The 72089-nt window shown below is 36.2% G+C and overlaps 2 protein-coding genes across 2 annotated transcripts; both read right to left on the minus strand.

The window, feature by feature from the left end:
- Positions 1-7506: 7506 nt before the first annotated feature.
- On the minus strand, positions 7507-11673 carry LOC128982427 (uncharacterized). The gene has a single exon (XM_054401387.1). It carries the CDS (start codon positions 11671-11673, stop codon positions 7507-7509), a length of 4167 nt encoding a protein of 1388 aa, XP_054257362.1.
- A 13023-nt stretch (positions 11674-24696) lies between these two features.
- On the minus strand, positions 24697-29727 carry LOC128982428 (uncharacterized). Its single transcript, XM_054401388.1, has one exon. The coding sequence runs from the start codon at positions 29725-29727 to the stop codon at positions 24697-24699; it is 5031 nt and encodes a 1676-aa protein (XP_054257363.1).
- Between the last annotated feature and the right edge of the window lie 42362 nt (positions 29728-72089).

Below are 72089 nucleotides of genomic sequence, written 5' to 3' on the forward strand. Positions count from 1 at the left end.
GAGAAGTTTGACAATGAGGTTTTGGGAAATATTTGGTACAGTGGTTATTCACCGAATCCCAGCACGGGAAGTCTGTGCGATGATTTGGCCCACAAGGGCCATGTACCATGTGCCTTAACACCAAACCTCTAAGTCTTCCGTCAGCCTCATCTTCAGATGGGATATCGGCACGAATGAGAGCGTCGATGTCCGCCGCCTGTACCGGACCACTGCCATCAATTTTGAAGACTATATGGGCGTGCGGGAGGCCTCGCATCTGCATTTCAATTACGTAAACTATGTAAATGGCCCGTCCAAACATAGCTCCAGAGCGAAGGTCCCGAAGAAGTTCCAATAGCTTTATCTGAAATATACGACACGCAGTACTAGGATCACTTCTGCCACTGCCTCGGGGACAAGCCTTCTTATTCTCTTCCCAAGTAGCACTGTACGTGAAGGTGAGAAAGAAAGTTGGAAATCCCAATCGGGACACTAGTGCCATTGCATTTTCATACTGGACCTTCATGTACCTTGGGCCCCCTGTAAATGACTTCGGCAAGTAAACCTTACCAGGCAATACCCCACCTTCTCCTATGATGGTCTCGTCATTGTTTATTTCATTCAAAACCTGTCTACCGGGCTGTGCATCTAAAATTTCGTCTAAAGGACCTACCCGAGTAGCATTTGCAGTATTTTTCATTTGACAAAACTTCAGGAAACGTAGTTTTTCTTCCTCGTACCTGGCAAACACATCTACTTGCCATGCTTGAGAAAGGCGACCTAGATGCGAAAAACGAGCCTCAGATAGTAGAAGGCAGCGGGTATATTTTAGCTGTGTAAGCTTTTGACCTTCATTATCTAATGCACCAATGTGCCATCCAAGCGTACCTTGGGGATATAGCAAGGGATATTGCAGTGGCTCCATTAGGGGACTTAGTAGGTCAATGGAGGTCGGCCTTGGAGATCCCACTTTCCAAATCGTGAGTTTTCGCGGATCATTTGGGTTTTCGTCTGTACTTAAGACTGCGTGAACTTCGATCCCAGTCTGTTTATCACCTAGAACAGGGCCATGGGAAGATCTATTGGTCAATTCAAAGTCTAGATGAGCACTGACAGACGGCTCATTGCTTAATTGACGATAGTGTTCAACAAATGGATTTTCATGTGTCAGAAAATCGTTAATGTTTTGAATGACTTCGCAATCAAGAGATCTTCCCATGGCGATGTTTCTGCGTTCCTCACCGTCGTCTAGATAAAGGCGGGATCGGTTAACAAACTGAACAATGCCTGAACTTGTTGTAAACTTTTGGCCAGGAGCATTAATATTATAAACTTGGTGGTATAACCTACCTTCAATTTTGAAAAAAGATAGCCCACTAGGGTGACGATACCCTCCAGAGACTTCGAGGGCGCAAAAGGCGAACATATCGTAGTATGCACGTGCCCACTGTAAGAAACGTTGGTCGTCGTAAAATGGACATTGTAAGGGAGGTAAAGATATAATATTGTACGCTCCCTCCCCACAACACCATTTGCGCCTACTCTTTTCTTCCTCGAAAAGTCGAGCACCACAATGCGGACACAAGAAAACATTGTCGTTCCAAAGACTTGTATTTTTCAGCCTGTATGGTAAGATCTCATTTATTTGTTCTTCTTTCCAACCCCCCATAGGACCATTTTTGTGAATACTACGAGCTAAGGAAAGAGGCAAATGACGGAGTTCTAACAATGTTGGAATTTTAGCCGAAAGATTTGTATTCTCTCACGAGCAGCTTCAGGGTTCCTTAAGTCATAATCTCTAACAGCCACCCTATGTACTTCTGGATTGTTGCTGTCATATCGTTGAACGGCACCCCTATGCACTTCAGGGTGGTTTACGTTGTACCGTTTAACAGCATCACGGTGGACATCGGGGTGATCAATGCTGTATCGTCGTGCAGAGTCACTGCACCGGTCTGGGTGGTCATCACGGTATCGCTTCGCGTCCTCGCGATTTTTATCAAGATTTTTATCGCTATACCTTTTCTTGGCATCTTTAAGCTGTTCCTCCCTAGTTGTGTCAAGAACCTTTGGTCGCCCACGTTTGATCTTCTTTGGCCTGCCAGGCCCTTTCGAAATATTTTGAAGATCTGGAAGGGATTGGATTTTCCTTAAAGGAGAACCAACGACCATTGGTGTAGGTGACGGTAAGTTGTCATCATTATCAGCATTAGTAGGAGTTAGTAGGGGAGCAGAGCTTTCGACAAGTGATAATTGATCTGCGGGCCTTTTGAAAGTCAACTTTGTAATGGTGAACTGGCGCGTGTTACCATCAAATACAGAATTCGAAAGCAGCAATGATGATAAGGACAAGTAATTATTGCAGCCAAACAGTCTAGCTAAGTTGTTACTGGAATTTATGAAATCATATTTTCGTTCTGTAGTCACAGCGTGTGGATCAAATACATAAAATTGGTCTTGATCACGCCAAAACGCAACAGTGACGTTTAGCCCCGTGAACAAGAACCCACTATCGTCACCTATTTCAGCCATTAGACGCTGTAAATCTTCAGAAAGGACCCTAACACTGTTTTCTAGATCACATTGATTCGATGGATACAAAGAGTCAAGCACATAAGATAAATCGTCTACATGAACAATGTGCCCTCCAACTGAAAACTCCCTTGGTAGTTCATCAGGGAATAGAAAACGGTTTTCTGTACTACAGTTTCCCCTACGTATTGAACAATACAAATTGTCCCCACTGAACAGTATGACGTCTATTGAAACTGTTGAAAAGTTTTCACCAGAAAATTTCCAACCTAGTGCACATGCAGAATTTGCTACGCACTGAGCATTTCTGCTAAAAGTAGAAAACCTCGTGTCAGCCTGGCTAAAGGAACCACAGGCTATGCAAGTAAAAGTCATGGTAAATATTAGGTATAACGCGTATTTTTCTATTTTCGTAGAACACAAAAAGGGAAAAAACGAAAATAGCAAACTAAAAGTTAAAATGTAAAAAAAATCTATTGCCTAATATTCAATACCCAGTATACTATTTACTGGCTAATAACTAATAACTCACAACCAATATTTAAATTTTTCAGTACAGAAAAATCTGTAACTGAAAAGAGGGATAAAATAGTTATAATATTTACTACCTACTACAGGTAGCTACCTAGGAACTAATGTGTTCACTGACAACTATTGTTGGCATTAATCAGTAAACAGCTATTCGGATATTGAGGGATAAAAATAAGGTGATTTTGTATTTACTTGAAAGCTATTGGGTCCACTGACAGCTCATATATTAAAAACTGCCAGCACAGCAATCAGTAACTAGAAGACTAAAACTAAAGGGATGAAAATATCGCAGTTTATTGCACAAAAACCACGAAATGTACAATTAGATTGTACGAATGATAACTGACCACTTAAATTTAGTGGTAGGCAGAAAATATTTCGAAAAGAAGATTATATTTCAAGTAAGGATGAAGAGTAGATATAAGAACGGACCACAAGGGAACGTGTCTGAACAGCGAATGAGACCTTCTTTGGCGTCGGGTGGCGTCGCGGTAAAAGTGAAAGTACCTACCCCTTCTACTACCTACCCCACATGGTGGGGGTGATGACGTGTACACTGACCACCCTTCCTCGGCCTCCCTGCGGATAAGGGATGTACAGCCAGAATTGTAAGAATATAATAAATCTAATTGTATTAAAACATGTTTAATAATGAGGCGTGCTGTATAGTTAATAAAATTCAGACAAGGAACGTACTAAATAAAAAGGCCAAAATTACTAATTTATTTTGTAATTTTCCAATAACAAAAAAACAGTGCTCGTTTTCCCAGTGGCTATTATGGCGCAACTTAATATGTCTTAATTGATACAATGGAAAAAATAGCCTTTGTTTTTACTTAAAAATCGTAAAGATATAACACATGTAAAAATAAATGTATGTAAAAAGAGGTTTTTGTCAGCGTAGTTGCTTCCAGTGGAATGCAAAATCGCCTTTAAATCCAATCGCAGATTCGGTCGTTCTTTAATAAATCTTCAAACATATACAATTATTGCATTTATTACTTACTATTGCAATATACTGTACTAAGACTACCCGTGTAGTTGTTCATAAAATAGTTTATAAATATGCTCTATAAAACTAATGGTAAATTATGATTATTGTAACTGCTATCAAAGTGTTTATTATTTGTAAACACAATAAATGTGTTAACTAAATTACTCCGTTATTTATTGATAAATTTTAACGTTTGAGATGTCAAATGTATACTTATATATTGAAATTAATTGTTCAAATATGAAGATAATATGAAAACAATGTTACGTTACAATATAGGCCTTCTTTAACTAATAATCATTTACAATTTTTTGACACACTTTTGAAGTTGAGGTTTTTGTCAGCGTAGTTGCTTCCAGTGGAATGCAAAATCACCTTTAAATCCAATCGCAGATTCGGTCGTTCTTTAATAAATCTTCAAACATATACAATTATTGCATTTATTACTTATTATTGCAATATACTGTACTAAGACTACCCGTGTAGTTGTTCATAAAATAGTTTATAAATATGCTGTATAGAACTAATGGTAAATTATGATTATTGTAACTGCTATCAAAGTGTTTATTATTTGTAAACACAATAAATGTGTTAACTAAATTACTCCGTTATTTATTGATAAATTTTAACGTTTGAGATGTCAAATGTATACTTATATATTGAAATTAATTGTTCAAATATGAAGATAATATGAAAACAATGTTACGTTACAATATAGGCCTTCGTTAACTAATAATCATTTACAATTTTTTGACACACTTTTGAAGTTGTTATACAAGTATACGTTTCCTTTGGGTAGTGTTTTACCAGTCCAAGGCAAGGCAATGTTAAGTTACCAATTGGGAGTAAACACACTGGCCTTAGTGGAAAAAAGTGATTTTTTTGTGATTATTATTTAGCTTTCTGAATGTCCATAGAAAATGCTAATGAAAACTACGGTCAGTACCAACACATCTACAAACATTTTAAGTTGCTAGCTTGTCTAGAACCAGTTTCAAACTAATTCTAGGGTAGTTAAATGGGGGGATTCGCCGATTGAATATAGGAATATTATGTTTCGTTACTAGGACCATTGACTTAACACTAGGCTGTTCGCCAGCCGCTGGTGATCAGCAGCTGGCACCAGCATCGCCGGCTCACTAATCCAGGCTGAGTCAGCTCAGTGTCAGCTGCGAATTTTGTGGTCACATTAAGCTGACAGTCGCGGCTTCTTTCAATTCGCCGCTGATGCCAGCCTAGTGTGACCCGTGCTTTAGGACCGAGAGTGGCATTTTTATGAGTGAGGCAACGCTGTTTTTTTTACTAGTTAGCTATTTTATGTACGAGGCGAGCCGGTGACGGGAGTAATGGATCAAAGTGCCGGAAAATCACTTACGGCACAAGTTTTGAACGAATGAAACAAATTTGATAAATTGTTTTTACTGGACACCAACAAGCTGATTTCATTTGGAAATTAATGATTGTAAACAAAAACATGACCTCACTCAAAATTGTTAATCGTGAATATATCGTAATTTGAGTTAGCTTACAGTAGTATGGCGTAAAATATCGTACGTCACTCGTCCAAAACGTGTTTACCATGGTGATGCCACACTCTACTTATTCTCTCATCGGAACGACTATCAAAAAAAGCTTATTTTGACGCCAAAAGCTCATAATTCACCTACTTACATTTTTGTCTAGTTTGCCTGTCAATGCATGCAAATTTTCCATAAGAAATACGTAAAAAATCGTTAAAAAACAATCTTTTTTTATTGAAAATCCGCCATTTTGAATTTTTTTAGGAGGTTAAAATTATAGAAGGTCACTCTAAGGACTTTCCTTTCAACGTTGGGAGCATAAAAAGTAGAAATATATGTGCGAAAAGTCGTTTTTAAAATTAAAAACACTTAAAAAAAATCAAGAATTTTTACAATTTTTGGAAGTAGAGCGTTTTTGGAAGGTGAAGGAGTGCGAATTTCGATATGACGCCTTCACTGATAAAACTGTCTTGTAGAAAATTTAATTGCGAACTCACGATTTTTCCTCAAATCGATTCTAGCTCTTACCGTTTTCGAGCTACAGCTGTTTCAAAAAAACGTGTTTTTCCCAAAAAAGGGCGTTTTTAATGGAATTTTTTTGGGGGGGTTGCATTTTGAAAATGTAACTTTTTGGGATTTTCCTGGTGGTCTGGGACCCATACGGACCTCCACCGAAAATTTCAGCTCCCTAGCTACTCTAGAAGTGCCCAAAGATTTGTATACCTGATGAATCAGTCAGTCAGTTACACAAGCGGCTGTATAGTTATATGGACTCGCCTTGTGCTCGCTGGGGGCTCCGCCCCCAGGCCCCCTTTTTTGGTTGGGGGTAAGTACAAATGAGCCACGGAGGAGATGAGGTTGCTTGGGAACTTTATATTTCGTAAAAGACTCAGTGATAATTTTGCAGGGCAGGCCCCCGTTTTTAAGGGGGTTAGTGGGAACGTTCATCTGGGGGGGGTTGTAATAAAGCAGCAAGAACTATTCGTCAATCAATAGTTGTATGTTATAAGAGTGCATCGAGAAATTAGGATACTTTAGTGAGTTAATTATTCTATTGAGTAGTTGTTGCATTGAAGTAATAATATAAGAACAATCGCAAATGTAAGTGTGAAAATTGAAAGTGTTGTATTTTAAATTACGTAATAACTAAAATAATAAAAACATATTGGTTATAAATAGTTTTATGATGGTTGGTAATGAAAATCGTTTATGTAACTATTGTTTCCTTGTCTGTTAGTCACAAACTGTGTAGCATATCAAGCCCCATCACTGGGAGGCCAAGAAACATAGTAACTTTAAGTATAAATTACGCTTAAATAATAATTTTGATGACTTGGGATTTTTTGTAAAATGGAAGTAATTTTCAATAAAGCTATATAAACTAAATAGATTGTAATAAATATTTATGGTAATTTGTATATATATATAAATATAACTACTAAGTAATATTTCTTTCCCTGTCAGTTAGCCATAGCATGATAATATACTATGGCATATCCAGTTCCACCACGGGGAGGCCGGGAAATATCGGAACCACAAACAGTCACACATAACACACTAAACACACAAACACACAAAAAAGCAATGTAGTATATAAACTAAATAGATTGAAGTAAATATTTATGGTAATTTGCATTTATATACAACTACTAAGTAATATTTCTTTCCCTGTCAGTTCGCCATAGCTTGATAATATACTATGGCATATCCAGTTCCGCCACGGGGAGGCCGGGAAATATCGGAACCACAAACAGTCACAAATAACACACAAAACACACAAACACACAAAAACTAAAAAAACAATAACAAATCAAACAAACATATTAAATATAAATCCACGGGAACTTTTGTTCAGGCAGTTCCATGGTATTGCCGGGGTAGTCACATCACGACGGGGAGTTTTTATTTACTGCGGGCCCCCTAGCCTACCGCAAATTCTAGGACAACTTCTTAGAGAAGGAGTTCATTGTATGCAATATTCATTGCATATGCAGCTCCATCAATGACTCTTTGTGGTTGGACCAATAAGAGGATGTCGTCGGGGTTTCTCACCCTACTTAGAAGGACATAGAGTTGGCCGTGAGTGAAACAATCTGTCCTGAGGTCTACTCCAACACGGTCAATTGTTTGGCCTTGGCTCTTATGTCCGGTAATGGCATAAGCCAACATTAGAGGAAATTGGCGACGTCGAACTCTAAGTGGTGAGCCCTCTACAAATGGAAACAAAAATTGTATCCGAGGGATGCATATGGGTTCTCTTTTACCTGGTAGCCTAACTGTAATTAAACACCCAGTGATATGGGTGACGATGACTTTGGTGCCATTTACTAGGCCATCGGCAATATTTAAATTACGCATGACTAGGCACACAGAGCCTACTTTTAAACGAAGGATGTGATCTGGAACACCCTTCCCAGTAGATTTATTCAAGAGCTGTATGTCAACGTCCATTCCATCGTCATCTTCCATATCAACAGAATCGGCACTTCTAAGTTCGTACAGCCTACCATCCAAAGAGTCTAAAACTATTTCGTTGACTTCTTTGACGTTGGCATTAATCGTTGATAGAATGGAACGCCTCGCAACAAGGTCGGGATCAATTAGATCACTCTTCGGGAAGACAAAATCAATTAGCTGATCGAGGGACGTCACATGCCTTACATTTGGAAGTGGAATGAGAGAGCAGCCATCACAGTTCTTTTCTGTGAAAGAGTTAACTGTGCCATCACCCACCCTGAGAAGGAACTCTGAATATTCACTGCAGCCAATAGTTCTCTGCGGTGTAGTTAGGGAGAAAACTTTGAAACGTGGCCACAAGTAAGACGCTCGCAGGGAAACGGACGCAATATCTCGAGGGGTGCGTGCTCTAGCAACAACAGGAGCAATTTGCCGGAAATCTCCCGAACACAGAATTACTTTACCACCAAATTGTACATTGGAATTCATAAGGTCTCTGAGAGATCGATCTAGGATCTCGAAGATAAACCTATGGGCCATTGGAGCTTCGTCAAATACAATTAAACGTGAAGCTCTTATGAGTTCAGCTCGCTGGGTGCCATTGGTTATGTTCCAGAACCCAGATCCATCTCCCAGGTCTAGTGGCAATTTGAACATACTGTGAGCAGTTGTTCCTCCAGCCATGTTTTGAGCCGTGATTCCGGAGCTAGCCACTGCAAGTGCTACATGATTGCAGCTTCGAACGTGGGCGAGGATGACGCTTAACAGCAAGGTCTTTCCATAACCGCCTGGTCCATCAATGAAAATCATACTGCTTTCACTGGTAGCACGTTCGCACAGCACACTATTGACATAATCGTAGACGCGTTTCTGGTCCGCTGATAATCGTGGCTCCCAGAGGCCGACATACTCCCGTTGTTGGTGTACATCATAAATTAGCGATTCACGTCCCAACTCAGTTGTATGGTCCTGCACGTCGGGTAGTCCATGGTCAATCAAGCTAGACCCCTGTCTTCGTAAGCTTCTATCTATTTCGATGAGAGCAAGCTTTTCTGCCATCCCAGGATTCGAAGGAGTTCGCTCGAGGTAGTCCTCACACAGCGAGCTACGAAAGGCGTCCCACAATACAGCTGCAGGAGCACCCATATTGCACAGAAGCACGAAAAAAGATCTAAGTCTTGAAGCAACCATGAACGATGAGGCTTCTCGAAGTGCACAGCTGTATTCGTCCTCATCTTCGACCAATCCGAGCTTGCGAGCAACCTGCTGGTATGATGTGCACTCGGGCCCTCCACGGGACAAGATGTCACTATACCCACGGCAAGGCAACACCATCAAAATAAGCCGGAGATAGTATTGCTCTGTGCGGTTCGGCGAAACCCAAAACAAACGACACACCTTCTCACCACGCTGACGAGGAGTGATAAAGTGTGTACCGTTTGGATGATCATACACCGTTGCTTGGGTGTTCGTAGGCCGCCGCGTCTGTAGCACAAACTTTTCGTAAAATGATTGATAAGTAATATCGTCGAAGATGGGATCAAGTGGTCTGTCAAAGTACGTGATTAGCATTGAAGTTTGATTGACAGTCACGTTTGATAATTCCGTGGGTCGGAAGTATATATTCTGTTTGCCTTCAAGATGCACTGGCAAACAATCGACTGTCGGCTCCATTTTGGATATCGGGAACTCCAATAAGCGCCAGCAAGCGTCACTGGCTCCAACCATTCTTTTGGTGACATATGTTTCAATTTCGTCATCCTGTTTACTCAACGGGGTGACCGTGACATTTTGAAGGGAGCCCCCCTTCATTAAATATTTAAACAAATATTTAATGACCCGTCGAGTTGATGCTACTTCAAGGTTAATATGAGCTTCGTACTTCAAGAGCAAAGCGGGATTGTAGGGAACAACCCATCCGTCGTGAACAGTGATATCCCTGTTTCTTGAGCTGACTATTCCTTCATTGCTGTGGTCTCGTTTATAAACTACGAAACCCCTTTCGTCAACATGAGAAGTTTGACAATGAGGCTTTGGATAGTATTTGGTACAGTGGCTCTTCACAGAATCCCAACACGGGAAGTCTGTGCGATGATTTTGCCCGCAAGGGCCATGTACCATGTGCCTTAACACCAAACTTCTAAGTCTTCCGTCAGCCTCATCTTCAGATGGGATGTCGGCACGAATTAGAGCGTCAATGTCCGCCGCCTGTACCGGACCACTGCCATCAATTTTGAAGACGATATGGGCGTGCGGGAGGCCTCGCATCTGCATTTCAATTACGTATACTATATAAACTGCCCGGCCAAACATAGCTCCAGAGCGAAGGTCCCGTAGAAGTTCCAATAGCTTTATCTGGAATATGCGACACGCAGTGCTAGGATCACTTCTGCCACTTCCTCTGGGACAAGCCTTCTTATTCTCTTCCCAAGTAGCACTGTACGTGAAGGTGAGAAAGAAAGTTGGAAATCCCAATCGGGAAACTAGTGCCATTGCATTTTCATACTGGACCTTCATGTACCTTGGGCCTCCAGTAAATGACTTGGGCAAGTAAACCTTACCAGGCAATACACCACCTTCTCCTATGATGGTCTCGTCATTGTTTATTTCATTTAAAACCTGTCTACCGGGCTGTGCATCTAAAATTTCGTCTAAAGGACCTACCCGCGTAGCATTCGTAGTATTTTTCGTTTGACAAAACTTTAAAAAACGTAGTTTTTCTTCCTCATACCTGGCAAACACATCAACCTGCCAAGCTTGAGAAAGGCGACCTAGATGCGAAAAACGAGCCTCAGATAGTAGAAGGCAGCGGGAATATTTAAGCTGTGTAAGCTTTTGACCTCCATTATCTAATGCACCTATGTGCCATCCAAGTGTACCTTGGGGATATAGCAAGGGATATTGTAGTGGCTCCATTAGGGGACTTAGTAGGTCAATGGAAGTCGGCCTAGGAGATCCCACTTTCCAAATCGTGAGTTTTCGCGGATCATTGGGATTTTCGTCTGTACTTAAGACTGCGTGAACTTCGATCCCAGTCTGTTTATCACCTAGAACAGGGCCATGAGAAGATCTGTTGGTCACTTCAAAGTCTAGGTGAGCACTGACAGACGGCTCATTGCTTAATCGACGATAGTGTTCAACAAATGGATTTTCATTTGTCAGAAAATCGTTAATGTTTTGAATGACTTCGCAATCAAGAGACCTTCCCATGGCGATGTTTCTGCGTTCCTCACCGTCGTCCAGATAAAGGCGGGATCGGTTAACAAACTGAACAATACCTGAACTGGTTGTAAACTTTTGGCCAGGAGCATCAATATTGTAAACTTGGTGGTATAACCTACCTTCAATTTTGAAAAAAGATAACCCACTAGGGTGACGATACCCTCCAGAGACTTCAAGGGCGCAAAAGGCGAACATGTCGTTGTATGCACGTGCCCGCTGTAAGAAACGTTGGTCGTCGTAAAATGGACATTGCAAGGGAGGTAAGGATATAATATTGTACGCTCCCTCTCCACAACACCATTTGCGCCTACTCTTTTCTTCCTCGAAAAGTCGAGCACCACAATTAGGACACATGTAAGTATCATCATTCCAAAGACTCACATTCTTCAGTTTGTAAGGTAATATCTGACTTAAAAGATCAGCCTCCCAACTCCCCATAGGACCATTTTTAAATATATTTCGAGCCAGAGAGAGAGGCAAATGCCGTAGTTCTACTAATGCTGGATTTTTTAAACGAAATATTTGTACTCTCTCCCGGGAAGCTCCAGGGTTCTGCGAATCGTACACACGAACAGAATCTCTATTTACTTGTGGGTGCCCATCATTATACCGGCGAACGGCATCTCTGTGTACTTCTGGATGGGTATCGGTGTATCGTTTAACGGCAGCCCTGTTTACGTCAGGGTGATCAACACTCTACCGTCGTGCAGAATCTATTCGTCGATCAGGATGATTATCACGATACCGTTTGGCATCATCACGATTTTTATCAGGATGATTATCAGTGTACCTTTTTTTGGCAGCTTTTACTTGTTCTTCTCTGGTAGTACTGAGAATCTTTGGACGTCCCCGCACAATTTTCTTGGGCCTACCAGGGCCTTTCCTGATATTTTCGAGATCAGGTAATGATCTAATTTTTCTCAAAGGAGAAAGAACAACGTTCGGTTTCGGCGACGTTAGCTTATCATTGTCAAGTGGAAGAGAAGAGTCATTATCAGGGACATTTTTAGGAGTTAGGAATACTGAAGGGCTTAGGGTGGGAGATGGTGAAACAGTAGGACGTCTAAAAGTAAACATTGTAATAGTGAACTGGCGCGCATTACCATCAAATACTGCATTTGATAGTAACAAGGCGGATAAGGACATATGGCTACTGCAACTAAACAGTCTAGCTAGATTGTTACTGCTATTGATCAAGTCGTGTTTTCGCTCGTTGTTCACTGCATGTGGGTCGAACATGAACAGCTGACCTTGATCACTCCAAAAAGCAACCGTAACATTTAATCCAGTAAACAAATAACCAAATTCACTTTGGTTATCCACCATCAATGTTTCTAAGGCGTTAGAGAGAGTCCTAACACTCTTGTCAATATCACACTCATTCAAAGGGTACAAAAGGTCAAGTACATAAGAGATATCCTCTACTTGTACCAAAGTATTAACTACAGAAAACTCCCTTGGAATCTCATCAGGAAACAAGAAACGATTTTCTCCAATACAACTTTCCCCACGTATCGTACGGTACAAGAAATCGCCACTATCTAATATCGCGTCTATTGTAGCTGTTGAAAACTCTTGGCGTAAAAATTTCCAACCAAGCGCACAAGCCGAATTTGCTACACATTGTGCGTTTCTGCTGAAGCTAGGAAACCTTGCGTCAGACTGGTTAATAGAACCACAGGCTATGCAAGTAAACGCCATTGTGAAGACTCAGGAATGTAAAACAAATGCAGATACTAGATTACGCAAACTGTATGTTGGATACCACAAAAATTCCAAACAAATAACAATAACTTTTAACGTAAAACCAAATATTATTTAGTATCCATTTACCACCTACTATCTGATATTACCTACTAACTAATATACCTACTAACTACAATGCCTAGTAACTAACGGGATTACTGACAACCAATGTTGAAATTCGTCAGTATAAATCCGTAAATAAATGTATTAATTCTAAGATAAAAAGAAACAGTATAACTACTTACTATCTATTAATACAAGCAGCTATTAATATTCACTGCCTAACAACTAAGGAGTTCACTGACAACTAGTGTTGGAATATTAGCCAGTCAACATATCTAACTAAAATAATGTATAAATAGGTTGATTTCCTATTTACTACTTAATAGCTTCCTAATAGATTCACTGACAACTTTTTTGTTTTAAGCTGCCAATGCAAAATATAACTACTAAAATATGGAAAGTAGCCTAAGTAGTTTATGTACCACACAATATAACTATTGTATGGTAAGATCAATTAATTACTACTATTCTATTCAGCAGTAATCAGAAAATTGAAAACTGCCAATGCCAAAAAAAACTACTAAAGTGTGGAAAATAAGTAGTTTAAAAAACTATAACCACGTAATATGACTATTGAATGGTTAAAACAAGTAATTACTACTTTAATTCAGCAGTAATCAGAAAAGGTGGCGAAAACCAAATCGTATTTCAAGGAAGAGCAGAGCAATACGGACCACAAGGGAACGCGTCTGAGCAGTGAATGAGGCGTCGGGTGGCGTCGCGGTGAAAGCGAAACTACCCCTTCCACTACCTTCATGGTGGGGGTATTGTCGTGGACACTGACCACCCTTCTGCGGCCCCTCTGCCAACAAGGGATGCACAACTAAGAATGTGCGAATTTGCGAATATAATAAAATTAATTTATCGTGTGTACGGCACTAAAAATATGTTTTCTATTGAAGCGTGCTGTATAATTGGATCATGTTAATAAATAACTTTTAGGGGAAAAACCGCAACAACTAACTGATTTTGTAATTTTTTAATAATATTCAACGATGCTTGGTTTACACTGGTTATTAATTTACAACACTATATGTTTGTATTAACTCAGTGAAAAACTTTAGCTTCAGTTTTTCCAATAATAATTGTAAAATATACGTATTCCGTGTTTTCCAATGTTGGTTGAAATGGTTACAATGCAAAATCGCCATCAAATTCAATTTAAGATCTGATTTACTTCGGGAACCTTTGAAACCCCACAATTATTGCTTTACATCTTCTACACTATTATACAAAAATCTAATTTTCTCTGTCTACATGCGTATTACTATTTTACGTAAAAAATACTGAACCAACTGGGCTTAAACTTTACAAAAATATAGTTACCATACCAAGATTGGTCATAGGACTAATCAGACTTCGATACTGACTGTGGGCTTTGCCCCTTTGGCATTAAAAGGTCTGAGGTGAGGATTTTAAAAGTAAACATTGATTATCTCCACGGATGCAATAAGAAAAATCACTATGTTTACATTCGCTTTGTAATTTCAATGTAAACCAGAAGAAATGCTAAATTGCTTATTTCACGATTTCAGACAGCTGACCCAAGTAGATTAAATGTTATAATTTACACAACTATAGGCCTATGGTAGGTTTATTTAATCTAAAACGATATCAATGATAATAGAATTTAAAAAATCAGTAACTGTAACCCAGGCTCTGATTTAGGTTTAAGTGTCTACGTTACGTAAATAATGTTATTTATTTAGTGTTTGAAACAGTGTGAAAATTACATTGTATTGATGTTTTGTATGAATTTGGAGGATTTTTTTATAAGTACAAATTGCTTAAATTGTGTTTGATTAAGTAACCTAGCATAGCTTGCACTTCACATTGACTTTTTTTACATTTAAGTTAGCTTAGTAATTGTGTTTTGCTAAACGTATGCTTAAATTAAACTAAAGAATATCAAAAACACTAAATTGTGCGCTGTTGATTTTTGTGTTCTAAAGTCAAACGTGTATGTATGTATAAGTATATATAATTGTTAAATGGCGATACAAAAAAATACTCTTGTTTTAGAATAAACTTACTGATTTGTATTTCATGTTGTTCGTTTATATTTTGTATTAATCACCAAGTGTTTCATCAAATGTACTAAACAAATATGCACTATAATCGTAGGAAATTACAATTATTATCTGTAAACATTGTTTGTGAACACAACACCATCACTGTATAGGTGGATTTTTGATTTTGATGCTTGAGGTTTCAAACGTATACTTTTAAATCGTTGTTATTTTCTATCATAAACAAGAATTTAAAATACCTATTCTGCTATGGATTTGAAATAAAAGAGTTTTACCTAACGATATAACCCTACATGTATAGTACATTATTATCCATTATTATTTTGATATTACCCGAAAATATCATTTGTAGTTGAGAAGTTTCCTTGGGTACCTATTGTTTGACATTCAATGAGTAAACACTGGTCCTAATGGACGATAGTGATAGTTGGAGCTCGTTCGCTGCGCTCACTTGCCGTCAGGTTAGCTCGTTCGCTACGCTCACTCACTTTTAGGTTGGAGCTCGTTCGCTGCGCTCACTTGCCTTCAGGTTAGCTCGTTCGCTACGCTCACTCACCTTTAGGTTGGAGCTCGTTCGCTGCGCTCACTTGCCTTTAGGTTAGCTCGTTCGCTACGCTCACTCGCCTTTTGGTTGCAAATTAGCTATTGTCATAAATTTAAAAAAATAATAGTGCTGCACCCTGTTGCTAATGGTAAAATTTTATTAATAGGGATGAAAGATGGGGGGAGTGTTAGAATGGGATTGGTCTAAATATCCACAATTCACCTACTTAGCCTACATTTAGATCTCGTTTGCGTGTATAAGCATGTTAATTTTCTATAAGGAATACGTTGAAAAAAGCGTTAAAAACTACCTTTTTGAATGAAAACCCGCCATTTTAAATTTTTTTGTACGTTGAAATTATAGAAGGTCACTCAAGGAACTTTCTTTTCAACGTTAAGACCATAAAAAGGACAAATATATGTACGAAAAGTCGTTTTAAAAATTAAAAACACCAAAAACCAAGAATTTTCACAATTTTTGGAAGTAGGGCGTTTTTTGAAGGTGAAGGAGTCAGATTTTCGATATGACCCCTTCTTTGAGAAAAGTGTCTTGTAGAAAATTTAATTCTGAACCTACGATTTTCCCTCAAATCGTTTCTAGCTCTTACCATTTTCGAGCTACAGAAGTTTTAAAAAAACGTGTTTTTCCCAAAAAAACTAGGGTTTTAAGGGATTTCTTTTGGTGGGTTTCGGTTGGAAAAAATAAATATTGGGACTTTCTGGGTGGTTTGGTACCCAGACAAACCTTTACAAAAACTTTCAGCTACGTACCTACTCTAGAAGTTACAAAAGTGCTTGTTCTGTCGCCAAACGCCAATATTTCACCTATTGACGTTTACGTCTAGTTTGCTTGTCGTTGCATGTTAATTCTCCATAAGAAATACGTTAAAAAAAGATCTTTTTTATTGAAAATCCACCATTTTGAATTTTTTTTAGTAGGTTAAAATTATTGAAGGTCACTCTAGAGACATTCCTTTTAACGTTGGGAGCATTAAAAGTAGAAATATACGTGCGAAAAGTCGTTTTAAAAATTAAAAACACTTTAAAAAATCGAGAATTTTTACAATTTTTGGAAGTAGAGCGTTTTTTGAAGGTGAAGGAGTGCGAATTTCGATATGACGCCTTCTCTGACAAAACTGTCTTGTAGAAAATTTAATTGCGAACTCACGATTTTTCCTCAAATCGATTCTAGCTCTTACCGTTTTCGAGCTACAGCTGTTTTAAAAAAACATGTTTTTCCCAAAAAAGGGCGTTTTTAATGGAATTTTTTTGGGGGGGGGTTGCAATTTGAAAATGTAACTTTTTGGGATTTTCCTGGTGGTCTGGGACCCATACGGACCTCCACCGAAAATTTCAGCTCCCTAGCTATGCTAGAAGTGTCCAATCTTTAGTATACCTGATCAGTGAGTCAGTGAGTTACACATGTGGTTGTATATTAATATGGACTCGCCTTGTGCTCGCTGGGGGCTCCGCCCCCAGGCCCCCTTTTAATAGTAGCCGTGATGAGAAATGTTCACGGGGGACAGGATGTAGTCTGGAAACATTTTTTGTCCGGAAACATTTTTGCGTAAAAGACGTAGTGATAACTTGGCAGTTGCGAAGTATTCTATAGAGGGGTTGTTAAGTGCAAACCAAACCAGTCTTGACATGTTAGTGTCTCGATGTAGGGCCGGTGCTATGATAAATTAAATTTGCTAAGTCACAACCTCAAAAAACTTTCTTCACATCAATAAGCATCGATATAAAATCTTAGGAGTTAGAATGAGGTAAAATAATATTTTAAAATAATCTTAGGGGGGGTTGGTGAAAATTATCGGCATGAAGAATGGACCCCTTGCGCAGTAAAAATCACGAAAAATAGGGAAATTAAGGTAAAGTTTAAGGTTTAAACACGAATTTGGGGTGGAGATGGGAAAAAAATTAAACTAAACGCATGGCTCAATCAAATCGTGGTTGAAGTTCGTTCGCTACGCTCACTCACCTTGAGGTTGGAGCTCGTTCGCTACGCTCACTCACTTTTAGGTTGGAGCTCGTTCGCTGCGCTCACTTGCCTTTAGGTTAGCTCGTTCGCTACGCTCACTCACCTTTAGGTTGGAGCTCGTTCGCTGCGCTCACTTGCCTTCGGGTTAGTTCGTTCGCTACGCTCACTCACTTTTAGGTTGAAGCTCGTTCGCTGCGCTCACTTGCCTTCGGGTGAGCTCGTTCGCTACGCTCACTCACCTTTAGGTTGGAGCTCGTTCGCTGCGCTCACTTGCCTTCAGGTTAGCTCGTTCGCTACGCTCACTCACCTTTTGCTTGCAAATTAGCTATTGTCATAAATTTAAAAAAATAATAGTGCTGCATCTTGTTGCTAATGGTAAAATTTTATTAATGGGGATGAAAGAGGAGGGGAGGGGTTAGAATGGGATTGGTCTAAATATCCATGATTCACCTACTTACATTTAGATCTCGTTTGCGTGTATAAGCATGTTAATTTTCTATAAGGAATACGTTATAAAAGAGTTAAAAACTACATTTTGATAGAAAACCTGCCATTTAAAATTTTTTAGTACGTTGAAATTATAGAAGGTCACTCAAGGGACGTTCTTTTCAACGGTAAGACCATAAAAAGTACAAATATATGTACAAAAAAACGTTTTATAAATAAAAAACACCAAACAAATCTAGAATTTTTACAATTTTTGGAAGTAGAGCGTTTTTTGATAGTGAAGGAGTAAGATTTTCGATATGACCCCTTCTTTGAGAAAACGGTCTTGTAGAAAATTTAATTCTGAACCTACGATTTTCCCACAAATCGTTTCTAGCTCTTACCGTATTCGAGTTACAGCAGTTTTAAAAAAACGTGTTTTTCCCAAAAAACTAGGTTCGTTTTAAAAAAAAAAATCGTTTTAAGGGATTTCTTGTGGTGGGTTTCGGTTGGAAAAAACTAAATTTTGGGACTTTCTGGGTGGTTTGGTACCCAGACAAACCTTCAGAAAAAATTTCAGCTCCGTAGCTACTCTAGAAGTGACAAAAATGTTTTTTTCTGTCGCCAAACGCCCATATTTCACCTACTGACGTTTACTTCTAGTTTGCTTGTCGTTGCATGTTAATTCTCCATAAGAAATACGTTAAAAAACGATCTTTTTTATTAAAAATCCGCTATTTTGAATTTTTTTATGTAGGTTAAAACTATTGAAGGTCACTCTAAGGACATTCCTTTTAACGTTGGGAGCATAAAAAGTAGAAATATACGTGCGAAAAGTCGTTTTAAAAATTAAAAACACTTAAAAAAATCAAGAATTTTTACATTTTTTGGAAGTAGAGCGTTTTTTGAAGGTGAAGGAGTGCGAATTTCGATATGACGCCTTCTCAGATAAAACTGTCTTGTAGAAAATTTAATTGCGAACTCACGATGTTTCCTCAAATCGTTTCTAGCTCTTACCGTTTTCGAGCTACAGCTGTTTTAAAAAAACATGTTTTTCCCAAAAAAGGGCGTTTTTAATGGAATTTTTTTGGGGAGGTTGCAATTTGAAAATGTAACTTTTTGGGATTTTCCTGGTGTTCTGGGACCCATACGGACCTCCACCGAAAATTTCAGCTCCCTAGCTACTCTAGAAGTGCCCAATATTTAGTATACCTGATCAGTGAGTCAGTGAGTTACACATGCGGTTGTATATTAATATGGACTCGCCTTGTGCTCGCTGGGGGCTCCGCCCCCAGGCCCCCTTTTTTGGTTGGGGGTCAGTGGGAATGTTCCTCGGGGGACAGAATTTTTGTTTAGGAATATTTTCTGCGTTTTAATATAATGATTACTTTGCAGTTGCTAGGTAATTCTTAAAGAGTATGTTTAAGGGGGTGATTAAACAAGCCCAAAAATATTAAGTCTCGATGTGTGTTTGGTGCTCTAATACAAAAATTTTCTAAGGCATTTACTGTAAACCTATATTTAGCCACAATTATATAACGTCACAATACAAAGGGATTGAGGAGGTAACAATATTTACTCCGCACCAGGCCCCCTTTTAATAGTAGCCGTGATAATTTCAGGTTTAAACACGAATTCGGGGTGGAGATGAGAAAAAAATTAAACTAAACGCATGGCTCAATCAAATCCTAGTTGAAGTTCGTTCGCTACGCTCACTCACCTTTAGGTTGGAGCTCGTTTGCTACGCTCACTCACCTTTAGGTTGGAGCTCGTTCGCTACGCTCACTTGCCTTCAGGTCAGCTCGTTCGCTACGCTCACTCACTTTAAGGTTGGAGCTCGTTCGCTGCGCTCACTTGCCTTCAGGTTAGCTCGTTCGCTACGCTCACTCACCTTTAGGTTGGAGCTCGTTCGCTGTGCTCACTTGCCTTCGGGTTAGCTCGTTCGCTACGCTCACTCACTTTTAGGTTGGAGCTCGTTCGCTACGCTCACTTGCCTTCAGGTTAGCTCGTTCGCTACGCTCACTCACCTTTAGTTTGGAGCTCATTCGCTACGCTCACTCACTTTTAGGTTGGAGCTCGTTCGCTACGCTCACTTGCCTTCAGGTTAGCTCGTTCGCTACGCTCACTCACCTTTTGGTTGCAAATTAGCTATTGTCATAAATTTAAAAATTTTAATGGGGATGAAAGAGAGGGGGTTGGAATGGGATTGGAATACGTTAAAAAAAACGTTAAAAATACCTTTTTGAATGAAAACCTTCCATTTTAAATTTTTTAGTACGTTGAAATTATAGAAGGTCACTCAAGGAACTTTCTTTTTAACGTTAAGACCATAAAAAGTACAAATATATGTACGAAATATCGTTTTATTAATTAAAAACACCAAAAAATTCAAGGATTTTCACAATTTTTGGAAGTAGAGCGTTTTTTGAAGGTGTAGGAGTAAGATTTTCGATATGACACCTTCTTTGAGAAAACTGTCTTGTAGAAAATTTAATTCTGAACCTACGATTTTCCCTCAAATCGGTTCTAGCTCTTACCGTATTCGAGCTACAGCAGTTTTAAAAAAACGTGTTTTTCCCCAAAAAACTAGGGGTTTACGGAATTACTTTTGGCGGGTTTCAGTTGGAAAAACCAAATTTTGGGATCTTTTGGGTGGTTTGGTACCCAGATAAACCTTTACACAAAATCTCAGTTCCGTAGCTACTCTAGAAGTGACAAAAATGTTTTTTTGTGTCGCCAAACGCCCATATTTCACCTACTGACGTTTACTTCTAGTTTGCTTGTCGTTACATGTTAATTTTCCATAAGAAATACGTTAAAAAACGAACTTTTTAATAGAAAATCCGCCATTTTGAATTTTTTTTAGTAGGTTTAAGTTATAGAAGGTCACTCTAGGGACTTTCCTTTCAACGTTGGGAGCATAAAAAGTAGAAATATATGTGCGAAAAGTCGTTTTAAAAATTAAAAACGCTTAAAAAAATAAAGAATTTTTACAATTTTTGGAAGTAGAGCGTTTTTTGGAGGTAAAGGAGTGCGATTTTCGAAAAACGCCTAATAGTGTCTTGTAGAAAATTTAATTCCAAACTCACGATTTTTCCTCAAATCGAATCTAGCTCTTACCGTTTTCGGGCTACAGCTGTTTTAAAAAAACGTGTTTTTCCAAAAAATAGTCGTTTTTAATGGAATTTTTTTGGGGGGGTTGTAATTTGAAAATGTAACTTTTTGGGATTTTCCTGGCGGCCTGGGACCTAGACGGACCTCCACCGAAAATTTCAGCTCCCTAGCTATTCTAGAAGTGCCCAATCTTTAGTATACCTGATCAGTGAGTCAGTCAGTCAGTTACACATCGGGCTGTATATAATATAGACTCGCCTTGTGCTCGCTGGGGGCTCCGCCCCCAGGCCCCCTTTTAATAGTAGCCGTGATGAGAAATTGTCACGGGGGACAGGATGTTGTCCGGAAACATTTTTGCTTTTTGTGTAAAAGACGTAGTGATAACTTGGCAGTTGCGAAGTATTCCATAGAGGGGTTGTTTAGTGCAAACTAAACCAGTCTTGACATGTTAGAGCCTCGATGTAGGGCCGGTGCTATGATAAATTAAATTTGCTAAGTCACAACCTCTAAAATTTTTTTCACATCAATAAGCATCGATAGGAGTTAGAGTCGAGTCTTAGGAGTTAGAGTGAGGTAAAATGGCTCAATCAAATCCTGGTTGAAGTTCGTTCGCTACGCTCACTCACCTTTACGTTGGAGCTCGTTCGCTGCGCTCACTTGCCTTCGGATCGGCTCGTTCGCTGCGCTTACTTGCCTTCAGGTTAGCTCGTTCGCTACGCTCACTCACTTTTGGGTTGGAGCTCGTTCGCTACGCTCACTCACTTTTAGGTTGGAGCTCGTTCGCTGCGCTCACTTGCCTTCAGGTTAGCTCGTTCGCTACGCTCACTCACCTTTAGGTTGGAGCTCGTTCGCTTCGCTCACTTGCCTTTAGGTTAGCTCGTTCGCTACGCTCACTCACTTTTAGGTTGGAGCTCGTTCGCTGCGCTCACTTGCCTTCAGGTTAGCCCATTCGCTACGCTCACTCGCCTTTTGGTTGCAAATTAGCTATTGTCATAAATTTAAAAAAATAATAGTGCTGCACCCTGTTGCTAATGGTAAATATTTTATTAATAGGGATGAAAGAGGGGGGGTTTAGAATCGGATTGGTCTAAATATCCATAATTCACCTACTAACATTTAGATCTCGTTTGCGTGTATAAGCATGTTAATTTTCTATAAGGAAGACGTTAAAAAAGATTAAAAACTACCTTTTTGAATGAAAACCCGCCATTTAAAATTTTTTAGCACGTTGAAATTATAGAAGGTCACTCAAGGAACTTTCTTTTCAACGTTAAGACCATAAAAAGTACAAATATATGTACGAAAAGTCGTTTTAAAAATTAAAAACACTTAAAAAATCAAGAGTTTTTACAATTTTTGGAAGTAGGGCGTTTTTTGAAGGTGAAGGAGTCAGATTTTCGATATGACCCCTTCTATGAAAAAACTGTCTTGTAGAAAATTTAATTCTGAACCTACGATTTACCCTCAAATCGTTTCTAGCACTTACCGTTTTCGAGCTACAGCAGTTTTTAAAAAACATGTTTTTCCCAAAAAAACTAGGGTTTTACGGGATTTCTTTTGGCGGGTTTCAGTTGGAAAAACTAAATTTTGGGACTCTCTGGGTGGTTTGGTACCCAGACAAACCTTCACAAAAAATTTCAGCCGCGTAGATTCTCTAGAAGTGACAAAAATGCTTTTTTCTGTCGCCAAACGCCCATATTTCACCTACTGACGTTTACTTCTAGTTTGCTTGTCGTAGCATGTTAATTCTCCATAAGAAATACGTTAAAAAATAATATGTTTTATTTAATATCCGCCATTTTAAATTTTTTTTAGTACGTTAAAATTATCGAAGGTCACTTGAGGCACTTTCCTTTCAATGTTGGGAGCATAAAAAGTACAAATATACGAACGAAAAGTCGTTTTAAAAATTAAAAACACGTAAAAAAATCGAGAATTTTCACAATTTTTGGAAGTAGGGCGTTTTTTGAAGGTGAAGGAGTGCGATTTTCGAAAAACGCTTAATAGTGTCTTGTAGAAAATTTCATTCCAAACTCACGATTTTTCCTCAAATCGATTCTAGCTCTTACCGTTTTCGAGCTACAGCTGTTTTAAAAAAACATGTTTTTCCCAAAAAAGGGCGTTTTTAATGGAATTTTTTTGGGGGGGTTGCAATTTGAAAATGTAACTTTTTGGGATTTTCCTGGTGGTGTGGGACCCATACGGACCTCCACCGAAAATTTCAGCTCCCTAGCTATTCTAGACCCAAAGATTTGTATACCTGATGAATCAGTCAGTCAGTTACACAAGCGGCTGTATAGTTATATGGACTCGCCTTGTGCTCGCTGGGGGCTCCGCCCCCAGGCCCCCTTTTTTGGTTGGGGGTAAGTACAAATCAGCCACGGGAGGGGTTGAGGTTGTCCGGGAATTTTATATTGCGTAAAAGACTCAGTGATAACTTTGCAGGGCAGGCTTCCGTTTTTAAGGGGGTTAGTGGGAATGTTCATCGGGGGGGGGGGGTTGTAATAAAGCAGCAAGAACTATTCGTCAATCAATAGTTGTATGTTATAAGAGTGCATCGAGAAATTAGGATACTTTAGTGAGTTAATTATTATATTGAGTAGTTGTAGCAATGAAGTAATAATATAAGAACAATCGCAATTGTAATCGTGGAAATTGAAAGTGTTTTATTTTAAATTACGTAATAACTAAAATAATAAAAACATAATGGTTGTATATAGTATTATTGTTGGTAATGAAAATTGTTTATGTAATTATTGTTTCCTCGTCTGTTAGTCATAAACTGTGTAGCATATCAAGCTCCATCACTGGGAGGCCAAGAAACATAGTAACTCCAAGTATAAATTACGCTTATATTATATAATAATTTAGATGACTTGGGATTTTTTTTTTTTATGGAAGTAATCTTCAATAAAGAACAGTGCTGAGAATACTGAAAGTAGCATTTCTTTATATTTACATAAAGTAAGTTAAGCAATGTAGTATATCAACTAAATAGATTGTAGTTAATATTTATGGTAATTTGTATATATATATATAACTACTAAGTAATATTTCTTTCCCTGTCAGTTAGCCATAGCATGATAATATACTATGGCATATCCAGTTCCGCCACGGGGAGGCCGGGAAATATCGGAACCACAAACAGTCACACATAACACACAAAACACACAAACACACAAAAAAAGCAATGTAGTATATAAACTAAATAGACTGTAGTAAATATTTATGGTAATTTGTATGTATATAAAACTACTAAGTAATATTTCTTTCCCTGTCAGTTAGCCATAGCATGATAATATACTATGGCATATCCAGTTCCGCCACGGGGAGGCCGGGAAATATCGGAACCACAAACAGTCACACATAACACACAAAACACACAAACACACTTAAACAACAAAAAAAAAATAACAAATCAAACAAACATATTAATTATAAATCCATGGGAACTTTTGTTCAGGCAGTTCCATGGTACTGCCGGGGTAGTCACATCACGACGGGGAGTTTTTATTTACTGCGGGCCCCCTAGCCTACCGCAAATTCTAAGACAAGGTCTTAGAGAAGGAGTTCGTCGTATACAATATTCATTGCATATGCAGCTCCATCAATGACTCTTTGTGGTTGGACCAATAAGAGGATGTCGTCGGGGTTTCTCACCCTACTTAGAAGGACATAGAGTTGGCCGTGAGTGAAACAATCTGTCCTGAGGTCTACTCCAACACGGTCAATTGTTTGGCCTTGGCTCTTATGTCCGGTAATGGCATAGGCCAACATTAGAGGAAATTGGCGACGTCGAACTCTAAGTGGTGAGCCCTCTACAAATGGAAACATAAATTGTATCCGAGGGATGCATATGGGTTCTCTTTTACCTGGTAGCCTAACTGTAATTAAACACCTAGTGATATGGGTGACGATGACTTTGGTGCCATTTACTAGGCCATCGGCAATATTTAAATTACGCATGACTAGGCACACAGAGCCTACTTTTAAACGAAGGATGTGATCTGGAACACCCTTCCCAGTTGATTTATTCAAGAGCTGTACGTCAACGTCCATTCCATCGTCAGCTTCCATATCAACAGAATCGGCACTTCTAAGCTCGTACAGCCTACCATCCAAAGAGTCTAAAACTATTTCGTTGACTTCTTTGGCGTTGGCATTAATCGTTGATAGAATGGAACGCCTCGCAACAAGGTCGGGATCAATTAGATCACTCTTCGGGAAGACAAAATCAATTAGCTGATCGAGGGACGTCACATGCCTTACATTTGGAAGTGGAATGAGATAGCAGCTATCACAGTTCTTTTCTGTGAAAGAGTTAACTGTGCCATCACCCACCCTGAGAAGGAACTCTGAATATTCACTGCAGCCAATAGTTCTCTGCGGTGTAGTTAGGGAGAAAACTTTGAAAAGTGGCCACAAGTAAGACGCTCGCAGGGAAACGGACGCAATATCTCGAGGGGTGCGTGCTCTGGCAACAACAGGAGCAATTTGCCGGAAATCTCCAGAACACAGAATGACTTTCCCACCAAATTGTACATTCGAATTCATAAGGTCTCTGAGAGATCGATCTAGGATCTCGAAGATAAACCTATGGGCCATTGGAGCTTCGTCAAATACAATTAAACGTGAAGCTCTTATGAGTTCAGCTCGCTGGGTGCCATTGGTTATGTTCCAGAACCCAGATCCATCTCCCAGGTCTAGTGGCAATTTGAACATACTGTGAGCAGTTGTTCCTCCAGCCATGTTTTGAGCCGCGATTCCGGAGCTAGCCACAGCAAGTGCTACATAATTGCAGCTTCGAACGTGGGCGAGAATGACGCTTAACAGCAGGGTCTTGCCATAACCACCTGGTCCATCAATGAAAACCATACTGCTTTCACTGGTAGCACTTTCGCACAGCAAACTGTTGACATAATCGTAGACGCGTTTCTGGTCCGCTGATAGCCGTGGCTCCCAGAGGTCGACATACTCCCGTTGTTGGTGTACATCATAAATTAATGATTCACGTCCCAACTCAGTTGTATGGTCCTGCACGTCAGGTAGTCCATGGTCAATTAAGGAAGAACCCTGTCGTCGTAAGCTTCGATCTATTTCGATGAGAGCAAGTTTTTCTGCCATCCCAGGATTCGAAGGAGTTCGCTCGAGGTAGTCCTCACACAGCGAGCTACGAAAGGCGTCCCACAATACAGCTGCAGGAGCACCCATATTGCACAGAAGCACGAAAAAAGATCGAAGTCTTGAAGCAACCATAAACGATGAGGCTTCTCGAAGTGCACAGCTGTATTCGTCCTCATCTTCGACCAATCCAAGCTTACGAGCAACCTGCTGGAATGATGTGCACTCGGGGCCTCCACGGGACAAGATGTCACTATACCCACGGCAAGGCAACACCATCAAAATAAGCCGGAGATAGTACTGTTCAGTACGGTTGGGTGAAACCCAAAACAAACGACACACCTTCTCACCACGCTGACGAGGAGTGATAAAGTGTGTACCGTTTGGATGATTGTACACCGTTGCTTGTGTGTTCGTAGGCCGCCGTGTCTGTAGCACAAACTTTTCGTAAAATGACTGATACGTAATATCGTCGAAGATGGGATCAAGTGGTCTGTCAAAGTACGTGATTAGCATTGAAGATTGATTGACAGTCACGTTTGATAATTCCGTAGGTCGGAAGTATATATTCTGTTTGCCTTCAAGATGCACTGGCAAACAATCGACTGTTGGCTCCATCTTGGATATCGGGAACTCCAATAAGCGCCAGCAAGCGTCACTGGCTCCAACCATTCTTTTGGTAACATATGTTTCAATTTCGTCATCCTGCTTACTCAACGGGGTGACGGTAACATTTTGAAGGGAGCCTCCCTTCATTAAATATTTAAACAAATATTTGATGACCCGTCGAGTTGATGCTACTTCAAGGTTAATATGAGCTTCGTACTTCAAGAGCAAAGCGGGATTGTAGGGAACAACCCATCCGTCGTGAACAGTGATATCCCTGTTTCTTGATATGACGATTCCTTCATTGCTGTGGTCTCGTTTATAGACGACGAAACCCCTTTCGTCAACGTGAGAAGTTTGACAATGAGGTTTTGGGAAATATTTGGTACAGTGGTTATTCACCAAATCCCAGCACGGGAAGTCTGTGCGATGATTTGGCCCACAAGGGCCATGTACCATGTGCCTTAACACCAAACCTCTAAGTCTTCCGTCAGCCTCATCTTCAGATGGGATATCGGCACGAATGAGAGCGTCGATGTCCGCCGCCTGTACCGGACCACTGCCATCAATTTTGAAGACTATATGGGCGTGCGGGAGGCCTCGCATCTGCATTTCAATTACGTAAACTATGTAAATGGCCCGTCCAAACATAGCTCCAGAGCGAAGGTCCCGAAGAAGTTCCAATAGCTTTATCTGAAATATACGACACGCAGTACTAGGATCACTTCTGCCACTGCCTCGGGGACAAGCCTTCTTATTCTCTTCCCAAGTAGCACTGTACGTGAAGGTGAGAAAGAAAGTTGGAAATCCCAATCGGGACACTAGTGCCATTGCATTTTCATACTGGACCTTCATGTACCTTGGGCCCCCTGTAAATGACTTCGGCAAGTAAACCTTACCAGGCAATACCCCACCTTCTCCTATGATGGTCTCGTCATTGTTTATTTCATTCAAAACCTGTCTACCGGGCTGTGCATCTAAAATTTCGTCTAAAGGACCTACCCGAGTAGCATTTGCAGTATTTTTCATTTGACAAAACTTCAGGAAACGTAGTTTTTCTTCCTCGTACCTGGCAAACACATCTACTTGCCATGCTTGAGAAAGGCGACCTAGATGCGAAAAACGAGCCTCAGATAGTAGAAGGCAGCGGGTATATTTTAGCTGTGTAAGCTTTTGACCTTCATTATCTAATGCACCAATGTGCCATCCAAGCGTACCTTGGGGATATAGCAAGGGATATTGCAGTGGCTCCATTAGGGGACTTAGTAGGTCAATGGAGGTCGGCCTTGGAGATCCCACTTTCCAAATCGTGAGTTTTCGCGGATCATTTGGGTTTTCGTCTGTACTTAAGACTGCGTGAACTTCGATCCCAGTCTGTTTATCACCTAGAACAGGGCCATGGGAAGATCTATTGGTCAATTCAAAGTCTAGATGAGCACTGACAGACGGCTCATTGCTTAATTGACGATAGTGTTCAACAAATGGATTTTCATGTGTCAGAAAATCGTTAATGTTTTGAATGACTTCGCAATCAAGAGATCTTCCCATGGCGATGTTTCTGCGTTCCTCACCGTCGTCTAGATAAAGGCGGGATCGGTTAACAAACTGAACAATGCCTGAACTTGTTGTAAACTTTTGGCCAGGAGCATTAATATTATAAACTTGGTGGTATAACCTACCTTCAATTTTGAAAAAAGATAGCCCACTAGGGTGACGATACCCTCCAGAGACTTCGAGGGCGCAAAAGGCGAACATATCGTTGTATGCACGTGCCCGCTGTAAGAAACGTTGGTCGTCGTAAAATGGACATTGTAAGGGAGGTAAAGATATAATATTGTACGCTCCCTCCCCACAACACCATTTGCGCCTACTCTTTTCTTCCTCGAAAAGTCGAGCACCACAATGCGGACACAAGAAAACATTGTCGTTCCAAAGACTTGTATTTTTCAGCCTGTATGGTAAGATCTCATTTATTTGTTCTTCTTTCCAACCCCCCATAGGACCATTTTTGTGAATACTACGAGCTAAGGAAAGAGGCAAATGACGGAGTTCTAACAATGTTGGATTTTTTAGCCGAAAGATTTGTATTCTCTCACGAGCAGCTTCAGGGTTCCTTAAGTCATAATCTCTAACAGCCACCCTATGTACTTCTGGATTGTTGCTGTCATATCGTTGAACGGCACCCCTATGCACTTCAGGGTGGTTTACGTTGTACCGTTTAACAGCATCACGGTGGACATCGGGGTGATCAATGCTGTATCGTCGTGCAGAGTCACTGCACCGGTCTGGGTGGTCATCACGGTATCGCTTCGCGTCCTCGCGATTTTTATCAAGATTTTTATCGCTATACCTTTTCTTGGCATCTTTAAGCTGTTCCTCCCTAGTTGTGTCAAGAACCTTTGGTCGCCCACGTTTGATCTTCTTTGGCCTGCCAGGCCCTTTCGAAATATTTTGAAGATCTGGAAGGGATTGGATTTTCCTTAAAGGAGAACCAACGACCATTGGTGTAGGTGACGGTAAGTTGTCATCATTATCAGCATTAGTAGGAGTTAGTAGGGGAGCAGAGCTTTCGACAAGTGATAATTGATCTGCGGGCCTTTTGAAAGTCAACTTTGTAATGGTGAACTGGCGCGTGTTACCATCAAATACAGAATTCGAAAGCAGCAATGATGATAAGGACAAGTAATTATTGCAGCCAAACAGTCTAGCTAAGTTGTTACTGGAATTTATGAAATCATATTTTCGTTCTGTAGTCACAGCGTGTGGATCAAATACATAAAATTGGTCTTGATCACGCCAAAACGCAACAGTGACGTTTAGCCCCGTGAACAAGAACCCACTATCGTCACCTATTTCAGCCATTAGACGCTGTAAATCTTCAGAAAGGACCCTAACACTGTTTTCTAGATCACATTGATTCGATGGATACAAAGAGTCAAGCACATAAGATAAATCGTCTACATGAACAATGTGCCCTCCAACTGAAAACTCCCTTGGTAGTTCATCAGGGAATAGAAAACGGTTTTCTGTACTACAGTTTCCCCTACGTATTGAACAATACAAATTGTCCCCACTGAACAGTATGACGTCTATTGAAACTGTTGAAAAGTTTTCACCAGAAAATTTCCAACCTAGTGCACATGCAGAATTTGCTACGCACTGAGCATTTCTGCTAAAAGTAGAAAACCTCGTGTCAGCCTGGCTAAAGGAACCACAGGCTATGCAAGTAAAAGTCATGGTAAATATTAGGTATAACGCGTATTTTTCTATTTTCGTAGAACACAAAAAGGGGAAAAACGAAAATAGCAAACTAAAAGTTAAAATGTAAAAAAAATCTATTGCCTAATATTCAATACCCAGTATACTATTTACTGGCTAATAACTAATAACTCACAACCAATATTTAAATTTTTCAGTACAGAAAAATCTGTAACTGAAAAGAGGGATAAAATAGTTATAATATTTACTACCTACTACAGGTAGCTACCTAGGAACTAATGTGTTCACTGACAACTATTGTTGGCATTAATCAGTAAACAGCTATTCGGATATTGAGGGATAAAAATAAGGTGATTTTGTATTTACTTGAAAGCTATTGGGTCCACTGACAGCTCATATATTAAAAACTGCCAGCACAGCAATCAGTAACTAGAAGACTAAAACTAAAGGGATGAAAATATCGCAGTTTATTGCACAAAAACCACGAAATGTACAATTAGATTGTACGAATGATAACTGACCACTTAAATTTAGTGGTAGGCAGAAAATATTTCGAAAAGAAGATTATATTTCAAGTAAGGATGAAGAGTAGATATAAGAACGGACCACAAGGGAACGTGTCTGAACAGCGAATGAGACCTTCTTTGGCGTCGGGTGGCGTCGCGGTAAAAGTGAAAGTACCTACCCCTTCTACTACCTACCCCACATGGTGGGGGTGATGACGTGTACACTGACCACCCTTCCTCGGCCTCCCTGCGGATAAGGGATGTACAGCCAGAATTGTAAGAATATAATAAATCTAATTGTATTAAAACATGTTTAATAATGAGGCGTGCTGTATAGTTAATAAAATTCAGACAAGGAACGTACTAAATAAAAAGGCCAAAATTACTAATTTATTTTGTAATTTTCCAATAACAAAAAAACAGTGCTCGTTTTCCCAGTGGCTATTATGGCGCAACTTAATATGTCTTAATTGATACAATGGAAAAAATAGCCTTTGTTTTTACTTAAAAATCGTAAAGATATAACACATGTAAAAATAAATGTATGTAAAAAGAGGTTTTTGTCAGCGTAGTTGCTTCCAGTGGAATGCAAAATCGCCTTTAAATCCAATCGCAGATTCGGTCGTTCTTTAATAAATCTTCAAACATATACAATTATTGCATTTATTACTTACTATTGCAATATACTGTACTAAGACTACCCGTGTAGTTGTTCATAAAATAGTTTATAAATATGCTCTATAAAACTAATGGTAAATTATGATTATTGTAACTGCTATCAAAGTGTTTATTATTTGTAAACACAATAAATGTGTTAACTAAATTACTCCGTTATTTATTGATAAATTTTAACGTTTGAGATGTCAAATGTATACTTATATATTGAAATTAATTGTTCAAATATGAAGATAATATGAAAACAATGTTACGTTACAATATAGGCCTTCTTTAACTAATAATCATTTACAATTTTTTGACACACTTTTGAAGTTGAGGTTTTTGTCAGCGTAGTTGCTTCCAGTGGAATGCAAAATCACCTTTAAATCCAATCGCAGATTCGGTCGTTCTTTAATAAATCTTCAAACATATACAATTATTGCATTTATTACTTATTATTGCAATATACTGTACTAAGACTACCCGTGTAGTTGTTCATAAAATAGTTTATAAATATGCTCTATAGAACTAATGGTAAATTATGATTATTGTAACTGCTATCAAAGTGTTTATTATTTGTAAACACAATAAATGTGTTAACTAAATTACTCCGTTATTTATTGATAAATTTTAACGTTTGAGATGTCAAATGTATACTTATATATTGAAATTAATTGTTCAAATATGAAGATAATATGAAAACAATGTTACGTTACAATATAGGCCTTCGTTAACTAATAATCATTTACAATTTTTTGACACACTTTTGAAGTTGTTATACAAGTATACGTTTCCTTTGGGTAGTGTTTTACCAGTCCAAGGCAAGGCAATGTTAAGTTACCAATTGGGAGTAAACACACTGGCCTTAGTGGAAAAAAGTGATTTTTTTGTGATTATTATTTAGCTTTCTGAATGTCCATAGAAAATGCTAATGAAAACTACGGTCAGTACCAACACATCTACAAACATTTTAAGTTGCTAGCTTGTCTAGAACCAGTTTCAAACTAATTCTAGGGTAGTTAAATGGGGGGATTCGCCGATTGAATATAGGAATATTATGTTTCGTTACTAGGACCATTGACTTAACACTAGGCTGTTCGCCAGCCGCTGGTGATCAGCAGCTGGCACCAGCATCGCCGGCTCACTAATCCAGGCTGAGTCAGCTCAGTGTCAGCTGCGAATTTTGTGGTCACATTAAGCTGACAGTCGCGGCTTCTTTCAATTCGCCGCTGATGCCAGCCTAGTGTGACCCGTGCTTTAGGACCGAGAGTGGCATTTTTATGAGTGAGGCAACGCTGTTTTTTTTACTAGTTAGCTATTTTATGTACGAGGCGAGCCGGTGACGGGAGTAATGGATCAAAGTGCCGGAAAATCACTTACGGCACAAGTTTTGAACGAATGAAACAAATTTGATAAATTGTTTTTACTGGACACCAACAAGCTGATTTCATTTGGAAATTAATGATTGTAAACAAAAACATGACCTCACTCAAAATTGTTAATCGTGAATATATCGTAATTTGAGTTAGCTTACAGTAGTATGGCGTAAAATATCGTACGTCACTCGTCCAAAACGTGTTTACCATGGTGATGCCACACTCTACTTATTCTCTCATCGGAACGACTATCAAAAAAAGCTTATTTTGACGCCAAAAGCTCATAATTCACCTACTTACATTTTTGTCTAGTTTGCCTGTCAATGCATGCAAATTTTCCATAAGAAATACGTAAAAAATCGTTAAAAAACAATCTTTTTTTATTGAAAATCCGCCATTTTGAATTTTTTTAGTAGGTTAAAATTATAGAAGGTCACTCTAAGGACTTTCCTTTCAACGTTGGGAGCATAAAAAGTAGAAATATATGTGCGAAAAGTCGTTTTTAAAATTAAAAACACTTAAAAAAATCAAGAATTTTTACAATTTTTGGAAGTAGAGCGTTTTTGGAAGGTGAAGGAGTGCGAATTTCGATATGACGCCTTCTCTGATAAAACTGTCTTGTAGAAAATTTAATTGCGAACTCACGATTTTTCCTCAAATCGATTCTAGCTCTTACCGTTTTCGAGCTACAGCTGTTTCAAAAAAACGTGTTTTTCCCAAAAAAGGGCGTTTTTAATGGAATTTTTTTGGGGGGGTTGCATTTTGAAAATGTAACTTTTTGGGATTTTCCTGGTGGTCTGGGACCCATACGGACCTCCACCGAAAATTTCAGCTCCCTAGCTACTCTAGAAGTGCCCAAAGATTTGTATACCTGATGAATCAGTCAGTCAGTTACACAAGCGGCTGTATAGTTATATGGACTCGCCTTGTGCTCGCTGGGGGCTCCGCCCCCAGGCCCCCTTTTAATAGTAGCCGTGATGAGAAATGTTCACGGGGGACAGGATGTTGTCCGGAAACATTTTTGCGTAAAAGAGGTAGTGATAACTTGGCAGTTGCGAAGTATTCCATATAGGGGTTGTTTAGTGCAAACCAAACCAGTCTTGACATGTAAGAGTCTCGATGTAGGGCCGGTGCTATGATAAATTAAATTTGCTTAGTCACAACCTCTAAAACTTTCTTCACATCAATAAGCATCGGTATAAAGTCTTGGGAGTTAGAGTGAGGTAAAATAATATTTTTAAATAATCTTAGGCCCCCTTCGGGGGCGGGGGGTTGAAAAAAATTATCGGCATGAAGAATGGACCCCTTGCGCAGTAAAAATCACCAAAAATAGGGAAAATAAGGTAAAATTTCAGGTTTAAACACGAATTTGGGGTGGAGATGGGAAAAAAATTAAACTAAACGCATGGCTCAACCAAATCCTGGTTGAAGTTCGTTCGCTACGCTCACTCACCTTAAGGTTGGAGCTCGTTCGCTGCGCTCACTTGCCTTCAGGTTAGCTCGTTCGCTACGCTCACTCACCTTTAGGTTGGAGCTCGTTCGCTGCGCTCACTTGCCTTCAGGTTAGCTCGTTCGCTACGCTCACTCACCTTTGGGTTGGAGCTCGTTCGCTGCGCTCACTTGCCTTCAGGTTAGCTCGTTCGCTACGCTCACTCACCTTTAGGTTGGAGCTCGTTCGCTGCGCTCACTTGCCTTTAGGTTAGCTCGTTCGCTACGCTCACTCACCTTTAGGTTGGAGCTCGTTCGCTGCGCTCACTTGCCTTTAGGTTAGCTCGTTCGCTACGCTCACTCACCTTTAGGTTGGAGCTCGTTCGCTGCGCTCACTTGCCTTTAGGTTAGCTCGTTCGCTACGCTCACTCACCTTAAGGGTGGAGCTCGTTCGCTGCGCTCACTTGCCTTCAGGTTAGTTCGTTCGCTACGCTCACTCACTTTTAGGATGGAGCTTAAAAAAGAGTTTAAAACTACCTTTTTGATTGAAAACCCGCCATTTAAATTTTTTGTACGTTGAAATTATAGAAGGTCACTCAAGGGACTTTCTTTTAAACGTTAAGACCATAAAAAGTACAAATATATGTACGAAAAGTCGATTTATAAATTAAAAACACCAAAAAATCAAGGATTTTCACAATTTTTGGAAGTAGAGCGTTTTTTGAAGGTGAAGGAGTAAGATTTTCGATATGACCCCTTCTTAGAGAAAACTGTCTTGTAGAAAATTTAATTCAAAATTTAATAGCTCTTACCGTATTCGAGCTACAGCAGTTTTAAAAAACATGTTTTTCCCAAAAAAACTAGGGATGTAAGGGATTTCTTTTGGTGGGTTTCAGTTGTAAAAACTAAATTTTGGGACTTTCTGGATGGATTGTTACCCAGACAAACCTTTACAAAAAATTTCAGCTCCGTAGCTACTCTAGAAGTGACAAAAATGCTTTTTCTGTCGCCAAACGCCCATATTTCACCTACTCACGTTTACTTCTAGTTTGCTTGTCGTTACATGTTAATTTTCTCCATACTCGCCTTGTGCTCGCTGGGGGCTCCGCCCCCAGGCCCCCTTTTAATAGTAGCCGTGATGAGAAATGTTCACGGGGGACAGGATGTTGTCCGGAAACATTTTTGCGTAAAAGACGTAGTGATAACTTGGCAGTTGCGAAGTATTCCATAGGGGGATTGTTTTGTGCAAACCAAACAAGTCTTGACATGTTAGAGTCTCGATGTAGGGCCGGTGCTATGATAAATTAAATTTGCTAAGTCCCAACCTCAAAAACTTTCTTCACATCAACAAGCATCGATATAAAGTCTTAGGAGTTAGAGTGAGGTAAAATATTATTTTAAAATTATCTTAGGCCCCCTTCGGGGGCGGGGGTTGGTAAAAATAATCTGCATGAAGAATGGACCCCTTGCGCAGTAAAAATCACCAAATATAGGGAAAAAGGTAAAATTTCAGGTTTAAACACTAATTTGGGGTGGAGATGGGAAAAAATTAAACTAAACGCATGGCTCAATAAAATCCTGGTTGAAGTTCGTTCGCTACACTCACTCACCTCTAGGTTGAAGTTCGTTCGCTGCGCTCACTCACCTCTAGGTTGGAGCTCGTTCGCTGCGCTCACTTGCCTTCAGGTTAGCTCGTTCGCTACGCTCACTCACCTTAAGGTTGGAGCTCGTTCGCTGCGCTCACTTGCCTTTAGGTTAGCTCGTTCGCTACGCTCACTCACCTTAAGGTTGGAGCTCGTTCGCTGCGCTCACTTGCCTTCAGGTTAGCTCGTTCGCTACGCTCACTCACCTTTAGGTTGGAGCTCGTTCGCTGCGCTCACTTGCCTTCAGGTTATTTCGTTCGCTACGCTCACTCACCTTATGGTTGGAGCTCGTTCGCTGCGCTCACTTGCATTCAGGTTAGCTCGTTCGCTACGCTCACTCACCTTAAGGTTGGAGCTCGTTCGCTGCGCTCACTTGCCTTCAGGTTAGTTCGTTCGCTACGCTCACTCACTTTTAGGATGGAGCTTAAAAAAGAGTTTAAAACTACATTTTTGATTGAAAACCCGCCATTTAAATTTTTTTTGTACGTTGAAATTATAGAAGGTCACTCAAGGGACTTTATTTTAAACGTTAAAACCATAAAAAGTACAAATATATGTACGAAAAGTCGATTTATAAACTAAAAACACCAAAAAAATCAAGGATTTTCACAATTTTTGGAAGTAGAGCGTTTTTTGAAGGTGAAGGAGTAAGATTTTCGATATGACCCCTTCTTTGAGAAAACTGTCTTGTAGAAAATTTGATTCTGAACCTACGATTTTCCCTCAAATCGTTTCTAGCTCTTACCGTTTTCGAGCTACAGCAGTTTTAAAAAAACATGTTTTTTCCAAAAAAAACTAGGGTTTTAAAGGATTTCTTTTGGTGGGTTTCAGTTGGAAAAACTAAATTTTGGGACTTTCTGGGTGGTTTGGTACCCAGACAAACTTTTACAAAAAATTTCAGCTCCGTAGCTACTCTAGAAGTGACAAAAATGCTTTTTCTGTCGCCAAACGCCCATATTTCACCTACTCACACTTACTTCTAGTTTGCTTGTCGTAGCATGTTAATTCTCCATAAGAAATACATTAAAAAAACGATCTTTTTGATTGAAAATCCGCCATTTTGAATTTTTTTTTTAGGTTAAAATTATGGAAGGTCACTCTAGGAACATTCCTTTCAACGTTGGGAGCATTAAAAGTAGAAATATATGTTCAAAAAGTCATTTTAAAAATTAAAAACACTTAAAAAAATCAAGAATTTTTACAATTTTTGGAAGTAGGGCGTTTTTTGAAGGTGAAGGAGTGCGATTTTCGAAAAACGCTTCATAGTGTCTTGTACAAAATTTAATTCCAAACTCACGATTTTTCCTCAAATCGATTCTAGCTCTTACCGTTTTCGAGCTACAGCCGGTTTAAAAAAACGTGTTTTTCCCAAAAAGGGAGTTTTTAATGGAATTTTTTTGGGGGGGTTGCATTTTGAAAATGTAACTTTTTGGGATTTTGCTGGTGCTTTGGGACCTAGACGGACCTCCAAAAAAAATTTCAGCTTCCTAGCTATTCTAGAAGTGCCCAAAGATTTGTATACCTGATGAATCAGTCAGTCAGTCAGTTACACAAGCGGCTGTATATAATATAGACTCGCCTTGTGCTCGCTGGGGGCTCCGCCCCCAGGCCCCCTTTTTTGGTTGGGGGTAAGTACAAATAAGCCACGGGGGACAGGATGTGTCCGGGATTTTTTTTTTCGTAAAAGACGTACTGATAACTTGGCAGATGAGAAGTATTCCACGGAGGGGTTGTTTAGTGCAAACCGAACCAGTGTTGACATGTTAGAGTCTCGATGTAGGGCCGGTGCTATGATAAATTAAATTTGTTTAGTCACAACCTCTAAAACTTTCTTCAGAGCAATAAGCATCGATATAAAGTCTTAGGAGTTAGAGTAAGGTAAAATAATATTTAAAATAATCCTAGGCCCCCTTCGGGGGCGGGGGGTGGGTTAAAATCATTGGCATGAAGAATGGACCCCCTTCGCAGTCAAGATCACTAAAAATAGGGAAAATAAGGAAAAATTTCAAGTTTAAACACGAATTTGGGGTGGAGATGGGAAAAAAATTTTAACTACAAAGTTGTAGATCGTGGAAAAATAATCACTGGAAGTGCTCTCCGTTTTCGATCGGACCTACGGTTAAGCCGCAACAGACGTTTGAACAGAGACATTTGAGGGGAAAATCCCAAAATTAGAAAAAAATCTAGTGCAACCTAAGGGTTAAGGGGCTGAAATAGTAAAAAAATTAAATTACAAAGTTGTAGCTCGTTTAAAATAAAGGTCAAAGTAGTCTCTCCGTTTTTCGCTCAGACCGCAGGGGAAGCCACCACGGACGTTTAAAATAAAACCCTACACCCGAATGATTTTTAATCGACCATTATTAATTTTTTTGGATGGGTTGAACATTGAAACCGTCACTTTTCAGGACTTCCCCGGTGGTTAGGTGTGAAGACCCGTCATCGTGAAAGATTTCAACTTCCTAGCACGTCTTGAAGTGCCCAAGGCAACTTTCAATTTTATTTCCTACCATCTGGCCCGACAGACGACGTCTAGTCCTAACGTGGTTTTATGTCAAATGCTCGTTCATTTTTAAGATGAGCTCGTTCGCATGGCTCAATCAAATCCATTAAAATAAGGTAAAATTTCAAGTTTAAACATGAATTTAGGGGTAAAGGGGGGGAAATGGGAAAAAATGTTTAACTACAAATTTGTAGAACGTGAAAAAATAGTCACTGGAAGTGCTCTCCGTTTTTCGATCGGATCTACAGTTAAGCTGCAACAGACGTTTGAACAGGGAATTTTGTAGAGAAAATCGCAAAATTAGTAAAATCAAGTGCTACCTAAGGGTGAAGGGGCTAAAAAAGAAAAAAAACTTAAATTACAAAGTTGTAGCTCGTTTAAAATAAAGGTCAAAGTAGTCTCTGCGTTTTTCGATCAGACCGTAGGGGAAGCCACCACGGACGTTTAAAATAAAACCCTACACCCGAATTATTTTAATCCACCATTAATATATTTTTTTGGAAGGGTTGAAAATTGAAACAGTCACTTTTCAGGACTTTGCCGGTGGTTAGGTGTAGAGACCCATCATCGTGCAAAATTTCAACTTCCTTGCACTTCTAGAAGTGCCCAAGGCAACTTTCAATTTTATTTCCTACTAGCTGGCCCGACAGACGTCGTCCTGTCCTAATGTGGTTTTATGTCAAATGCTCGTTCATTTTCAAGATGAGCTCGTTCACATGGCTCAATCACGTCCTGGTTGAAGTTCGTTCGCTACGCTCACTCACCTTTAGGTTGGAGCTCGTTCGCTGCGCTCACTTGCCTTCAGGTAAGTTCGTTCGCTACGCTCACTCACCTTTAGGTTGGAGCTCGTTCGCTGCGCTCACTTGCCTTCAGGTTAGCTCGTTCGCTACGCTCACTCACTTTTAGGTTGGAGCTCGTTCGCTGCGCTCACTTGCCTTCAGGTTAGCTCGTTCGCTCCGCTCACTCACCTTTAGGTTGGAGCTCGTTCGCTGCGCTCACTTGCCTTCAGGTTAGCTCGTTCGCTACGCTCACTCACTTTTAGGTTGGAGCTCGTTCGCTGCGCTCACTTGCCTTTAGGTTAGCTCGTTCGCTACGCTCACTCACCTTTTGGTTGCAAATTAGCTATCGTCATAAATTAAAAAAAACCCCGCCATTTTAAATTTAATAGTACGTTGAAATTATTGAAGGTCTCTCAAGGAACTTTCTTTTCAACGTTGGGACCATAAAAAGTACAAATATATGTACGAAAATTCGTTTTAAAAATTAAAAACGCTTAAAAATCAAGAGTTTTTACAATTTTTGGAAGTAGGGCGTTTTTTGAAGGTGAAGGAGTCAGATTTTCGATATGACCCTTCTTTCAGAAAAGTGTCTTGTAGAAAATTTAATTCTGAACCTACGATTTTCCCTCAAATCGTTTCTAGCTCTTACCGTTTTCGAGCTACAGCAGTTTAAAAAAAACATGTTTTCCCAAAAAAATAGGGTTTTAAGGGAATTCTTTTGGTGGGTTTCGGTTGAAAAAAAATAAATTTTGCGACTTTCTGGGTGGTTTGGTACCCAGACAAACCTTTACACAAAATTTCAGCTCCGTAGCTACTCTAGAAGTGACAAAAATGTTTTTTTCTGTCACCAAACGCCCATATTCCACCTACTGACGTTTAAGTCTAGTTTGCCTGTCGACGCATGTTAATTCTCCATAAGAAATACATTAAAAAACAATCTTTTTTATTGAAAATCCGCCATTTTGAATTTTTTTTTGTAGGTTAAAATTATTGAAGGTCACTCTAGGGACATTCCTTTTAACGTTGGGAGCATTAAAAGTATAAATATATGTGCGAAAAGTCGTTTTAAAAATTAAAAACACTTTAAAAAATCGAGAATTTTTACAATTTTTGGAAGTAGAGCGTTTTTTGAAGGTGAAGGAGTGCGAATTTCGATATGACGCCTTCTCTGACAAAACTGTCTTGTAGAAAATTTAATTGCGAACCTACGATTTTTCCTCAAATCGATTCTAGCTCTTACGGTTTTCGAGCTACAGCTGTTTTAAAAAAACATGTTTTTCCCAAAAAAGGGCGTTTTTAATGGAATTTTTTTGGGGGGGTTGCATTTTGAAAATGTAACTTTTTGGGATTTTCCTGGTGGTCTGGGACCCATACGGACCTCCACCGAAAATTTCAGCTCTCTAGCTACTCTAGAAGTGCCCAATCTTTAGTATACCTGATCAGTGAGTCAGTCAGTTACACATGCGGTTGTATATTAATATGGACTCGCCTTGTGCTCGCTGGGGGCTCCGCCCCCAGGCCCCCTTTTTTGGTTGGGAGTCAGTAGGAATGTTCCTCGGGGGACAGAATTTTGTTTAGGAATATTTTCTGCGTTTTAATATAATGATTATTTTGCAGTTGCTAGGTAATTCTTAAAGAGTATGTTTAAGGGGGTGATTAAACAAGCCCAAAAATATTAAAGTCTCGATGTGTGTTTGGTGCTCTAATACAAACATTTTCTAAGGCATTTACTGTAAACCTATATTTAGCCACAATTATATAACGTCACAATACAAAGGGATTGAGGAGGTAACAATATTTACTCCGCCCCAGGCCCCCTTTTAATAGTAGTCGTGATAATTTCAGGTTTAAACACGAATTCGGGGTGGAGATGAGAAAAAAATTAAACTAAACGCATGGCTCAATCAAATCCTGGTTGAAGTTCGTTCGCTACGCTCACTCACCTTTAGGTTGGAGCTCGTTCGCTACGCTCACTTGCCTTCAGGTCAGCTCGTTCGCTACGCTCACTCACTCTAAGGTTGGAGCTCGTTGGCTGCGCTCACTTGCCTTCAGGTTAGCTCGTTCGCTACGCTCACTCACCTTTAGGTTGGAGCTCGTTCGCTGTGCTCACTTGCCTTCAGGTTAGCTCGTTCGCTACGCTCACTCACTTTTAGGTTGGAGCTCGTTCGCTACGCTCACTTGCCTTCAGGTTAGCTCGTTCGCTACGCTCACTTGCCTTCAGGTTAGCTCGTTCGCTACGCTCACTCACCTTTAGGTTGGAGCTCGTTCGCTGCGCTCACTTGCCTTCAGGTTAGCTCGTTCGCTACGCTCACTCACTTTTAAGTTGGAGCTCGTTCGCTACGCTCACTCACTTTTAGGTTGGAGCTCGTTCGCTACGCTCACTTGCCTTCAGGTTAGCTCGTTCGCTACGCTCACTCACCTTTTGGTTGCAAATTAGCTATTGTCATAAGTTTAACAATTTTAATGGGGATGAAAGAGAGGGGGTTGGAATGGGATTGGAATACGTTAAAAAAAAACGTTAAAAATACCTTTTTGAATGAAAACCCGCCATTTTAAATTTTTTAGTACGTTGAAATTATAGAAGGTCACTCAAGGAACTTTCTTTTTAACGTTAAGACCATAAAAAGTACAAATATATGTACAAAAAGTCGTTTTATTAATTAAAAACACCAAAAATTTCAAGGATTTTCACAATTTTTGGAAGTAGAGCGTTTTTTGAAGGTGTAGGTGTAAGATTTTCGATATGACTTATTCTTTGAGAAAACTGTCTTGTAGAAAATTTAATTCTGAACCTACGATTTTCCCTCAAATCGTTTCTAGCTCTAACCGTATTCGAGCTACAGCAGTTTAAAAAAAAAACGTGTTTTTCCCCAAAAAACTAGGGTTTTACGGAATTACTTTTGGCGGGTTTCAGTTGGAAAAACCAAATTTTGGGATCTTCTGGGTGGTTTGGTACCCAGACAAACCTTTACACAAAATCTCAGCTCCGTAGCTACTCTAGAAGTGACAAAAATGCTTTTTCTGTCGCCAAACGCCCATATTTCACCTACTCACGTTTACTTCTAGTTTGCTTGTCGTTACATGTTAATTTTCCATAAGAAATACGTTAAAAAAAGAACTTTATAATCGAAAATCAGCCATTTTGAATTTTTTTTAGTAGGTTTAAGTTATAGAAGGTCACTCTAGGGACTTTCCTTTCAACGTTGGGAGCATAAAAAGTATAAATATATGTGCGAAAAGTCGTTTTAAAAATTAAAAACGCTTAAAAAAATAAAGAATTTTTACAATTTTTGGAAGTAGAGCGTTTTTTGAAGGTAAAGGAGTGCGATTTTCGAAAAACGCTTAATAGTGTCTTGTAGAAAATTTAATTCCAAACTCACGATTTTGCCTCAAATCGAATCTAGCTCTTACCGTTTTCGGGCTACAGCTGTTTTAAAAAAATGTGTTTTTCCAAAAAATAGTCGTTTTTAATGGAATTTTTTTGGGGGGGTTGTAATTTGAAAATGTAACTTTTTGGGATTTTCCTGGCGGTCTGGGACCTAGACGGACCTCCACAAAAAATTTCAGCTTCCTAGCTATTCTAGAAGTGCCCAAAGATTTGTATACCTGATGAATCAGTGAGTCAGTCAGTTACACAAGCGGCTGTATATAATATAGATTTATTTGAATAAACAATAAAAGAACATAGCTCTTGAATAAGATAAGGGTACTACTTTTAAAAAGAATTTTGCAATTTCGTAGATCAATGTGAGTTAGTAACAGGTTTGTACTCGATTAGCACCTGAGCTAAGCTCTTGCCAATATTAATCAATAGGTATTGTTTTAATTCGTCTGCTTTGAACTTTTTCCATGTATTTTGTGGTGTTATTAAATTATTTTTGTGTGTTTTACTCCAAATTAGTTATCAACAAAATGTTGTATGATGTATAGAAATAATTAAAACCCAAAAATAACAACCTTACAGTTTATAATTACTCTACTCATATACCTGCATATTTTGCTTTAGCCATCGGAACCAAGAACCACAAGGATAAACGGAGATAAATAATACGATACAAAGTTATGCTTAAAATGTTCGCATCTCAACAAATATTTTAAGAGCAAAACTTTGTTGTAATGTTTTCCAGTAAAGTAACACTGCATTTTGTGGAAATAAAAATTCTCGATTCTTGATTCTTGAAAGTGGGAAGCTTTTAAACATGAAGTTAGGCTTATAAACAATATGTGGGGCTATTGAATAAAACAATGAGAAAATAATCAGAGTCGTGTACGCCAGCTACATAGGTAGTACAGTTGACAAAAGAGTGAAAGTCAAGTGAAATCCCATAAATGTTGAAGGTATATCAGGTAAACTAAACCTTACTAAATTTAGGGAAAACCACAGGATTTATGTAAATCTGTTTCAGTAATCATTGGAAGCAGGACGATGCAATGCAGTACGAGTTATTGCAGAAAACTATATAAAATGTGGTTTTGCTGTGGATTTCATTGACAACCTAGATTATGAAGAAATACATTTACATTTTTATCTGCTAAGAATTATGGTTTAAAGTAGTGGTGTTAAACTTTCAAAATAACTTTTTTCGAAAAGACAAAAAATACGTTTAAAACACTTGTAATAATATATTAACCCTTATACTGTTTACACACAAGACGGTAAATACATATACAAGATGGTAAGTGGTGATCGATTTCGGTTTGACACTCCAATCATCATTAGACCCAATAGGCGAAAGACAATAATAAAAATAGTGACCATTATAATTGGGAAAATATAGTATAATTGGCTACCAGAAGTACCAGCCAGTAAGTTTGTATTGGTACATTTGGAGTCAACATTTTAGTAAAGATTGCAGATATTCACTTCAACATAGAATGCATAAAATAAAATAAACAAGTATTTTTTTTTTCCAAATGTACTACGATGTTTGATGTATATAGACATTGCTTTTGAGAGACCCTAAAATCTATCTGGAGAAAGTGAAACTGCTTTAAAGAATGTATTAAGCTATCTACATCTACACTAAACACGACACCACATCTGTGCTCGAGACATTTATTCATGGCAAGTGTACACTGGGGAGCACTGCTAATGTAACCTATCCCTATAAACTACGACCATCAACATAGTTTCGCCATGCAATCACGTTATCTACACCAAATATACACCAAATCCTTGCTAAAATAATTTAACACAAATAAAATATTAAATTGGAATTGTGTAGTTAAAAAGTGCAAAGCTGTGAAAGAATATTATTGGTGCTAACTTAACACTTGAAATTAATCAAAATTTCCTTCACCGAAATTTAAACAAAATGGTATATAAAAAAAAATTGAGGAAGTATTTATAATTAAAACTTCCTATTACCTAAAAACCTATTACTGGAGTTAACTATTAAGTAAAGTCATTAGCTGAGCTGAAAATGAATAAAAAATCAATTTAGTAACGATACATGTTTTGTTAAACAAGTGCCGAATTTATTATTAGTATAAATTTTAGCAGCTAATAAACATGGCCATTGTTCATACCATGATGGTATTAAATGTTATAAGTTGTCTTTTCATCTCTAGTAAAAAATGCTACTACTAGAAATCAGCCAGTCTAGGGACAAGTAAATGAAGACTTGTAGTTTTAGCCTCTACCCCAGATGGTGAAAGAAATCTTTGTTAAAATTCCTTTAGGAACTAATTTATGTTTATTCTAGGTTGAAAATGCAGTAGTTTTATTTGCAGAAATTCCATTACTTATCGAAGCCCTTTTCAAAAGATAGCCTATTTAAATGGTTGGGTTTTCTATCCCTTAAGTACACGTATTGTTTTTAATTTACTTAAAGGTAACAAAGCAAGCCTTACATTAAACAGCTTAATCAAAATCCATGGTTGTGGCTCAAAGCTGTTAAACATAGTGTAAGACTAAATTTATTTCTTAGTTATTCCCGTCACCACTCAACAAAATATGTTAATTTAGTTGGAACCATTTAGGTGTCAAAACACCATTGTCAGCTTCAGTTACTTGTAGAGTTGATCAGTTGAACATCGTCATAAGAGAAACACAGTACGGCACGAACAAAATTATAATAAATTCAAAACAACATTTAAACATTAAAACTGACCTGTTTTAACAAACGTTTACCACGACCACGCAAGTAGAAAGAGGTAGAAACTCCTAGCGTATATCCGAATCCCCTTTTCTATAACAGTAGACCTACCTACAGTATTTTCAATTCACTGCAAATGTTCAAGGTAGGGTTACTAAGAAGCAGGGGCTTTGAAACAAAACGAGTCACGCATAGGTTGAATAACATTGAATGAAACAATTTTATAATTAAAATTTGGTTATTACAAGGTTGTCACATATCATTATTTTAATGGATAACACCAAAACAACTGAACACTTTATACTACCTGATAAAAATTAGGAATAGTAAAAATTATTCAGAGTTTCAGAAGGTACAACAATATCATACATCTATTCGTATTGCAAAGGGAATGAAATTTGTTTGGATTGCAAGCTGTTCACAAGATTAAACAATAAGATAAAATACTTCCACAATAACATTGAACTCTCCACTTGGTTATTGACAGGAACCTAATAAATTCTAAAAAATTGATAAGAATATATTTTTACTTGGTAAAACTTGTTATGGGGTTTATTCTATTGTGTGGGCTTAAAATAGATGTTAATCAACCTAAAAAAAAAAATTATAAGTAACAATTAGGCTAGAAAAAGGACAAACATATTTAGGATATTAAATGTTTTATTGTAATTGTGATATACTAGCATGGAGGGTGATTATTAACTTAATTAATATAAGGCTTTCCAACAAATCCACCAGCTAAATTCACATCTTTGACACTTAATAAATTGTTAATGACTTATAATTTTAATTCATTTAATTGCGAGTTTGCCTTTGTCGTCGCCTGAAGACCACGACTATAAATAGTGACCGTGGAAGCTTATCCAGGAATATTAAGTTAATTGTGTATATACTACCATACTACTTAGCAATTATAACACATTAGTTTGGTGGGTATAATTTTTACAGATATATGGTTGATTTTAAGCTCCGACCGTTTCCCATTATCTAACAAAATGTAAACATTTAAAATGTCCAACAATAGTTTATGAGGTTCTTTATCTTCCAAAACATAGTCGTAAATCTCAACGAGTTATTGGCGAACTTTATAGTTTAGGGTTTTAATTTTTATCCAAAATTAATTATATTTTTTAAATTGGCTTTTAAAAGTTGTCCAATACAATCTATGACAGTTACGGAAACTGTAGACAGAATTAGCTTTATTCATTCTTTCAGAAACAGGCAATGCGTAGGCTATCTTTACTCGTGGGCGCTCTTAAAAGCTATAACATTGTTCTGCTGATTTTTTTAAATTACGTCAGTTACTTTAAAATGTTACAAAAATAGGTGATTTGATAAAGTTATTTGACTTATCTATTGCTTTAAAGTAATGTGTTATAATTCAACAAACTCAGTTCATGATTGGAACCAAATAACTTAACTGCACTTATCAAAATGGTTTTTAAGATATCTTTGGTTTAATTTTCCAAAAATATTCTAATCTCAATAATTTTATTCAGTAAAAGATTTTGATCAACCACTTGATCAGTGTGCTGTAAAACATAAGTTTTTTTATATTCCATCCTACAACTCAAGGAAATAGCCATATCCATTTTACAAATTTTACACACTTAAAATAAGTGTAAATAGTTGCGACATTTTAAAATGGACTGGTAGCATTTGAACTTAGGGACAGAAAATCCGTGGTTAACGACTGTTCTTTTTGGACGTAAGCATAAAAAAAAATAGAAACCTACTTTTTTTATGTAACGTATTTTAAAATTCTGTAAGTAGTAATTTTTTTTTTTTACTTTTATAAAGTTTTTTATGTGTCATCTTGCCTATATTTCCCAAATCATTCGTTTCCAAGGTGTATCATGTACGTTATTTATTACATATCATAGAACGTCCTAAGCTAGGTTCAAAACAGACAATGTAAAAAATGTTAAAGAGCTTTGCGATCTGGGAAAACAAAGGATTACCTTAAATTGTATTCCAACCCTTGGGATGATCCTGTGCATACGAAAAGGAGAAACGAAAATCATTCCATTTCTTACCGATGATTAAACCTTTTTTGTAACATTTATTTTCTCATAAAATAAAATTGTATTCACTGTTACAATTTTTAAGGGTAAACTGTGATTGTATTACAGCATTCTTTATTTAAAATAAACGTTTAGAACAAAACCAGAGACGTCTTAAAAAGTAAAGTACAGCGAGTAAAACAATGTAATTGTTTAAAACATTCAACAAGTAGAGGAAAAACTCTTCTTGTCAATAATACATAACGATAACAGATTTTCTAAAGCAGCTTCATCATTATTTACGGAAAATGAGGTGTATTAAATTACATTTTTAAACAGCAAGTCTGGCACAGGACAGGGATGGATGGTGAGCTCTTCTTGATGTGTTATGCTTCCAATAAAGTCAAGTAAGTCAATATTTTTCTAATTTTAATGGATTAAATACATCCCTAGTGTGTTATTATTAAATATACACTTTTGGTAGAAATTTGATTACAAGTTTAGGGTTAACGACTACTTCTACGGTTAAAATTCACTTGCCAGTTGTAACACTGGCCATTTGACCTGACAACATGGTTACGACGAGTAACATTGTAATTGTATGAATATGCATGAGAGAGATCAAGGGTGGTTGTAGTTGAAAGCAAGTCACGAACTTTACCTATCTCATAGTCAAAGCGTTTCTATTTATATGTTGCATTTCGGAAATCTGATAAAAATAAATATTAGTCCTCCACCCAAACATAAAACTCAAGCAAATAACGGAAGAATAGTAGATTTTATTCTAATAACACACGTTTCAGATTTCGCAATTAGATAGTGATAAGTGCATAATATGAGAATATAAATATATATATTGTAAACGTTAATGAATAATGATAACTTTATTGTTCTTAAATTCATATTGTGTAGTAAAAAAATTCAAATGCTGATGTCTTTGGCAAAACTGGTACAGGCTTTTGTAAATGTAAAATAATATGTTAAAACATCTTTGCAAACATTGTTGAGTATTTTTAATTGATTGAAAAATTCTGTGATATAAAATTAACAAGGAAGATAACATTAAACTATTAGAAAAGGTTTTACATATTCCTAGAATTAGACTACTTCAAAAGTCTAATTACTTGCCACAATTGATAATTTTGAATTATAATATGGAGTACAAGGTATACTGACGGAATTCATAACATTTACTAATCCACAGTGAATTTATCGAAATTGCAATCATTTTTAGCTGTAACACACTTAACCTATATTTATTGAAAATTAACAGGTATTTGACTAAAAACTATGTTATTATTCTCTGCTTTGATACCCACCTCATAGAGTACTTTTGTTCAAACAATTTTGAGTGTAAATTTAAATTCCATCACCTAAATTGAATTTGCTTCCTGAACACTACTATTTTAAGTTCACAGACATTTTTCTTCATTCTTGTATCATATGTTTAAGATACTGATCCTCTCTAACTTAATTAAATTCTGAAGAGTATGTTGGAAAACCGTTTAACAATTCTTAAAAGAGTTTGATGAGTAATAATTGTAATATATTTATATAAGTAATATAAAAGTTTTTACTATTTAATAATTTACAAGGCTATGTTGGCAATATTTAAATATGTACGTTGAACTGTAACCGTTTGTATTTCCCACTACCAGTTAATAATATTTGAATAAACGAATGCTATTGGACGATCGGGTCACGCCACTTCCCCAACCCATGAGTCCATGTTAACCGACACCTCTACACCTCAGTTATAGCCAGCTTCCATCCTAAGTAACTCCGGCCCGTTCGGTCGTTAGCAGTTTTACAGTGTTAAACAGTAGTGCTTATTAACTTCCCGATTCCCGTAGTGTAAGACGTCAGGGGGACGTAGTGACTTAGTTACAGTGTATAAGGATAGCACCGTGTCAACGAAGGTACGTCAGGGTGACGACACTTCAGTGGCGACGAGAACAATTGGAGCAGTTTTTAACGTTCGGGAGTGAAGCGTCGGTCTACGTCCGGTACTGTACGCGTGGTGTAAATGGCTTGTTTTAGTGCCATAAAAAGATTTTCGTTAGTTTGTGTGGGGAAGGAATGAACATAGAGAAGCTATTTAGTGAAGGATTTAAGTTCGGACATAAAATGGCGGGAATTATAGGAAGTGTCGGGGAGTTCGACCAACACGAGGAAACGTGGGACTCGTATATTGAACGTTTCGAACTATTTTTAAGTTGTAATGAGGTCAGTGAAACGAAAAAGGTTAGTACGTTACTCACAGTAGTTGGTGTAAAGACGTTTAAACTTTTGCGAGATTTGTGTACACCGGACAAACCGTCTAGTAAATCGTACGCTGAATTAGTAAAATTAATTAAAGACCATTTGTACCCGACCCCATCTTTCATTGCGGAACGATGTAGATTCAGCTTGAGAAATCAGTTAGAAAACGAGAGTGTTTCCCAGTATATCGCGCAATTAAAGCATTTGTCGACACATTGCGAATTTGGCGCGAATTTAAATGACTATCTACGAGATCGCCTGGTTAGCGGCATTAGAAGTGATTCAATGAAGCAGAGACTTTTATCGGAATCAAATTTAACATTCGAGAAGGCAGTGCAGATGACGTCACAATTCGAGATGGCGGAGAAGAGCGCGGCGTCACTTTCGGCGGGAAGCAGCGATGGTCACGGCGGGAGGATCCAACGCATGGCGGCGGCATCAGCATCAGCTTCACCACGCCCATCAGGTCAGCAACCCCGCCCACGAGGTTCAGCGCATCACAACACCGGAAGAGGTAGACAACAGCAACAGCCAACATCGTCTGCAGTGGCGTCGGCGTCAACGTCAAATGATAGAGTGCAGTGGCAGTGTTTTTGTTGTGGTGACTTCGGTCACATCGGCAGGAATTGCCGTTTTAAAGGTTCGACATGTCACAAGTGCGGTAAGAAAAATCATTTAGCAAAAGTATGTCGATCTCAGCAAAACAGTAAGTCACAGTTTCAGTTCCGTAGTAATAAGAGTGATTTTAGATATAATAGAAATAAGCAGCATAACTATGTAGATGAGGTATCTGATGATGTAAGCGTAAATGATGTTGTTTTATATTGAGGAGAGTATAGGTAATCTGTTTGAAATTAGTGAAGGGTCCAGTAAAATAACTAAGGTTGATCCTTTCAAAACAGAGGTTATTCTTGAGAACAAATCAGTAACTTTTGAAGTTGACACGGGTGCGTCAGTAACTGTAGTAAGCGAGGCTTATTATAAAGATAATTTGAGTACTTTGAAATTGTTTCCTACTGACATAAAGTTAAGCTCCTACACTAATGTACCAATTTACCCTGTGGGTAAGCTAGAGGTAAATGTTCAGTTCAGAGATAAAAACCGAACTTTAAGCTTGTACGTAATTAAGGACGGAGCTCATCCCCTTATGGGACGAGACTGGATAAAGGAGTTAGGAGTAGAAATTTCTTTCAAAAATATTGAGGAACTGTTTGTTGCTAAAACTGAATCAAAGAAAAAACATGAAAGTTTAGTTAAGGAACTAGTAAATGAGTTTCCGGAAGTTTTCTCAGATCGATTGGGGCAGTGCAATTGTAAGCCCGTAAGGCTGGTTGTAAAAGAAAATGCCATTGCCAAATATCATCGACCCAAATCACTACCTTACACCCTTAAGGCTAAGGTCGAAAAAGAACTAGAACGTTTGGTGGAGTCCGATATTTTAGTCCCAGTTTGCAGTTCAGAGTATGGATCACCTATTGTGCCAGTTCCTAAAAAGGATGGTAGCATTAGGGTTTGTGGGGACTTTAGGCATGTTAACGCACAATTAGAAATTGATAGGTACCCCATTCCTAGGGTCGAAGATTTGTTTACAGAACTACAAAAAGGGGAATTTTTCAGTAAGATCGATCTAAGTCAAGCCTATATGCAGTTAAGATTAGATGAGTCATCACAAAAGTTGTGCACAATCAGTACACACAAGGGGTTGTTTGCGTACAAAAGATTGCCTTATGGCATAGCATCAGCAGTAGGTATCTTTCAAAGAGTCATCGAACAAGCTTTGCAAGGGTTGCAAGGTGTGAAATGTTTTTTGGACGATATAATTGTATCAGGACCAAATGACGAAGTACATTTAAATAGACTAAGGGAAGTTTGTTCACGCCTCAAGGCTGTAGGTTTCACAGTGAAACAAGATAAGTGTAAATTTTTTGCATCAAAATTGGAGTTTTTGGGGTTTACTATAGACAAACATGGGCTTCACACCTCGCAAGCCAAGATAAAAGCGATTGTCGATGCCCCTGTACCGAGAAATGTGACAGAAGTAAAATCATTTGTGGGTCTAGTCAACTATTACTCTAAGTTTGTCCCCAATATTGCGGGTGTTTTGAGACCTTTGTATGACCTTTTGAAGAAAGATGTAGAATTTTGTTTTGATGACGAGTGTATGAAATCGTTTAAGAAAGTTAAAGAGCTATTGTGTACGGCTCCTGTGCTAGCACACTATGACCCCCAAGCACCAGTAATACTTACAGTAGATGCAAGTAACTATGGTCTAGGTTGTATTCTCAGTATAATAGACAAAGACGGTGCTGAAAAACCAGTAAGTTTTGCATCACGTACATTGAACCAGGCAGAGCAAAACTATTCACAAATCGATAAGGAGGCATTAGCTGTAGTTTATGGTGTTAAGAAATTCCACCAGTATTTGTACGGGAAGCATTTTACCCTTAAGAGTGACCACAAACCCCTTATTAGTATTTTTGGACCTAAGAAAGGCTTGCCTGTGTTCGCAGCCAGTAGATTACAGAGATACGCCCTGTTCCTGTCAGGGTATGATTTTGACATAAAATATGTTAGGTCAGACAACAATAGCGCCGATGCGTTGTCTAGGTTACCGCTTAAAGTGTCCCCAGCAGACGAGGAACCCGAATTGTTGTGGTTAGGTACTTATTTACACTTTGTTAAAGAGAGCTCAGTACCAGTGACATGTGATCAAATTAGAGTAGAAACACAAAAAGACCCGTTATTACGGAGAGTGTTAGGCTATGTCATGTTTGGGTGGCCAAATTTTGTCCCTAAAGAGGAATTTGAATTGTTCCCATTTTATCAGAGGAGGGAGGAACTAGCTGTCGAGCAAGGTGTTTTGATGTGGGGGTACAAGGTAATTGTTCCTAGTAGTTTGAGAGGTTATGTTTTGAATGAACTTCATGCGTCTCATCTGGGCATAACTAAAATGAAGTCTGTTGCGCGTTCTTATTTTTGGTATCCAAGTCTAGACTTCTTGAAAGACCAAATCCTAGTAAAGCCGAATTGCATCATTGGCATTACCCGAGTAGACCATGGGCTAGGTTACATGTAGATCACTTAGGCCCATTCAAGGGAAAGTTGTATCTGATAGTAGTTGACGCACATTCAAAGTGGCTGGAAGTTTTCGAAACTAGTTCGACTTCAGCCAATCGCACTATAAATCACCTTCGTGATTTGTTTGCACGGTTTGGTTTGCCAGAGTCAATCCATAGTGACAACGGTCCTCCATTCAGTTCAATGGAGTTTGCCTCATTCTTGAAACATAACGGTATCAAGCACACAACATCGGCTCCGTACCATGCTCAAAGTAACGGACAGGCCGAGAACTCGGTTAAGTATGCTAAGTCAAAGTTAAAATGTGCATTTAGGGAAAATGTAAATACTTCTGTAGCCTTAAGTAGAATCCTTTTTGACTATCGCAATTCTGTGCACATGACCACTAATGAGACACCTGCTATGTTAATGTTTAACAGACCTTTGAGAACCCGATTAGACCTACTCAGACCTAATTTGTCTGAGACTGTAAATAGACAACAACAAGCTCAAAAGATGTATGCTAGGGGTAGTAAGACTCGATATCTGTTTGAAAACCAAAATGTATTGATTAGAGATTATAGATCTAAGGATAAGTGGATTGAAGGATGTGTGGTTAGACAGATATGTCCAACTATGTATATAGTTAAGTTAAGTTCGGGGGTTACGTGGAAAAGACACATTGATCAGCTGATAGCTCTCGACAGTGGCCCAGTGTTGATATCAGATGCAGACAACAGGCCCACGGCAACTACAGTCATCGCGCGCCCAGCTGTTCAGAGTACACCAGCTGAGCGTGACGTCAGTCCTATGACGCGCGAGCTTCCGGGACATAGTACGCGCTCGTCCCTCTCTCCCACCACTCCGCGGCGCTCTATGGTTCCACAAACAGCTGATCGCAACTCACCACCAGCTGTACACCGTACACCTGTACAACACCGTACCTCCACTACACCACAGAGACGTTATCCCATGAGAGCTAGGAAACCAGTCGAGAGAATAGATTTATAATTAGTTGTTTTGTTGTCATATAACGGTTGTTGTGTTTGGGTGTTGTTAGGTTGTTTTATTTATGTATTTGTTTGTCAGCGTTTATATTCTATCTGTTTACTGATACTGAAATTGAAAAATAATTATTGGTCACATTTTATGGTCAGATTTAAAGGGGAGGAATGTAATATATTTATATAAGTAATATAACAGTTTTTACTATTTAATAATTTACAAGGCTATGTTGGCAATATTTAAATATGTACGTTGAACTGTAACCGTTTGTATTTCCCACTACCAGTTAATAATATTTGAATAAACGAATGCTATTGGACGATCGGGTCACGCCACTTCCCCAACCCATGAGTCCATGTTAACCGACACCTCTACACCTCAGTTATAGCCAGCTTCCATCCTGAGTAACTCCGGCCCGTTCGGTCGTTAGCAGTTTTACAGTGTTAAACAGTAGTGCTTATTAACTTCCCGATTCCCGTAGTGTAAGACGTCAGGGTGACGTAGTGACTTAGTTACAGTGTATAAGGATAGCACCGTGTCAACGAAGGTACGTCAGGGTGACGACACTTCAATAATGTCAATTAATTGTTAGTAAAATTTTCAATCAACAAAATTTCACCTGAAATCAAAAATTACAATTGAAATGAAAACCTTAATAAGATAAACAAGTACCAAAAAACATTACTGTGGAAATTGTTTAGTTGTAAACAAAAAGCTTTTGTCTTTAGTCTTAAAAACAACCCATGGGGTTAATGTTTATGTCAAAAGGTTCTGGAATGATTCTTAGAATTCACAGGTACCTCCTACATAATCATTTTTAACAAACCTCCTTTGTTAGATGAAATTATTTTAATATATTTACTGCATTTAAAAAATATAATAATTATTTAAAGCATGTTTTAGTGTACAAATTTCATAAGTGAACTGCTGTTAATAACCAACCATTACTACTAGCTGTTTTGTTACAAAATAAATTTGTAATAGATATGAACATAATTAACTACGTAGTAAAGTTATCAAGCAATTAAAATTATAAAATAACAAATATACTATCTTGTTATTGTCATTTCCTTTTATGGAAACCGCCGACCTTGTTGCTGAGTAATGGTTACACAACATTTGTTTATCTGCTGAAGACCAAATAATAAAGTATTTTAGTATATTATTGAGTAGTATCTCAGAATAGTTAAGGTTATTTAAACTTAATAAAAACAACATATGCTTGATAGGGATGATATGGAAGATACATTGTAATTGATTTTAGGATAACCGTACAGTTCCTAAGTAATACAACCTTTTGGTGTTAACTTGTAGCTTTTAGAAATATATGCACAATTTTATTTTGAATATTGTTAGTTTATTAGTCTAGTCCATAAATGATAAAGGAACTCTCTTTATATTACGTCTATCGTTTTACATTGTTTAAATAACACGGTAAAATATACTACATGATTACAGTTATCCATTAATGTATATTCGAATCAGCATTTATATAAACTAATATCCTATTTCAGACGGAAAAATTTCACTGGTCTGTGGTAATACGAAAACTGCATTTTGAGAGATATTCTTGTACCTAGCCCTAATCTAAGGTAGAAGAAACTCTCTTACCTTGCATTATCTCTATCCTGTAAATGAAAAGCAAATCAAGTTAAGGCATTTAAGATAAGACTGTAATCGGACAGGAGTTTTTTTCTTTGATTTTCCAAAAATGTTTCTTTGACGTACTCATTGATGTTTTAAAGGTTGAAGGCCATTCATATAAATATTTTCTCACTTAAGAAATGTCAAGGCAACATGAAATTCCATCGTCTATCTCAACAACTTAAGCTGTGTATTTTAAACTTGAAATTATATTTATTCTCTGGTAGAAACTATTGTACGATTAAATTTGTCATAAAATAATATGCGTTTGTTAAAGGATGCTTGTTTGTCACTGATGTCGATATAGTAGTAACTAAAGTAGGCCTAATGTTGAGATTCTTAGTTATTAACCAACTCGTTATGTTAACATTCCCATTAATTGTGTGTAAACTTTAAAAAGAGGTCTTTAAAAGACAAAAGGACATTGCCGTATTCGTTTCGTCTGTAAAACTTTTTAAACGCTAATAAAATTTAAAATCTGTACACAGGCCTCCTTGTTTAAGTATAGTAGGATTACAGTATTATGATACAACAACAATTCTTATTTAATCCCACATAATGAGAGTAAATACGATTTTAATCACAAATACATAAATAGTAATAACAAAGTGAGCGTGATTCATTGTTTTCAACGTTTCTTAACTTTATGATTATCCAATAAACTAAATTATAGTTGAAAAAATGTAACCAAATATGCGTCAGTACCGATATACTCTACAGATTTTAGAGGCAACCCAAATACGGGCTACATCAACAAGTCCTGTGTGGATACACTAAACATGGGTGTGTGTGTTTAGGCTACTTAATACAATTAGGCTAAGTTTAAAATGGGTTAAGGTTACACACACTAAACCCTTATATAAATTGAATATAATTTCATGTTATTTTTAGTTAAATACTACAAATGGTTGAGCTATGTTTTATTTAAATAATTTGTATAGGATCAATTAAAGAAAAACAACACAAAATTCATCATTTGACAGTAGATTTGCATAGTCCCTCTTACATGTGTATTGTTAAGCCCATAATCTAGTTATTCATAATATTAAGATTTAAAAAAGTTTTATTTTAAGAGAAATTCTGTTTAAAAAACAAAAGAACACGTTTGTATTTTCTAGTCATAGAATGGATTTTATACTGATGTAAGGGGAATGTTTATTGATTTTTTTTTATTCACAGAATATATAATGTATATGGAATATCATGATCAATGGCTAATAAGCTTTACTAAATTCTACTTCACCTTGTTGGCAGAACTGGAGAACAGATGTTAATTAACTAAAGTAATTTCTGCAATGAGCTGATTCTTCAATATTTCTTAGTTGGCTTATTCCCATTAAAAATTGTACGAACTCGTGAAAATGTAAGTAGAATATATTTTAACAATAAGAAAACTGATGTATGTGCTTTATATTGTAAATAATCTTGTTTGCCATGTTTTTATCTACGATTTTATGTAGTCTTTAGGTTGTTTGTCAGTAAATAACCTTGAAATTGTCAAATATTAAATATTCAACTTTCATGTCACATTTGGATTAAAAACGCACATGTTCTGACAATATTTTGTAAATTATAAAATCACTTTGTTTAATTAATTATGTTTGCTCAATTATTTGAAAATAGTATTACTTTAGTTTACTTGTTATTATTTCTTTTGTAATTGTTACGGACGAGTTTAAGCATTAGGCCTACTGTACTTGGCACATTCATAGTACGTAGGAACTGGGAATTACAGCCTATTGAAGCCAGTTATATCAAAGGAGTTTAACCAAGTAAGACTGTTGCCTTATTCAGTTACTGATATTGTAAATCTGGAATTTATAAAGGAAGCTTATAAAGGCTATCCATTATTTTAGAAGAATAAAATTTTTATTTGTTATTACCATTAATTGGAGTCATTAGACCAGGATCCTACCATCTGAAAGAAATCACCAAATGACAAGCTATCATAGCAAACACCATCTTAGCTGCTAGTGTAGCGTTGAAAAATAATAATTATAAATCAAATCTTGCCTACATACTCTCCATTGATTGGCCTATGCAGGGGTACTGAGTAGTGTACAATATAAATACTAAAGGATAACCTGTAAGCTCTCATTTGTCTTAAGAAGCTGATTTAAATATAATAGGACATCTTAAGTAATCAAAGTAGCAATTTTTCCGACTGAACCAACCCTAATGGCTGGTTGCCTGTAAATAAAAAATATACATGACTATTCAATATTCATACTTTGAAACAAAAGTTAGTCAACTGTATTTCCCCTAATAAATAAGTTTTAAAAGGTTTGTAGTTTGATGAACAAATTAGGATGCTTACCTTTTGTTACCTTGCCAACACTTTGTAACCCCGCTTTTACCTAAATAATAATAACGAAACTCAAATTTATATTTATTAATATTTACAATTACAATTATAGTAACGTAGTGTTTGAATTCAGTTCCCGAGGTCAGCGGTCAATCACTAGTGGAGTTTAACGTCGTGATGATGATGCAATTGTCCTACGCCTTGTCTGACATAATACTTTAAAAGGTTCCGAGCCAGGATTAACGTCTTAGGATTTTAACAATTAACGAACATAAAAATACAAAAAAAAACTATTATATAAAAGTTGACTATATAAAATTGATGTATTTTTAAATTGCCAAAATGGTAATTTAAGTTTGTTTCAATAATATTTCTTATGAAGTAGGTTTGAGCGTGTCTTAGATAAACTGAAATGAAATTAAAACATTTAATAACTTCATGCTTTCAGAATAACTAAACCTATCATAAAACATGTATTCAGACTTCATCAGGCATGAATAAACTACAGGATATTTCTTGGGTCTATATTATTCATGAAATCAAATGTAACCCTAATCATAATAATCATGTTATATTGCATACAGATTTGACTATACCTATCAATTGCACAATGTTTGAATTCTCGTTTATTCTACAAATTTAACGCTTATTCCTGGTTTGATAATATACGGAATATTTCTCAACTAAAATCGATCCTCATTACGATTAATTATATATAGGCCTCCTCGTGGCGGAACTGGATATGCCATAAAGTTTATGGCTAACCGACAGGGAAACAAACATTACTTAATCTATTTTCATAAATACATACATGAATATCTACTATAATCTATTTACTTCATATAACACTTTACTATCATCAACTTATTTAATTATCAATCTACTTATCTAACTAACATACTCTCTTACCGCAACTTTAAAAATTATTTTTTTTTATGAGGTGTTCCTTATGTTCGAGCTCGAAGTTAACTTATATAACTTAATATTGACGGTTTCACTTCTTGCTTTGTTACAACATAATTCTAATCTACTATTGACGACTAACAGCTAGCTGGATTGCTGTATACTAATGACGACTAACAGCCAGGGGGCCTGAGGGCGGAGCCCCCAGCGAGCCAAAGGCGAGTGATAAAACATAAGTGATATGACTGAAAAAACATTTTGATGGCATACCACTCAAATGAATATGTAATCTTTTATCAAATATATGCATTTGAATTAAATAAATGTATATCTGCATTTATGTCATATAAATGTTAGTCATCAATTTATTATTTTATAACGTTATTTATACATCAATAATATTTCACAACTGTTTAGACTCCCAATAGGTTAGTCCAAAAGTGATTTAAACCCTCAAGCTTGGTTTGTCCAACTTCAATAAATATTACAGAACGCGACTTTGCATGAAATCAACATTGGCGTTCCCCATTGGCTTAAATGCATAATCCTTGCTTCTTTATTCTTAAAAACAGTTTTCTTATACATGTTGTCTTCTATAATTACTTGCAATATCGTCCATACTTACTATTGCATGATCATATTGATTTGTCTTACTATCTGCTTCAAAATGTGGGCAGTAAAGACATCATTTATTACATTTAGACGCAAAAAATTGTAGATAAATATTAAAATGGTTTAACAATTTGAAATTTTTGAAAAATGCACAAGATAGCTTGATTGATGATTTCATATTTATAGTTTTGGGAACTAGACATAAGGTTCGAATGGGCTAGTTAGATTTTTGAGGAGTGGTTTACTTACAAAAGAAAAAAATATCAAAGAAAACTGTTAGGCCTATATACCAATTGAAACCATGGTATAATTGGTTGCGACATAGTCTTCTGAAAAGTTCTACTTTCTATACTGTTCTGTTTGAGATAAATACAAATTATTTAGGGCGTTATTTTGCATTTTTCATTCATATTCAAATCATTTTATATTTTCAGTTTTATTTTTGGGATACACTAAGCAAAAAAAGGATATACAGGTTGTTCATAAAAAAGTTTCAGGACTTTGGGAAATGAATCCTCACACTTAAAGGAAGAAAAATTTGTATGTTAAGGTATGTCCGAAAATGCATATTTACCCAGTTATCCGTCATTTGGTTTTTTATAAAAAAATATTTTCTTGATTATGCAATTTAGTAACCATTTTAACATACACAAGACCTATTATAAAAAATAGTAGTGTTTTCCGAACGTAAATTTCAATATGGTGGCCCTTTGAATTTTTATAACTTCAATAACTAAAAAACGTCTACTTCAATAAAAAAAAATGTCAAGACTACATTTTTTTCTATTTTAAATTCCTTAGCAAACGATACCAAGATTTAAAAGATTGGACAAAAGATAACTGAAATATAACGATTTTTGTGTAAAAATAAGGCAAAGTTAGTCGGGGAACCCTTAATTTTGCCTGGTCTTACAACTAAAACAGGTTCAATTTGAGTTATTTGTCCTCCGATATTTTTTATAGGTTAAATATGCCGACGGTAGTAATATTTTTTTAACAAAAACATTTCTTTGAAGCAATATTGGCATTGTTTCAAACATTATCATTAAAAACTCGCAATTTTGTCAAGAAAGGTTAATCACATGAATGGATGCGTTTTTACAAAATATTACTTAGTAGAAGATATTTCAGGCTCAATAATATGTATGCAAAACCGTTTGATTTATTCTGCAATCACGTGTAACAGGTAGAAAAAACGAATACGTTTATACGGATATACATCTGTATACAGGTGGGGCAATCTACAGATATCGATGCGGTTTCCAAAGGTTACCAAAGGATATGTGGTTCGTCCAACCTCAACAGGTCAATGATCAAAAAACCATCTGAGGCTAGTATATAGCTAATAAGGATGCATTTAAAAGAAATTAGTTAATACAGATGGTTAATGCGGAACTAGTAGTGTTTTGCTTTGTTGTTACAAGCACTTGTATTCGTAGCAATAATATAAACAAAGCCCCTACTGAATCAAACAAAGCCCCTACTTAATCAGCAGCACTACATGCATTTCAACAGTACTATTATTATAAAATAATATGAAAATAAAAATAAACATTTAAATTTACAGCAATTTTACCCAATATTTTACGAAGGACAGTTAGTTTTAAATATAGTTCATGATGATAAAAATATGTTAAAATTTATTATGTTCATATGTACATATCCGTAAAAGATATTTCTTCCATAATTGAAATTTGAAAACAAAGAAAAAGTAACTTTGTTTTTTAATACGCCAAGCAAAACCCAATTTTAAGCTCAAAATATATCATGGTAGAAATATAAATCGTTTGGATACATAATTTTTGGACATATTGGTAAAAAATAACAAGAAGATATTAAAAATAAAAATTATTACTTTACTGGTAATGCAGCGTGATAAAATTTCGACGTTACGATCATTAGCGAAACAATATTGCAGCTGTGATTAATAATGCATTGTTACTGCATGGAGAGCGTAATTATTTTCTAGTTAGCATTATTTTTGCACATTCAATATATAGCTGTTGCGATTGAAAAATTAATTCAAGCGTTCCTATAGTGCATTATCCAATTTGTATAGTTTATATGTAATAAAAAATATTCATTAAATAAATACCAACTACACATAAAACAATAATATTTTTTCCATGAATCTATTTTTATAAAAGAGGAGGTTTATATATATATATATATATGTAACAGTTATATATATATTTGAACGTTATGGACTCCAAAACCACTCTACAGATTGTAATTGTTAAAGTGAGCTATATAATTTCATTTTTTTCTTGTATGGACCGTAACCTGCACGGCAAACAATGACTGATAAATAAAACAAGTAAAAATAAACGTTGAAGAAAGCACTTCACTAATGTTGCATGGACTGTTAAGAGAAATGTAACTGTCAACGGTCATAATGAATTATTTTTATCCTTACAGTTTCAAAACATTATATTGTAAATCTTCTATTAATATTCATATTTAGTTATATTTAATAAACCCGTAATCCGTACAGACAAGTTGAAATATTTTTTACCTGCATGTATCAAACTGTAGCAATCATTAAATGTTGCAGGGGTAATCAGAGCAATGGTATGAAAACCGCCTACGGTTGTAAATATCGATTTCATGCAAACTGGAGCCCGACTAGAATTATAGAAGTTGAAACAACTAGTCCAACAGCTATGACTAAACTTTACAATCCTCTCTGCGACATTGCAACACCTTTGTTGATATAAACTGCTAATATATCGGCCCAAATTGTAATTGATTATTAACTCGAAAAAAAGAAGATTATGTTTATTCTTGAACTATATCGCATTCAGGCCCATTCATGACACTGTATACTTAAAAGCTGTATATACAGCTGTATATCCAGTGATCTGCTACCTCCTCAGGGGACGGCCCGCCAGGAGTCAGGAGAAAATCTTTAATTTTTGTTCACTCTGAGGATAAAATTAGATTTATTTCAAGCTCTAGATTAAAATATCGCATACAATAAAATAAGTGTTAAAGAAATTACCTAATTCATGTTGGATAAGTTAAATACATCATAGGTAACAATGGTTATATTTTGTTCTGTATCTATCAATATGAATATTAATCAAAAGGTTATTCATACAAAACTCAATAGTCTGACCAAATTTGTTAAATTATTATTACTAATTATTAAAACAGTAACAAAAAAGGCGAGCATGAACATTCAACACCTTTATTTAACTGTGACAGCTAGTACAAATTCCCGGGGAATCAGAGCAATGGTGTAAAAACCGCCTATGGTTGTAAATATCGATTTCATGCAAACTGGAGTCCGACTAGAATTATTGAAGTGCAGCCAACTAGTCCAACAGACAGACTAAACTTTACAATCCTCTCTGTGACACCATCACAGTCTTTGTAAGTATCAACAGCCAATAGATTGAAACAAAGTTATATTGATTAACAACGTACATAGAATGATTGTTACGCTTAAATTTAAACTCAGTCCAACCCGATACTGCGTGTTACTTTTAAGCCTATGTCGAACTATGAATTTGTCAAATAGGCTGGTTACAGACATTTGTAAAATTCTAACAATGCAATTTTGTATACATTAATATCAAAATATTATTAAATATTAAATAAGCCAACATAACGTAGTTAGACATTAAAGGTAAATTTCGATTAATACGTCTGCCTTACATATCAAGAAGTTAAATTTATTTTTACAAGACAGGATGCACTATGTCAGGGTATTTGAGATATAATAAACAACAAGTTTATAACGGGTGGTCCATGATAACCGCTAACATTTTGTTTAGTGACAACTCAGCTATTTCTTGATAAGGGAGATGATTTTAGCGTTGATTGGTTCCTTAACCTATAGTTCTTTTGTTTGTTTTTATAAGTTGTTCAAGCGATTCAACTTTTTTAACGGAGGTAGCATAACAATAAATATTGTGTGAATTCTATGCAATGTTTGTTTTGCGGGTGTGAAGTAATAAATCAAACAAAGCTTTGTAAAATAAAAGTTACAGTTATTAAAACTCAAAGAAATTCATATACAAAAATCAAATTCATGAATTCCATTGAGCTTTGATAGACTCTAATTGTTATCTTAGAGGTTACTATGTTATTGATAGTTAAACATACCCTTAAAATGGAAATGGTTTTAGAGGTTGAACACTACTTATATCCTCAGGCAAGAAACGTTTATGCTAAATTTAAATTTATAATATTTAACATCAATACGGTTTGGTATAAAAGTTTTAGAATAAGCTCTCAATTATAAGATTGTTTTTTTATACTTTACACTACATTAAATAACCTAATGACATTAATTAAGTGTCATTAAGTTTATTTTGCTCCTATTCTGCTGTTATTTGGGATATTAGATTCAAATCTTTAATCCAAATCACTACTATTAGCTTATAACAACTTACTCAATCCAAATGGCCCATGGGAATCTCAGCTTTAAACACATAAACACAGTCGTTACAATGCAAAATGAGTTTAGTAATTAATCACAAATTGTTTACCCGTCCGTTGTTGAGCCTAACATGACTGCAATGTCCATTTACTATAGCAGTGATTGCCTCGTACTCAATTGTTTTGTTGAAAAACATTGTTTCAAAATACTACAATTTAACTGGAATAACATTATATAATCATGTGCATAAATGAACAGAGCGATTCGTATAAACGTAAAAGATTTTTTATAACTCTCTACAAAATGGTTAATGGCTTTTTTCTGGATAGAACCAAAAACATTAGGTGAAAAACTCAATCAAGAAAATCTTTTTTGTGAATATTGTGGTAAAACAAAATTTCAGATGAAAGATAAATTTCGATTATATCAATATATTTCATGTATTACAAAGGGTAAAAAACATCTTTTCTACAACTTGTCTCACAACCAGTGACGAAGTGTCTAGTGGATTAGATAACTTAAATGGTAACACTATGATCCTAAACCAGGGTAATAACAGTTATTGTAAAGGAAATAATTATACAAGGGAAATATATTGGAGTTGAATATAATATCCAATCAATACAAAACAAAAATAGGTTCGAACATGTACAAATTAATCCGATTAAAGTGAGAATTATGAGTAAACAAAAATATTCTCTTAACAGTTATATTTAAAGGAGTTTTCATGAAAACAAATCATTACAACTCCTACAGATGGAAGAGTCTGAATGTTTTTAACTTAATCGAGGAGTCCAAAATCGTAGCATTATTGGTTAACACACGGACACAAAAATCTTAAAATAGGCTCAACCGCGTCAGACCAATGGTGCGAAAACCACCCCTGGTATATGTGTATTTTATGCAAACTCTTTCGCAACTTGAATTATTGAAGTTAAGCCAATCGGCTCAACATATATGACGACCTTTTCTTATTTCCCTCCGACATCGGCAGATTTTGTGGTTTATCACTAGGTGGCCCCGCCTAACTCATGTTTACACTTGGGATCCTTCATACCATTAACATTTAATGGTTTCATAGGTAATATTTTAATAAGAATATGTACGAGATGCGTTTACGTTTTGGTTTTACCCATCACCATAAAATTTTTCCAATAACTTTCATGGACGTTTTGAACTTTGATCAAATGTATTTAAAAGGAAACATTTCAATAATGTTTGCAAAACAGTCATAGTTTTGCAAACAGCATGTCGGTTGATATAACTTGGAAAACAATTATAAAATCTATAATAATATAAGTTGTTGAGTCAGGTAAAATTTGAATTGTTATTGGCACAAATTTGAAAATGCCTTATAGAAAGCGGCATAAAATTCTTGTTTAAGACACTATCCCAGTTATTAATCGGACGATTTTAATAAAACTATCAATTGAATCATTACACGTCATTACAAACTATATGTTATTAAAATATATTGTTGTTTTAGCTGTTTGTTTTAGTTCATACGTAAAAATTATAACTCGGAACTATTGCTATTGGGAAACAGCACTATCAATTTTTATGGATAAATTCCATTAGTTCATGTCTTCCATTGGTACTCATCATTTATAGTAAACGGAGTTAATATTAGAAGAGAAGCATTTTCTAAAAGTCATATTGTGTAAACTTATAGGTTATTATCATAGGTTATCATCTGCTCCTATATTATTTGGTAAATGAACCAACTTAAGTATGCTTTAGTAGTTTTAATAAAGTTAACTTCACAAACGAGTAAACAGTCAGAACGTCTCTGTTTGAATCTAAGGTTCAGAAACTTTGCCAGTTTGGCAAATATCCATCAACCAACCTTATCTTTCGAACGCTTCAATGAGTAATAATTGCCTTAAATACATTATGGTCGGATCAGTTTTATAGAGTTTAGTTTTTTTAGGAGTTGGTTTGCTTTAGATAGCATAACACTTATAAAACAACCATTTTGGAAAATATTATAATCTTTTGGGTGAAAATTTTGTTTTGTAGACAGTAATTATTTGAAATACAGCATTACCATGTTATTAGTTACATATAGTACAGTATTTCTTAAAACATATAATTAACTGACAGTAATAAAATTTTTGGGACTTTGAAAAACATAAATTAATAATACTGTAAAACTAGTTTGATACGAATAAATCAATTGCAGCTTGCCGAAAAGTGTTGTAACCTGGGGGTTCATGTCAATATAATATTATAGATGCATATATTATAATTTACAATTTAAATTTGAATTTAATATTGTAAACGGTTGTTAATAATAATGAACACTTTACTAGATGTTTACTAATTTTAATGTCGGTAAATAAATTGGAAAAAAAAATGTTTTCCTCTTTTGTAAACTTAGACTAATAAAATTCAATCGAAATTGACATTTGCTATACATAGTGGGCTACATTAATAAAACTATACTTTTTAATATAGCATTACATTTGTATAAAATAACTCAGTAGGCTGTATGTGAATCAATAAGATTATACTAAAATTTATTAATCGTTTTGTACTATAACTGTATTTGTTCTGGTTTTAATAAGCATTATATGTACGTACGTAAAAAAAACTAAGGACATTTTAATATTCCGGTAATAGCCTATTTTTTGCTATTGGAAGGCATACAATTTGAATGCATTCTTAATTGTAATAATGACTAATGACTTTATGTATCTCATATGTTCTTAGTAAATAAAAGTTAAAATTATATTTCATTATTGTATAAATTAAAATACAAAGACTAATTTAAGAGTGTATTGCTTCGTATAATAAGGTCAGAAATATAAACTATAAAAGCATACTAACACAACAAAGTATCTAACTGCATTAACCGTGGGGTTGAAGCCAACACTCCACTTAGTGCTGTTGCCAAATTTAAATCTTCTTAAACTAATTCTTTAGAAGCTCCGTTGGTACCATAGTTTGATCGTTTTATGAAATAAGTAAATATTTTTGTAATAATTGTGAAATAATTACCTTAATAAATGTCTAAATATGGGTACTTTTACTAAAAAATTGAAATAGACGTGTGCTTATAGTAAAATGAGCTTTGAATAATATACATTTTGGTTCGTTATTCCAAAATGGTAATCAGTAAATTGTTAATTATTCTCATTCTATGTTGCATTTAATTTCTCATTTCTCATTTAGAACAATACAACATACATTGAAAAAAGTTAAGGTCTTGGTAAATAAAACATTATTATTTTACTTTTGCAGATTTTATTGATAACATTACAAAAGACAAAGTTAATATGTTACGTGTTACTGTGAGGTTGGAAGTGTTTTGTTTCTAATGTAGGTAATGGAATACCACGAGTAGAATACAAGAAGACGACACAAAGCTGTTACTTAGAATGCCAAAGACGAATCTTATTATTCTTAGAAATATTCTATTACGCTAACCTTTGATGAAAACTTTCTCCGAATAATAAGTGGGTATTCATTTGAAATATGCATACGCTGCAGAGATCTCGATGTGTTTTCCAAATTCAAATGAAACAAGTTATAGATACTATTATATAAGAACTATTATATTATATACATAGGAAATAAACTCATATTTAATTTAAGCGTGTTTACAATTTACTAATTATTTTATAATTTGTAAATTGTTGAACTTTATGAGTAGATATCTATTAAACCGCATCCAAACAACAATAGTACTTAATATAATACCTCTTCAGAACTGATACTGTTGTATCCATCTAGTTTGTTAACAATAACTATCCTAGTTAAAAAAAAAAAACAATTTAAATACTCTACCCTAATTTTCATAAAATATCCATAAGCATTTTTATCATATTGATAGTTTTATTCAGTACTATTTTGTACATCTAAAGCATGTGATTATGTGGCTAGTTAATACGTGGATTGATACAAAATGTGTTACTTGAATGACAACCGAGTATAAGCTGTTAATCCTGTGATCACTGAAATCCCCAAGTTATTAGCTTTTCATGGGACCAGGTGATAATCAACAGGGACAAAAGTTGATTATATCGATTTCTAATGTTGCGAATAAGCTAGGGACATTTAGAGTTCTAATCTATTCTATCATATTCTTCATCTGTGAAGAAACATAATAATTATATACTGCACCAAATACCGTGTATAGTAAACTGTAAAACACCATAAGCGTGTTTGTAATCTATTACTCATAAAATCACATGGTTAAAAACTATTATACAGTAGTGACCTTTGTATATGACTTATATATACGATGAATTAATGTTTTAACTATACAATCGAACATTACTTATATTTTCTCATTTAAATTAAAATGTATTTGATATTTCAATTTATTATTTCCATAAAAAAAAACATACGAGAACAAATAAAAGAAACAACGAGACTGGTTTAAAAACCCCGATAACTGATATGAAAAGACGTTAGGAGTGTATCATGTTATTTACTAAATATCAGGCAGCTACTCTTCTATCTAATATGTATTATGTTTTGTAAATTAATGAAGCATTTCAACATTACACCGTATAAAACTTAATAAATAAAAGGATAAAAGGACGAGTTAAGTACACGTAATATTTTACTAAAGAAAATTGTACATTCCCACGAAAATTTAAAACAGTTTTTTAGGTGTTTCATTCTCCTTTACTTCTACTTCTACTCATATTTTCTCTCCGGATGAATAGCCGCTTACATTATGTAAAATAGGGCTCCAATTTAATTAATAAGGGTATAAAGGTAATAAAGATACCACAGGATCTCATCAATATATATTATTTTACTAATATTATAAATGGGAAAGTTTGTGTGTTTGTTTGTTTGAAGTTCAATCACGCATTAACTACTGGTCGGATTGGGCTGAAATTTGGTTTGATGATATCTTACGTTCCCGATTGACATGTAGACATATTCTTATCTCAAAAGTCCTTTCGGGCTCTCAAAAGTCTTTCCCCAGTGGTTTTGGAGTTTCCCATGTTAATCTTATGAGTATGCATATTTAAAAGGCATTGAAGAAATTATTCTGTTGTTATAACTACACAAGTTGGTTCTATGATAATCAATTACATTAAGAAGTTAAAAGGTTTAACAATAGGGTGCAGCACTATAATTTTTTTACATTTATGACAACAGCTAATTTGATGAACCAAGCAGCAACAAAAAGCTGTGATACACAATGATAACTTTACGTTTTTATCGTTTAGGTGCAGTGGTAGAACATTATATTTATGGTGACTGTACTACACTTTACTATAGTATACCGTAAATTAAAAGATCCAATTTTTTTTTTACCGTGTCCTCTGCCATTGGAAACGCAAAGCAGGAGTATAACTGGAATAAGAATTTCATATTTATACGCCAACCTCGTACGAAGGACGGGTACTCTGCTAGTTTACAATAAATATCATTTTTGTAAATTTATTGTTGTTTAATTCAGGGTCTGAAGACGTTACCATAAACCTAGTAGAATCTTTATAAAATATGTTTCACAGCCAAAATATCAAACATAAAAATTAATCAGTATATTCAAGTAGAATCTACATACGACATAATATATAATTTTTGTAAGAATAAATTATTTTTTCAAATCGTTTTATTACAGCTTCAAAATTTGTGAAGTGGATTAAAAATGTTGACCTTTTGAACATTTATGGCTTTAGAAAATTAATTGTCTCCCAAGAAATAAAGTGTAATCATAGTAAAATAAAAAATATTGACTGGCAAAATATTCTAAAGATATTTGCTGCCCTAAATCAAGCTTTTATAACATCAATCTTTTTAATTCTCTAGAATGAGGTTTACTTAGAACTGGCATTTTACAAGAATTGTAATTTACAGAGAGTTTTCAACAGGTATTTAATCAGATTCGTTCCCCTATATCTCATGCATATTCATTTATCTGTCTGTCCGTGTTCGCATATTTAACCTCTTCCAAACATTCCCTTTCCATGCAATGTTTGTTAGGCAACTATTAAGATGAATATACAGTTTTTTTCATATACGCCAGTGACATTAATATAATTTGTATTGAAAGGAAATCCTGGTCTTGTTACTATTCTAACGGCATACTGTTGTTAGATAACATCATTAATTAAGAGCCCAAAGACAAATAGATTTTATCTCTGTCTGATAAAGACCTTACTTTAAATAGAACCAATGACCTACAGATTTGAAGGCAAAAACTATGAAAAATCGGCTATGCATTTAATTTCCGTTTAAGTATACAGCATTAAGACGATATAAAACACATAAAGGATGTGTTAATTGTCATGGTAATAAGATTATTATATTAGTAGTTTTACGCCATTTAAGTTAGAAATTAATTTTGGCCATATTGGTCCCTTGTTTAGTTCAATAACACAATCTGGATATCCAGTTTTCGATCACATTATCCAGCAGCTGTGGATATATACAGCCAAAAGCATGGTGAAAGTCTGCTTACAAATCGACCAATATTTGCAATTTACTGCTGTAGGATTAGTTCCTTAACGTATCCTTAAAGATGTACCGGAATTTAAATTAAGAGAATTTAGAAAAAATTGATTAAAATCCGTTCATTCCCTAACATTCCCGGTTTGGCGTGCATTGCAGGTAGGTGGGTTCGTTTTCAATATTTTTACGCCTTCTTTTGTATTTTCTTTTCAATAAATATTGTAACGAAACCTTCTGGTACGTATAAATATTTATGAAATCCTCATGAATTTGATAACGCATAGAGCTTAATCATGGCCACCTGTAACTACCGTAGCTTTTGATTTCGTTTGTATCTTCTTTCAAAATGTTTAGTTATAAACTCTTTTTCATTGTTAAGGATTTGTCTAAAATCTAATCTAATGTAACAATCGATAATTAATGTATCATCGAAAAAAGATGTTTACAGTATTATCACGATCACCCGACTAATCCAAAAAATAACCAAAATACCATATTAAAAATTACATAGCCACGTAAATTGAAGATTTTATACCGCGCACTGTATATACTCAACTCATCTTGATATTGTAAGGTTATTCCTCTAACATTGTAAACTAAATTACCTGACATTCACTAACAATTATTGCCATTATGACATCGTTGAGCAACAAATTGAGCTTAGTGGATCTTAAGTGTAATTCTTAAGCAAAACTATTAATCCTGACGTATCGTACCTTTGCCTGATCAAAGTATTGACCTATTTTAGACAATTAGTTGTATTTAATGATTAAGGAAAAGTTAGTTTTTATTCGTAGAGTTAGAAAGGATATTAACCAGCTCTCTCATATCATACATTCCTAGAATTTCTGTTCCGATAACGTGAATAGCCACCGTAATTTTCTAATATCCGATAATACGAATACTTTTTGTTTGTGAAACTATTAAAACATAACTAAGTTTAAGTACTATCATATAAACAAAACAATTTACCGTTAATGTTAGATTACTTTTTATTCGCTACCTGTGATTCTTATAAATTATGAGTTCAAGCTAATTTGCGTTGTTTTATTTTTATTCTATGATTTAAAAATATATTTTAAAATCGGTTAACTACAATTTTTGTTCATCAAAGCAAAGATTAACACCCATTGCACACTTATGTTTCATCAAGGCAAAGGATAAATAATGTTTTTCTTGCTGTAATACATCAACTAAAAATAATAAATTATAAACAAAACTCTCAGGTAAACCTTGATATTATATTTATAGATTAGCACAGCGCTGAAAGGAAACATATAGTTAGCACAGTTAGTTGAATCCTTTTTTGTTTAATTTGATCTGAGATAGCTTCCATACATTAAAGAGGCAGAAACTTTGAAGCAAGTGTTTAAAGAACTATATAAATGGAGGGATTTGCTCTGACTTTATTACAGTAATAGTCATTCCACTACCTACAGTATATACAATCTCGAGTGAAAACACTTTAGGTGTATTCAGGAGATATAGATGATATGTTTTAAAATCATTTCATTTCATGGTCATGATCATTTCATTTCCAAACAATCGGATAGTATAACTTCTGCACAGTATAAAACACAAATAAAAAAAGAAAGGAAACCAATAATAAGGCAATGAACAAGAATAAAGCTTAAACCAAAATCAAAAACAAATACCCCCGCCGCAGCAAACCTGCAGACTAAGCGAATTTCCATTTGACTGATTGGATTTTGAAATGTCTACATAAAAATATAACATTTATTCTTGATTTAAATAGAGTTAGTTTAACAAGTACTTAGGTTTGCTGCATCAGGGAGGGTAAAACTGTTTTTTTTTTATGTGAATAGTTTCGTAAGAAATAAAAACATTTTCCAAATTTGATCAAAATATGTTCACAAACAAGCAAACTACAACAGTTTACTTATTCTCCATAAGAATAACATGGGAATTTTAAATTTACAATTTTTTGGAATTTTCTCCGTAACAATTAGGCGCATAATAACGCTTCAATATACTAAGTTATTTGTTTTTTTAAGCTCTACAAAATGGTTTGGAAAGAAATTGCTAAATTTTATGTTTTTTGGGTCAAAAATGGGAAAAACCTATTTTTACCCCATAAAACCCCCCGTAAACCCCCGTTCCCATGGTCCGATCATGCTGGATCGCGAACTCGTTCGTTTCAACAAAATCGGATCATTTTTGCTCGAGTTATCGTGCTGACGGACACACATATATATATATATATATATATATATATATATATATATACAGGGTGTCACAAAAAAGTGTGATGGGCTATACAGGACCTAATTCTACATGCAAAAATAAGTCAAAAATGAAGAATAAAATTTTTTGGTTTTCGGCTTAGTTTAGCCGTAATCCACCATTTTGTTTTTTGGGGAAAATATTTATTATTTCAAAATCCCTTTGAGATATTTTTA

The sequence above is a fragment of the Macrosteles quadrilineatus genome, unplaced genomic scaffold, assembly GCF_028750875.1.
Source record: "Macrosteles quadrilineatus isolate MER2022 unplaced genomic scaffold, UCM_ALF_1.0 Scaffold_319__1_contigs__length_104556, whole genome shotgun sequence".
Lineage (NCBI taxonomy): Eukaryota > Metazoa > Arthropoda > Insecta > Hemiptera > Cicadellidae > Macrosteles > Macrosteles quadrilineatus.

Coding starts and splice junctions, on each gene's coding strand:
- LOC128982427 (XM_054401387.1), bottom strand. CDS start 11,673: ATGGGGAGTTGGGAGGCTGATCTTTTAAGTCAGATATTACCTTACAAA.
- LOC128982428 (XM_054401388.1), bottom strand. CDS start 29,727: ATGGCTGAAATAGGTGACGATAGTGGGTTCTTGTTCACGGGGCTAAAC.